The sequence below is a fragment of the Zychaea mexicana genome (genome assembly GCF_025766255.1).
Source record: "Zychaea mexicana strain RSA 1403 chromosome Unknown BDB00scaffold_179, whole genome shotgun sequence".
Lineage (NCBI taxonomy): Eukaryota > Fungi > Mucoromycota > Mucoromycetes > Mucorales > Lichtheimiaceae > Zychaea > Zychaea mexicana.
The window spans coordinates 1-70,074 of record NW_026516842.1 but is presented as its reverse complement, the minus strand read 5'-3'; the positions used below and the strand labels follow the sequence as shown (position 1 = coordinate 70,074).

General features: G+C 40.9%; 6 protein-coding genes and 2 non-coding genes across 8 annotated transcripts; 2 read left to right on the top strand and 6 right to left on the bottom strand.

Moving 5' to 3' along the window:
• Window positions 1-9,835: 9,835 nt before the first annotated feature.
• On the bottom strand, window positions 9,836-9,908 carry BDB00DRAFT_t129. The gene has a single exon. It is a non-coding gene; the product is annotated as a tRNA-Thr (tRNA).
• A 27,098-nt stretch (window positions 9,909-37,006) lies between these two features.
• On the bottom strand, window positions 37,007-37,352 carry BDB00DRAFT_879546 (uncharacterized protein; the record flags this gene model as incomplete). The annotated part of the gene is made up of 2 exons (XM_053127881.1): window positions 37,007-37,187; window positions 37,243-37,352. The coding sequence occupies 2 exons, from the start codon at window positions 37,350-37,352 to the stop codon at window positions 37,007-37,009; spliced, it is 291 nt and encodes a 96-aa protein (XP_052972829.1).
• Window positions 37,353-38,959: 1,607 nt separating this feature from the next.
• Window positions 38,960-39,403, bottom strand: BDB00DRAFT_879545 (uncharacterized protein; the record flags this gene model as incomplete). The annotated part of the gene is made up of 1 exon (XM_053127880.1): window positions 38,960-39,403. One exon carries the CDS (start codon window positions 39,401-39,403, stop codon window positions 38,960-38,962), a length of 444 nt encoding a protein of 147 aa, XP_052972828.1.
• An 8,729-nt stretch (window positions 39,404-48,132) lies between these two features.
• Window positions 48,133-48,951, bottom strand: BDB00DRAFT_745070 (uncharacterized protein; the record flags this gene model as incomplete). The annotated part of the gene is made up of 2 exons (XM_053118522.1): window positions 48,133-48,465; window positions 48,757-48,951. Coding segments are annotated over 2 exons (528 nt in total), but the record flags the coding sequence as incomplete, so codon positions are not given.
• Window positions 48,952-60,043: 11,092 nt separating this feature from the next.
• BDB00DRAFT_t128 lies at window positions 60,044-60,117 on the bottom strand. Its single transcript has one exon. It is a non-coding gene; the product is annotated as a tRNA-Val (tRNA).
• Window positions 60,118-62,827: 2,710 nt separating this feature from the next.
• Window positions 62,828-63,616, bottom strand: BDB00DRAFT_879533 (uncharacterized protein; the record flags this gene model as incomplete). The annotated part of the gene is made up of 4 exons (XM_053127879.1): window positions 62,828-62,979; window positions 63,070-63,260; window positions 63,333-63,367; window positions 63,452-63,616. The coding sequence occupies 4 exons, from the start codon at window positions 63,614-63,616 to the stop codon at window positions 62,828-62,830; spliced, it is 543 nt and encodes a 180-aa protein (XP_052972826.1).
• A 1,035-nt stretch (window positions 63,617-64,651) lies between these two features.
• On the top strand, window positions 64,652-65,115 carry BDB00DRAFT_776093 (uncharacterized protein; the record flags this gene model as incomplete). The annotated part of the gene is made up of 2 exons (XM_053120256.1): window positions 64,652-64,855; window positions 64,921-65,115. Coding segments are annotated over 2 exons (399 nt in total), but the record flags the coding sequence as incomplete, so codon positions are not given.
• Window positions 65,116-65,901: 786 nt separating this feature from the next.
• Window positions 65,902-66,970, top strand: BDB00DRAFT_192130 (uncharacterized protein). The gene is made up of 3 exons (XM_053116418.1): window positions 65,902-66,006; window positions 66,068-66,407; window positions 66,482-66,970. The coding sequence occupies exons 2-3, from the start codon at window positions 66,076-66,078 to the stop codon at window positions 66,927-66,929; spliced, it is 780 nt and encodes a 259-aa protein (XP_052972824.1). The 5' UTR covers window positions 65,902-66,006; window positions 66,068-66,075; the 3' UTR covers window positions 66,930-66,970.
• Window positions 66,971-70,074: the final 3,104 nt, after the last annotated feature.

Sequence of the window (70,074 nt, the reverse complement as noted above, 5' to 3'; positions counted from 1 at the left end):
GGTCTGGTAGGTGGCATCCATGGAGATCACCTCTGGAATTGGTTTGCAACCTTTATAGCATCGCCATGGGCAAAGAACAACGCATTGAGGAAAATCTTTTCCCCTTCTTGTCTCGAGTCAAAACGGACGTGGTAATCGTTCTCTTGCAGAAGGTTGATCAGGTTGAATATTGCACCGTCAGGGTCGTTGTAAACACTGTTTGACGAATGTTCGAAATATCCTTCGCGGCGGTACCAGAATGGCCTTTGCTGCGTAGGAAGTCGGTGATGACTCTGTTGGTGGCATGGTTGAGGATTAAGGTACGCACTGTCTGGAGAACGTCTCCTTTCAAACGGCGGTGTAGTGGGTAGGCACTAGGTTCCAAAGCCATATGGTGATTGTGTCCGCCATCATAGATACTCACTATATGCCATTGCTGGCTCTTACTGTCTAATGGTCGTAGCATCAGATTGAAAGGGCAACCAATCCGTTGAGAATCCTTGCTACGTCTTTTCTTCTTTTTCTCAGTGCTGCTCAGATTCATCAATAACAATTGTTGTTTGTTGCTGCTGCGATTGTAGCTCTTTCGGTGTCTGGTCACAGGGCTGACCAAAGTGCTTACAGCCAAGTTGGCACCTTCGCTTGGGGCCTATTTTATCAGCTCTGATTACTGAAAGCTGGAACTTGTTTTTCAACGCCCAAGATTGCAAGGATGTAATTGCAATGTCGTACGATTCGTACGTTTGGTTGATTTCCTCGGGGATGTTTGGTGATCTCGTCTGTAATGTCGACATGCTTGCTGAATGGACCGCGTTTTCTTTTCCTTGTCACACAAAATTATAAAAAGGATCAACTCAAGCCTCTCTGATTCTTTCGGTAGCAACATCCTGGTTAGTGTGTCATAGTCTTTAGCAAACGTTCTCATCAACGATAGTGCTCAATACTGCGACGACTGTAGGCTACTACTGATGATTACACTATTTTGACAGATAGTGTATTTAGTCGCGTTTTTTTTCTCACTAGTGTTCCTTTTTTTTAAAAAAAAATAGACATTTATGCAGCAAACTCGTAATGTTTGTATGATCACTATGTTTCTTATAATTATGGATACAATTGAAAAACGTGGTGGTACTGCTACATATATTTATGCATTAAACAAACAATACGCCATAGTCTCACCCTTCATCGTTTCTCACCACCCGCCATGCCATTTCACCTCCGAAAAGCTAGTTACTACCCGAGGGGTGGTGCAGGTGGGGTGGTGCAAATAGCCGTTCCCATATGCGTCGGCGGCTCTATCCGTTCGTTTTTGTTGTAATTCTTTTGTGATGTTGTTTGGACCGTAAAGTCACGCTGTAAATGTGTCGGTACTCCATCCGTTTGATGTGATTGATGTGATATTGTTGTTTGGATCGTAAAGTCGCTCTGTATGTTTCAGTGCTCCATCTGTTCGATCGGTTTGATAAGTTGTATGTGGTTCGTAGAGTCGCTCTGTGTATGTGTTGGCGCTCCTTTGTATTGTTGTTGAATCAGGTGCGAATCGTAGAGTCGGCGCTCCATCCTTTTGTTTGTGTGTTTATGTGTGATAATGGATTTTGATGTGTATCTTTGTGTATATCGTGTGTGTTTGTTTGTTTATGTTTTTTTTTCTGATTGTATTGTGATTTATGATCGATTTATATTTCTGTACCCATTGCAGTTTATTAAAATAAAAGGTTTGATATGTATAAACAGGTATTGATATAGTCTGTGTGTGTGTGTGTGGTATGTGGGTTTGTGGTACAGTTGGGAGATTGCCGTTTAGACTTACAGAAGTTTGGGTTTACATGATATTTTTTTGTTGTTCATTGTAGTAGTTCAAGTGGTATGATAGAGTTGATTGTTTAGGATATTTTTCTTCTTTATATATGTTTTTTTCTCTATTTTATAATATGTTCTTTTTGAAATGTATAAGTTCTTTCTTATGCATATGCACGTTTATATTTCAGAGTTACTGCTCTATGAGCGTCCTCTAGTAGGTCGATAGCTACTATCTCTTTTCTTCTTTTTCTTTGTTTTTCTCCGATTTCCTGCATTTTTAGTCCTTCTCGATTTTCCTTGCTGCGGCATCGTCTGTGTTGTTTCGTCTTGGTCTGATTCTGATACATCTTCTTGTGGTGGTACTGCATCGACCTCGTTGGTAATGAGGTGCAGCGATGTCTGAGATATTGCGGCTCGGTACTCGGTATCAGGTAAGGTACAAGAGCGCAATCAGTTTCTATGGTAGGGGTTCAATAAGAATCTTCCTTGCGTCGTTTTTAATCGATAGGTACCGCGTTTGTTGACCTCGTGAATCAAGAATGGTCCTTCCTATAGATCTTCTAGGCGTCCTGCCCAATTTCCTTCCAAGTAATTTTGATATAATTGAACAGTATCTCCAATTTGGAAAGGGCGTTTCAGTTCCTTGCCTTGCTGCAGTAATTTCTTTTCGATTCTCCGTTTCTGTGCCGCTTGTGCACTTTTGATTGTATCAATCGCTTCTTCTCTTATTGTATTGAGTCTTGTGATATGTTCTTCAAAGAAGTCGAGTATGATCGTATCTTCGTCGCGCTCATCATCCTCTTCTAGGAGATCTGCAATGTTTGTTTGTGGTTGCACGTGTCGGTCGAAAGGTGTATGTGGTCCTCGTCCATAGATCAAGTAAAATGGAGATCTCTTCGTCGTTTCTTGTTGAATGCTGCGGTATGTGAATAGTAGTGCAGGTAGGTACATTGGCCAGTTCTTCTTTTCTTCTTTATTGAGTCTTTTCAACATGACTCCGACCGTTCGATTAAATCGTTCAACTAGTCCGTTCGCTTGTGGATGATATGGTGATGTGAGTCGCTGTTCGATGCCGTATTGCTTGCAGACGGCATTTACAACGTTGTTTTGGATAGGTAAGCTATTGTCTGAGCACAAAGCACGTGGGCAGCCATGTATAGTAATGATACATTCGTAAACAAACAGAGAAACTTCTGCTGCATTTGCCACTTGTAAGGCACGTGCTTCGACATATTTACTGAAAGAACAAATAGAGATATATACCAGCTTCAAGATACTCAAGGCCAAGTCTACAGCTCCTGGGCTCACACAGATCGCCTCCAACCAATTCATTTGGCTTCTAAGAATCCAGGTGAGCCTTGTTATGATATGACTGTAGCTCGGGCTACCGAACGCCACTATCTCGATGCTACTGGACAGATTGCCTTGTTGTTTGAGGATGACCAACATTTTGAGGAGGGGATATTGTCATAGTGAAAATAACCGGCCTTTAATTATTCCGTTTTGGCGGTGCAACACGTTTGCCAGGCAGCAAACAACTACAACAGAATTCCACTGCGCTAATATACATGGACAACATACAAACGGATATAGAAACAACGAGTAGAAGGCGGGATTCAACAACATCGTAATTGTATCGTATAATATGGTTGTATTATATGGCAAGCACTGAGGCACTTTATTAGAGAAAAAGATTACAAATAACCACGTGTAGGGATCCATATCAGAACCGTAGAACTGAAACCGAACCAGGTCTGTATACATAGAACCGAAGAACTGAGAGGCAGAAGATTGCAATCAGCGATTTTGGTAATCAGTATAAAGTAGGCTATAATGGAAGTTACAAACAATGTTACTCCTTAAAAACCAAGAAGTAGTGTATTTGCAAGCCATACTTTATTCAAGAACTTAACAGAACCTGCAAAAGCAGAAGGGAGGGAAAAATAGTAAAAAAAAATATAAAAAGACTTCTTCTGATGGCAGCTTGCTTTATCTGCCCATGACGTGCATCATTACTTGTTCCTCTACTTTGCTACCCACAATGCAGGTTTCTATATGACGTACTACTTTACTACATTTATTATGGCTTCTCGATCAGTTTTATCAAGTTTGTGCATTCCATTTGAGATTATACATTCGGGGGATTATAACAGAATTATCTTACCCATTCACCCTTTGCCTTTTATGAGACACTATACACTATACATACGTAGAGACACAGCAGCTGTATGTACTGCCAGTTATGGTGCAATTCCTCCAATATTATAATAACATATTGTACTAGTAATACTAAGTTGCTCTAAGTAAGTACTATAAGCTCTACTTTTTTTTGTAAAAACTATGCTTTAATCTTTTAACTATGCAATAGGTATTAATTGTTAACAGTTGTTTAAAAAAGGTTTTGTTAATTAAATATATATAATTATTTGAACATATATAAGAAAAAATAAAAAATTATATTTTAATTTGTTTATTTTTGAAATGTTTAAGATATTTTTTTTTAATTTTTTTAATTCCTATAATACATTTAGGTTTTATATAAACTTGTTTAAACTGTTTAAACTCTGATATTCTTTTATGTAACTCAAACCTTATAGTGGCGCAACAGTAGTGAGCATTTCCCTCCTCTAGCCTAGGAATACTTGGATGCAGGCTAGCTTGACAGTGAAATCCTTAACTAAAATTAATTGCTATGGATTGATACCCAATGACCCACATTATATAAGAATGTTTACATTCTGTTTCTCTTATTCATTTTGAGATCGCTGTTCAACGTACAATAATAGGCTAGTTGCCGGAATGGAGTCCGATGATGTGGTTGGTTAACGCTCTTCTAGCCGCGCTTTTATTCTCAGATAAACAATAAAAAGAAAATTCATTCTACAATCTAGTACTTTAGTTCTTTCTAAGCTATATATTACAATTTTTTTGTCTAAGTATATGATATTATAGGAAGGGCCAAATCAAGCGTTGATACCAAGGGCGGGTCCCCACCACATCATCGGACTCCATTCCGGCAACTAGCCTATTGGTTGTCGTTCCTAACCCAATCATGGTTGCCTCTATTCCGTCCTCAGATGTGGTTGGTGTGTTCTCCGTGGACGAAAAAATTGTTGTAACTACTTGTCTGCCACGTGCATGTTGGTCGCGAGGGCGATAATAATAATGTTCAAACGTCTCGCTCTTCTTGCTCCAATGGCCATGTTCCTTGATCATATCAACGTCTATGCCTTTTTCAGCAGCCTTTGTACTCGCCGCCGAACGCGTGGAATGTGCCTTAAAAATGGTAGTATCAATGCCTGCCTCGGCTATGACCTTAGTAACCCAGTTCGCAACGGTTACAGGACTTGCTACTCTTGGAGTCTTGTAAATGTTGGCTAAAAAGAGTGTTTGATCTGTAGGTAAATTGCAGCGCAACGGTTGTGATTTCTTCATCCAAGTGTGTAGGGTGCGGACAGGGCATATGGATTGGTCTGCAATGACACCAATTTTTGAATCTTTGACTTGGCTCTCTTTTGGTTCTCGAGCAATGAGGGTCATGCCAATACATTCTCCGTTGTCATATTGTATATGCACGTCTCGTAGTTGCAAGCGTCTAATGTCCGATCTTGTGCGCCACATGGTTGCCAAACACAGTAACATGATGGTTTTCTTTTGGAGTTTGTCCATCGTCAGTTGCTCCGTTGGGCCCCATTCCTTCAGTAAGGTTATCACCTTGTCCGTATCCCAAATTTCTTGACTAATATTAGGCCTCTTGAATGTTGTGCGTCTTTTAGCAGCAAAGAACCGTTTGACGTCTGGGTGCTCAGCAATGGGCTGTCGCCATGGATGTGTAACGCCAAACACTGACGCAATCGATGATCGCATTCCATTGAGGGAATCATATCCTAAGTCTACGTTGGCTTCCAGGAACTCTACCAGCATCTTGGGATTATATTGTTCCGGGTCTTGAATAGGAACCTGAGCACGACACCATTTGGCATAACGAATCCAATAATGATTGTATTTCCTTCTTGTTGATAAACGGGTGGCTTTTGTTAAAAATTTTGTCGTTTCCTTGCTATAGCCTTCTTTGTGCCATGTGCGTTCAATAATCGCCATGCGACTAAGTTGATTCGTTGGTTGATCGGCATTATTAATGGTGGGTCCCGTACTTGGTTCAAAATCATCGGCCACCAAAACTGGGTTGGCCACATCGGAGTGACCAACACGGCTTGTTGCACTCGATCTTGATTGAATTTGCGGATGACTTTCGGAATCAGTTGCCATGGTGGATGAAGGTACAATCCGCGTTTCAGCCATGGTTGTTGGAAAGCGTCTACTGCTGCTTGATTGCCATCCGGTTGCCTCGCCCAATACGTCGGAAGTCGATTGTTGTGCCTCCCTGCAAAAGCGTCGATCGTTAGCGGTCCCCATTGCTGTAGAATCTTGTAGAATTTGCTGTACGGCAACGTCCATTCGTAAATCGGTTTGCGCTGTCTGCTGAGCCGATCCGCCGCCACGTTCTTGACGCCCGCAATATGAGAGAATCTGACTGTGAGGTTGTAATCGAGACATATATCTTGAATGTCTAAGGCGAGTTGCTGCAGTGATATGGATGCCGTACCGCCTGCCTTGCTTGCATATCTTAGCGCTGTTATGTTGTCGGTGTAGATGTGTATTGTTGAGTTTGCAAACCGTTTTGCATAGATCTCCAACGCTATCTTGATCGTTGCTAGTTCTCGAACATTTATCGATTCGGATTCTTCGTCAGTGCGCCAATATCCTGCGAATTCGCCTAATTCGGATGCTATTCCCCACCCAGACGCCGCCGCATCTGTATGGATGGTTACTGCTGGTAATTCTGGTGGTGGTCGATGGATAGGTAAGCCATTCCGGCTCTCTGCGAGGGTGAGCCACCAATTCAAATCCTGTATTGCCAGTGTGGTTAATTGGCATGGAGCCTCCCACCCTTGTCGTGTCTGTTGCAATGTTGTGGTCAATGCACGCTGTATGTGTCGTATATGGAGTAGGGCATCGGCAATTGCTGGAATCATCGCTGTCATCTTACCAAGTAATCCGGCGATCCATCGGCACAAGAACACTTGGTTTTTGGCTTGCTTGATGCGTCGCACCAGCTTGTTCAGTTTGTGTGTTGGCACTTGGATAAGTCCCGTGATCGTGTTGAATTGAAAACCCAAGAATTCTTGTACTTGTTTCGGTTTGAGGTCGCTCTTCTTGTGGTTGATGATGAAACCCAAGGACGTGAGATGGTTGATCATTTTCTCGCAATCTTGTTTCAAGCTGGTTGCCGATTGATTCAATAGACACACGTCGTCGATGTAGTAGCAAAAGCGCATCCCCTGGCGTCTGAGTGGTTCTAGGGCATATCGAAGTAGTTTCGACCACACTCGTGGCGCCATGCTTGCCCCAAAGGGGAGCGACCTGTACCGCATCACTACACCATCTTTGGTCTCGAATGTCAAAAAGTCTCGCGAATCAGGGTGGATCGGAACCACCGTGTACGCATCTCTCATATCGATTTTGCAGATAAAATCCTTGGCTTCGATCAAATCCCGTAGGGCTGGCAAACCTTCCATCCGAAATTTCTGATACTGGATGAATCGGTTTATCTTGCGGCCATCGAAAATCGGTCGAATCTTCGTAGGTTCTTGGATAGTAAACAATGTCGACAAAAACCGGCGGTCTTGGGTAGGTGATCTCTCTATCACTTGTGCTACTTGAAACTGTGCCACGGCCTGGTCGATCCTGGTCTGTGCTGCCGCATCCTGTGTCACCCTCTTGGAAAACCATGGTTGTGGTTGCGTTTGAAATTGAATTTTGTAGCCCTCTTGGACGATAGACAAAGGCCATGGATGGTTCGTTATCTTCTTCCATTGATCGGCAAAATATAATAGGCGCGCCCCCGGTGGAATACCATCGGGGGGAATTGTGTAGTGTTGTTCCGTCAACGGCGGCACTACTGTCTGGGATTGGGATTGGTCTGATTGGTGTTGTTTTGGCTGTAGTTGTTGTTGGGTTTCGGTCTGCCAAAAAAAGAGCTGGACTTGTAGCCACCCCTGCCGAAGTTGTTGAATCTGCGGCCCCGGCCTCGGCCTCCACCATTGTTATATCCGTTATATCCATTGCGGTTTCTGTTGATGGCTGCTCTGATAATTTGTTGATTGTATCTGGCTTGTTCAATTTTTTGCACCATGTCTTGGCTGAACGCCAGGTCTTTGCCTGCTTCGTCTTCTTCCTCCATATATCGGACACTCGCTGGTAATTTGAGGGCTTTTGAAACTGTTGTTCTTGCCTCTCGCTCTTGCTGTTTTCCTGTCGCGAAACCATAAACTGCAAGTCGTCTAGCTTTTTCCATGATCTGCCTAAGGTCTTGTTCATCGTTGTCGCTACCACCTCGCTCGATAAGTTGTTGCAAGTTGTCAAAGATCTCTGTTGCAGCTCGAGCCGCGTTTCGCATCCGGTCTGCGTCCTTGTACTTGCCATTGATTGTTTGATTGGCGTCCAACGTCGCTTTTTTGAGTTCGTGGACAAATACTTTGTTGACAGCACCTGATCGGGTCCATTTATCGCCGTCATACTTAATGAGGTCTCTCTTGAAAATCTTGAAATTGTCGTCTAAGTCAAGTTGGGTCGAGTCGTCGAGTTCACTTCTAATGTCGATGGGCAGCTCTGGTCTGTCTCCTCAGTCGCGTTCCTCGAGTTTTGTGCGAAGGCGTTGCTCCAATTCTTCAAGTACTTGGAGTCTTTGTGCGTAGGTTTCTTCATTTGAACTCATTTACCACGAATGCGCGGCTTAGAAAGAACTAAAGTACTAGATTGTAGAATGAATTTTCTTTTTATTGTTTATCTGAGAATAAAAGCGCGGCTAGAAGAGCGTTAACCAACCATATCTGAGGACGGAATGGAGGCAACCACGATTGGGTTAGGAACGACAACCAATAAAGTATCCTTTTTTATTACAGTATTCAAGTATACCGTAACATTTAAACACACACATCAGCTTTCATTTTAAAGATACCAAATTTTGCCTTTTTAATATACATGATGGGTTCGGTTCTTCAGTTAGATTCTTTGGTTCTACGGTTCTCATCGGTTCTAGTCAGTTCGGTTCTTGCTTTAGATGGTTCGGTTTAGTTCCCTTCAAGAACCGAACTGAACTGAACCATGCGGATCCCTAGCCACGTGGTCACAAGTAATAAAACGTATCTTTTAACAACCCTCTACTCTCTAATTACCCTTTGTTCCTATCCTTTCTCATTAGCTACGGATCCACCTACCAAAAAGCAACTCGACACTACGACACATGTGTTGCAGCATATTTCGGCCTGAAGCATGAACCAATGAGGAAGATAAACCTTAGATTATGTTTTTAATAAAATAATAAATAAATAAAAAATTATAGATCATATAATTTTAAAAAAGATTATAAAAAATAGTGAAATTAATTTTTTGTTTAAAAAATAATTTCTTAAACCCTATAAAATTCTCAACCCCTAGGATTGCTCTCAACCATTATGTTTGGGAAAAACTAGGCTAGGAGGAATGACGACGCCTAGTTCATTTAAAAATCAACGAAGTTAGATTTTTATTTGAACGCTTGATAGTATAATAAGATATCATAATCTTGTTATTTATAACAATATTATAGATATTGTTATACTTCTGAGATTCATGGACCAATAGTATACATTGTCTGTGTACCTTTTTCTATCCTTTGCACTTACAAGAAGTTACCACACCAATCACAATAACACTTCTTCAGAAACCTTGCAGCACCAATCCCCTCAACTCCTCCCATGATTATTCATCGACCTTCATCAGATTTGTAATCGTATTAGTAATATCGTTATTGTATATGTTATTAGTTCTTTTAAGTTGTTCAAAAGGTATAAATACCTTCAATAATCGTACATAAGGATATCAATCAATTATCTACATACTCTTTTCTATCCCTATTCTCTTATCCCCTAGCTACGATATCTCCGCCAAAAAGATTCGATACATGGAAAATATAGCTAAGACAGCAAAAAAAAATAGTCTTTTGACTGATATATGCCTTCTAACAGAATCGAACTGTTGACCTTCTGCTTACTAGGCAGACGCTCTGCCAACTGAGCCAAGAAGGCGAGATGTCCTAACACGAAGTGTGTGGGGCTTTCCAGCCTCATTCATTCACGACGAACGAATTCTGGCTTCGGCCAATTATGGGCGATTTCGGTGGTGGATCTTTCTGCCGGCGATGGTCATCCGATCCACAGGTTTCCCCCCCTAACTCCCCACAATTCTTCTCGCACCCCCTATCCGGGGATTATCATACTTCTTTTTCCCTTTCTGTCAGTTCCCTTTATTTTTCTTATTTCCCTTAGCTCTTTTTCTGAAAATAATTCTGTCATTTCCTCTCGCGTCATTTTACGTTCCTTCAACTCTAAATCGTGCCGGCCATAGGCGCCGAATATTATTTCTTCTTTATGCTTCTTTTAACGGGACCCGTCCCTTATATTTCTATCCATCCTTATTTTCCGTATTATACTCTCTCACATACTCATGCTACCTGCCCTGCGCAGTTTATATTATTCTCCGTTGTCCTTTTTCCCTCGTTACCCTCACCTTGTTACCATGACCCTGTAATTCATGGCCCCTCTTATTTTCCGTCGTACTCCCTCTCTTATGTTTCTATCCGTCGTATAGACATTGCTATATCCATTTCCCTATTTTTCCGTCTTCTACTCCGTCCAAACTATCTGATAGAGATCGTTGTCCTCTGTGCCTGGCGTCGCTCTCGGCCAAGCGCGCCCAGTTGACAAGGTGTATAAAAGGGGATTAACCCCCATGATAAAATAAAGATTAAGCGTTTTCAGATATATATTCGTAGATTGACAATTGACATCGGAAGTGGAACTTGCCGTTATTGTAATCGTGTATCTGTGTATTTGTATTTCGCGTTCATCATACCCCTGATTCCTTTTTATTTTCTGAGTTCTGTCTATTTGTATTTTACCGCATATCAACCCTATTCTTCTGAACCCTTTCTACCTTTTCCCCTTTTTATATACTACCTTTTGTCCTTTTCCAAACACCACACGTGTCAGTTCTTACAGATTATAAAGACACATGTGTGGTTGTACCTATTGTTGACGAGCACTAGAGTTAAAACCCGATTTCAGAGTGCTTTCAGTATGCTCTGAAATTTTTCTTTCAATGTGCTTTCAGTGTGCTTTCAGTGAGAATTTACTTTCAGAGCGCTTTCAGTACGCTTTCAGAGCCGTGATGCAGCAAATAAATTAAAATTGGCTCCCCTACTAAAATCCTTCTCCCCTAAAACAATCTGGGATGACCCCTTTTTTACACCACCTGGACTGCTGTGCTTCTTCCCACTCTGAGACTTTTAATGCCACTATGCTTGTCTCCACCACTTTGCTTTTTTCACCTTTTTTATTTTTTTTTGCCAATTACTAAATGAAATTCTTCAACATTTTTATTTATTTGACCATCTATAAGTCAAAATGCTTTTTAAATCTGAAGCGATTTCTATAATTCAAAACTTGTTTTTTATTTTATTCTTTATTACAACTACAGCAGCGTGAAGCCAAAAAATAAAAAGACCTGACCTGAGGTATTTTGCTTTTAAGAGTAGATTACTTTTATTTTATATGGTAAATATGTAAGAGCACAGCTATTGTTTATTTGAATAGGGGTAACAACAACACTGGAATGGAGCCTCCCCAAAGGAATGACACACTGCCACTTATATGGTTCGATTTCTAAGTAGTAGACGTCCATACGTAGCATCCTAAACGACTCAAAGACTTGCGTAATTGGTTGTAGGTACTCAACAAAAGCAAAAACGAATTGGCAGAAATTACCGTCGGTGGGATTGTGCAGGTTGTGGACAAAGAAATATTAAATGCACCCAGGACGAACGATCGCTTCAGTATGAAACTGAGTACTTGGGCAAATGACTCGGACATAGGTGCTGGTGTTTATGTGGCGAGACATTTCGGAAATGAATGTTTGGCCCAGGAGATCGACTTTTGCAAATTTGTAGAGGTGATCACTGACCTGATTACCACTAGTGCTGGCGAGTGACACAAAATTCATGTCTGGAAACATCGATTGGTAATACTCGACAAGATAGTGGTAGTGGCACGTATCCATGTATACCTTTTTGCCCGTCTTGAGGGGAAGACATGATGGTGGCAGCGAAAACAGGTCTGTTCCTGGGTGCAAAGCAAAGGAACACGACCATGTAGCTGGCGCAGATCATCTATACAAGGACTACTTTGCTGAAGATTCCGTATATGACGATAAAGACTTTTGGCGCGTCTACCGTATGGAATGTGATCTTTTTTTACATATAGTAGAAGGCGTAAAACAGCATGACAATTACTTCGAACAAAAGTATGATGTTGCATTAAAACTGGGCTATTTGACGTTGCAAAAAGTATCTGCTGCGATGAGACAACTTGCTTACAGAGACAGTGCCAAGGTAGTCGAGGAATATCTTCGGATAGGTGAAAGCACTGCTTTAGAGTGTTTAAAGCGTTTTTGCTCGGCAGTAATCAAGGCTTTTGGTGACGATTATCTTTGTGTGTCCAATGCAGAAGATACCAAGAGGGTATTAGCTTTTGTTGAAAAGCACAACTTTCCGGGCATGCTTGGGTCTCTTAATTGCATGCACGTCGAATGGAAGAATTGTCCTACTGCTTGGAGGGGCCAGTACCAAGGAAAAGAAAAAAAGGCCACAATTATTCTTGAGGCAGTGACATCCTGTGACTTATAGATCTGGCACGCATTCTTTGGGCTCACTAGTTCCCTCAATGATATCAATGTGCTACATCATTTACATTTGTTTGCTGATCTTACTGCTGGTCGTACATTACCCGTCGAGTTTACTATTAGTGACCACATATATAACAAAGGATACTATCTCACTGACGGAATTTATCTAAAATGGGCAACTTTAATACAATCGATTCCTGGCGAACCTATAGCACCAAAAGAACAGGTACTGAAATATGATTGCACTATGCTTTTATTAAAACCTATTTTCTATGTAGTTATTCAAAAGAAAGCAAGAAGCATATTGCAAGGTTGTCGAGTGTGCTTTTGGTGCATTGCAGTCATGCTTCGGTATAATCCAACAACCTGTAAGATTATGGAAACGTGAAGATATTCATAACGTCATGACTTCGTGTAATATCTTGCATATTATGATCGTGGAGGATGAGCGTGCTAGGTACAAGCTATCATTGCAGATTAATACAGATAATAGCCGATTCCAATACCACGATCCAACGACACCACAGATCAATCGCGATCAACAAACTTTAGAAGAGTTCATCCAACGGCATCTAGACATTAGAGTTAGTCAAGTTCATGCACAGTTGAGCGAAGATTTGATCGATCATCTATGGAGCCGTCATAGAGAGAGCTCAGAATAAACATTGATCGCTTAATTTTAATTGCTTACATGTTCGTCATTCCCATCTTCTCTACTTTCTTCCTCTTCTTCTCCTTCTTCATCCTCTACACTCTCTTCTTCTATGACAGCTGCGGCATCCAGTTCGGTCACACTGCCTTGTTCAGTAGCTTTTTCTTCCTCCTTCAAAGCCTTGAGGACCCTTTTCTTCATTATATGGAAGTATTCCGCAGAGTCCTCGTCCATGTCACTTATGTTCATGTTCATGATGATGATGTCTGATTAGCGTTGCATCAAAGAAACGCGTTTCCGCGTCCACTCGAGTTGGTCGTGTTCAATGGTGACCAACTCGGACTCATCTTCTTCGAGTTGACGCTTCTCGCCACGTTGCGCTTTTGCTTGTTTGCGCATGATGGGTCGCTCACTCGAGCCTTGATTCACGGCCCCCTTCTTTGCGTCGTTGGCCCTAGCCGTTGACCCTTCCTCATCCTTCTTCTTCTTCTCAAGATCCATCCACTTTGGCTCATTCTTGAGGAGAGCATAGTAATGGCTTAGATTCCAGCTTTGCTTGTAATATCTCTTGAACAGTACTTTGGCAGCTTCCACCTTCATAAGGGTTTATTTGCATTGATATAAATAACTGTGGTGATAGGATCATGTTTACCATGAAAGCTATATCAGCATATACGCTATGATAATCACCTCGTCAGTGATATTTGTGCCACTTGAGCAACGCAGCCAATATACTTGGAAACTTTATGGTGGATATAGGTCCAACGATCCTTAATCGACTTTACAGTATGTTCAATTATGTGAGCTTCATATCCAGTGCTTTCCAGCACGAGTTTTGCGCTCTCCTTCATGTGTTCCAAAAAACTTTTGTGGATAGCAATCCAAAATGCCTCTCCTTTCAATTCAACGCCTGTGACAGGACACATACTTGTATTCAGCCATGCGTTACATAGCTGTTTATCTTCTGCTGCTGAGAAACTCTTTCCTCGGCCGCTGTTGATAGGTTCGGTATCATTGCTGTTGCTGTTAGTGTTGTTGGGACTCATGGAAGAAAAAACTAGCTTATTGAAAGCAGAGAAAGGGAGGAAGAAGAAAAGTTTTTAGTACGTTGGCAAATTGATGCTATATTTGCCATCAACGGTGTTGCACATGGAGATAAACTAAATTGCATTTCTATTTAGCGCTACTGCTGTAGTCAAAAAATCTGTATTTTTTTATCGCTATTTTACAGATACAGCCACTACTAGGGATGCTCTTAGCTTCTAAATTTGATAGATTTAATATAATAGGTCAGCTATTCAAAAATCACAAATAAACTATTACAATTTACAATTTAACGTTGCATGTTTATTTAAAAATATCCAGCAAATGGTTAATGATTATAAGATATAAGTACAACCTCATTATATGTTTTGGTATAATGAAAATTTTACATTTATTTATAATAAATCTAAATTAGATATTGTATTTTCTAATGAAAACATAAAAGATAAAAATATTAATAATATACTTGATTTACAAAAACAAATATTAAGCCTTTCTATTGCAGAAATAAGTAATAATGTATATTTAGATGAAGAAGAAGATATTGATATAGATAATAATAATGATTTATTACATAAAAATAAAAAAAGAAAAAGACAAATTCATATAAAATAGATAATAGTATCAATTATAAATTTGAAAATATATATATCTATATTTTGTAAAATAGAAAGGAAATAGTAATAGATATAATAGCTGGTTAACATATGATAAATTTGTGTAAAAAGAAATGATTAATAACTTTTATATTATAAATAACATTAATATAGAATAAATAATGTATATATTTAATTTTATATCTTAAAATTTTAATATCACTTAGATAGAATCAATTAAAAAAATTAGATAATTTAAATAAGTATTATTAGTACAAAGAAAGTAAAGCCTTACTAATAGGACTCCAAAACGAAGCCAAGGCAAAAACCACGACTACTGGCAAAGAAACCTTAAGTGAAAATAACAAGACAGGGCAACCCGGTGCCAATATGGGTCTTATAGGATGACAAAGCAGACCAAGAAGATTTGGATGAAGAAAAGTCATGGGATGAATCCACTCAAGCCTTATATAGCACAGCATATCCTAGATAAGACATGAGCAGTCGACTAGCCAAGGACGCCCCAGGGAGAACAGTCAGCTACAACTACTAGGTGCTACTGACAACAGCCGCTGGTGCTAAAGACCCATATCATCTATGCCTAAACTACCAGTCCATCAACACTGCCTGCGAAGATTCCAGATACCCGATTCTGAATATCTCACACCTTTTTACCTCGCTCAAAAAGGAAAAACTCTCTACATCAGTATCTTCAATACCATAAAGGGGTTTTGGCAGCTGAAACTCGACGACGCCTTAAAGGACCTCACTGACTTCATAACAAGCTGTGGCCAGTACAGGTGGACTCAGTTAAGTATGGGCTTGAAGGGAGTACATACCGGATAGCAACAACGGATGGACGAAGCCTTCCCTGAAGCACTTTACGACTATGTACTTGTTTACCTCGATGAAATCATCTACTTCAGTTCCTCTTTAGAAGAGCATATAAAGTACATCAATAACATCCTAACAATGGGAGCTAATTATAAATAATTGAATATTCAACAAATCTTGATTTGTTAGATTTTTAACTAATTAATATTGATAGTGAGTTGTAAAAAATAAAAAAAATAAAAAAATCTTGATTTTTTAGACTTTTTTTATAATTTTATGAATCTAAATATGATCATTATAAACATTATTAATGAGTAGGTTAGACCTTTAGGTCGACGCTCAAAGAATCGAAGATTCAGAGCTTGACCATACTAAGAATAATAAATAAATTAGTGCTTTACCATATAATTTATTATTATGAATTAATACTCAATGGCTGAAAGAATCAACCTTTCCTTATCAAAATGCAAATGCAAATTGGCTAACCAAGAATGCAAGATACTCAGGTATATCGTTGGACAAGAACGATTCTCGATAGAAAAGAACAAAGTCAACAAAATCACCAAGTAGCCTCAACCAGCTAATGTGCATATATTGAACAGATTTATTGGGATGATCCAGTACTACCAATGGTTTCTTCCCCACCTGTCATCTGTCTTAGCTCCACTAAACAAGCTTAAGCAGAAAGGGGTTGCTTATCATTGGGGCGATGAGCAAGAACGAAGCTTACAGTGCAAGGAAATACTGAAATAAGAACCTATTCTAGTCCATCCAGACTATGGCAAACGCTTCTTTCTATTTGTAGACGCCTCAGATATCGGCATAGGGGCACTGCTAGCTCATCAAGACGACCATAAACAAACCATATACCATCCGATCTATTACGGAAGTCGAGCTTTGTCCAGCTGCAAGAAGTAATGGTCTGCATACGAATGAGAATTTTTATCACTGGTTTACTTTATCAAAAACTTCCAGATGTATCTATTGGGATGAAGACTCACAGTAATCACTGATCACAAGGCTCTCGAATTTTTGGTTGGACTCAAGGAAGAATTGTCTGCTAAAGTGACCCGTTGGATAATCAACCTGGCCACCTACGATTTCGACATTGTATACAAGCTGGGCAAATCCAATGTCTATGCTGATGTACCATCGAGACTTCCAGAAAAACTAATGGATCCACTGGATACAGAAGAAATAGTGATCGATAACTATCTTCCGCTCCATATAGTACAATGTGACGCCAATACCGCTGACAGTAAGAAAAGAAGAACCGCGTAAGAAGAGGGCCCTTGGGGAGGCATGAGTCCACAAAAGTATAAGGCCATCAATTGTTTCCTGTGTTCATTGACATTCGATCCAAATCTATCCTCGGTGCGAAGGTAAGAAATATGGAGAGCAGCAAAGGCGTATCAATGGCACAACAGACGATTATATTGAAGAGCGACTACATCCAGTCCCATGTAAGAGGTCCTATGCGAAGGAAAGGTGCTGAATGTGTTGCAAGACTGCCATGACCACCTACTAGCCGAGCATCAAGGCGTAGCAAGGACTTTCATGCGCATCGAAACAAAATACTATTGGCCCAAGTACTTTGAGGTAGTGCGTCGGTACGTTCTTTCTTGCCCTATTTGCCAGCAATTTGGTCCAAGGAAGCCAGTAGCCCTAGTGCACCTATGGCAACCTCCTTTTGGAGGACCATTCAGCCGAAATTTTGTAGACTTTCTTACGATGCTGATGTCTGCTCAAAGAAACAACGCCATTCTCCTTGGGGTTCATAGCTTCTCAGGATGGGTCGAGGCCCTACCTACAGCGACCAAGAGCGCCGACGCCACAGCTATATTTATCTTCCAGTAGGTGAGCAGATATGGTGTGCCAGATGTCATATGTTCAGACAATGCCATGCATTTTACATCATATGACTTGAGCAAATATATGCAGGTGCAATATGGGATCACCATCAAGACAGGAGCGGCCTACAATCCCCACTGCCAGGGCTAAGTTGAACGTATGGTGCAGACGCTTAGGCACATCATCAAGTGCATCGGTCTACAATACTTGGGTATATGGGAGACCTGGCTGACTGCAGCATTATTCGATATCCGAACCTCACCCCGCCGAGCCCATGAATACACACCATTCTTTTTGGCTTTTGGACGTGAGCCACAGTACCCCTCATCAACCGACGACGGTACAGAAGCAAATCAAGATATCCCGGCAGCGGCTCTGCGAGATTCAGAAGAAGAAGAATATGAGTTACTATCAACTCGTATCGGCCAACTCGTAGAAATACATAGTGCAGTGATACTATCCGCGGAAAACCATATGCGAGAATACAAGGATACAATGAAGGCGAGGTACGACGAAAAGGCGACGAAAGCGCGCAAATACTATGTCGGTGATTGAGTCATGGTACACAGTACTGCGTTACCTGCTATGACCGCAACATTGGCCCCTCAGTAACTGGACCCTTCTTCATAAGCGAAAGATGCAGTAACGACACCTATTACTTGTAGGAGCAGGGCCTTCCACTTCCTAGTATTTACTATGGCGATCGCCTTAAACTATATCTCAGTCGACCTAGACGAGAAGTGGCTCGCGGTTAACGAGCGCAACAGCATTCAATTAACTCAAGATTCCCTGGTAGTAATCATTATTCCTATCCCCATTGTCTGTGTCTCTTTGCTACTTACTACTTATCCTTTTTCTTTTTGTTCAAATTGCTTGACATAATTGTGGTGGATCACTTGGAGCCCTCTCGATCCACCAAGGCCTTATTTGTTGATGTCAAACATTACTCTGTCTAGTACTCGCCCCTTTCCCTTATTGTGACTGCAGTTGCATAAACAAGATAGTTAGGGTATTTAAACTGCATTTGTATCCACAAATAAAACAACAGCTCTCTTCCCCGTTACTTGCTTTTGATTTGGTATTGATTTTAAGATCGCAAGGATGGACTCTCTGTATGTATTCGGGCGCACGATCTCAAGGAAACAGGATTGCATATTTAAGAAAACTCATTGGATTAAATATCATAGTTACTTAGATTTTACTCTTTGTCGTTCGGATATTTGTACCTCGTCACCCCACTCTATTTTATTTGTTATGCTTGTCTGTCACCATGGGAAAAAAGTGTGCAGGATTTGTGCAAAAATGTGCAGAATTTGAGCGATGTGTAAGAATGTGCGTCTACGTAGTTTTTTGGACATTTTTTGCACACAGCTTTGTGTAGGATATGTATCCTTTTGCACACTCATTGCACACAACTGTGCTGGTTTTGTACGTTTTTACACACACCTTCAACGTCTGACAGAGTAACACTAGCGTTTCATTGGGTAGATACAACAGCATTTCTCCAAAAACAGGCTTCTCACTGGACGAGCCGTACAACGACAGAAAGTAACTCCCGATTATCATTGGACCAAACATACTATTCAATTGCTCTTTTATAGATATAGGATATAGCGTTTTATTCTTTTTTTTAGGACAACAAAAATCTGTTATGGGAATATTCATAGGGAAACAAATAATAAAAGAACGATGGCGATGCAAAGACTATGACGGAAGAAGAGAGGAACAAAAATTGTGTAGTAGTACAGACTTTACCGTAATTAAAAAGAAGTTTAGCGGATAGACGACCTTGTTAATAAAGGAATTGTTTATTTTAGCGATACAAGCAGAAAACACGCAAAAGCAGATCACAATAACAATACTTACACCAAAATTATTTATTCTTGCCAGTTTTGCGTGGTCTGCGCCGTCCTTCGTTCTCAGTATCATGAGCCACTATTCAACGAAGAATCATTAAGAACGAAGAACGAAGTTATGAATATGTTTAAGGTATCTTGAAGAGTACATACATACACTGCCTACCTGAAGCTGTTCTTCTTTGTCTCTTTGCTGTTGGTCTCGGTTGCTGCTGTTCTTCCTCATCATCCGTATGAGCAACATCCGGCAACGGAAGCAAGGGTTGACGATGACGCTCAGCTCTATTAAATTATAGAGTTAGAAACGTGTAATGTGATGTAGGTACAAGATTTTTTTATTCTTACTGTTGCCCAACCGTGATGCTAGCATCCCCTGTGACGACTTGTGCTGCTGCTGCTGCTGTTACTGATGACGAATATGATGGCGCTGCTGCTGCCTCTACTGACGATGACGACGATGATGATAGTGATGGCGATGGTGAAGCTACTGCTGCTTCTACTTCTGGTGTTAATGATGATGATGCCGGGTTTTGCTCTATTAACAATGAAGTTATAGTTGACATAAACAGCCAGCTTTTTTTGATAGTGTGTTACTTACGATCCGTGGAGTCATTGTCACCCTTCAGCCAGAACTTTCGGATAAATAGACGCGCCCCCAGTGGTCTACGCACATGGCCAGAGGAAGGTATGGCTGCGCTGCCTGCTCAAACTCTTGTAAAGTAATAAGATGCATGTTGGTGCTAACGCCCTTCCAAAAACGAGGCAACAGTTTGTTTTTAACCTTGTATTTATTCATCAGCGTCAAGTATGCCTGCTCCGTAAGTGGTTTACAGCTGGCTTTCATCAACCTGAAGCATTGTTCTTTGTATCCAGAACCTAAAGCTTTCTTTAACAATGACCTGAATAAGTCCCAGCCAAATTGCATATCGACGATTTGCCCCTTGTTATTCTTATACGTTGGCTGTTCTGTAGTACGCTCGAGAGGAGGAAAGGTCGGTAAGCGTGATGCTGGCACATGCGACAGGTCAACAGGACTAGTTGCGTTCTCTTGAAGAGCGCAACGCAGGAGAGTCTTCATTGTTTCCATTTCTTTTGCCATACAGTTGACCTTTTCTAATATTTCAGAGCGCTCTTCCTGCGTTTGATAGATGATATCGCGTAGTTGCTCACGATCTTCTTCGGATTTGCGTCTGTATTCAGAAAAGCTTCTTTGAATATCCCCAATAGTTTCAAGAAGTCTAATGTAAGCTGGGTCAGAGTACATGGTGTATGTGGGTGATGTGTTCTAATGTAAGCTGGGTCAGAGTACATGGTGTATGTGGGTGATGTGAAAGAGAAAGAAACGCAAAAAGGAAGCAGCGATATTCACGTTAGGAATGAAGTATTTAGTATTTTCCTTTCCAAGTTCAGTTCTTATTGCAATACAGATTGATTAATAGAATGCGATAGTTTTTCTGATAATGCTTTTGTTTTATGTGATACGCATATGTCTTAGTGGTTACTATGTATCCATTTTTAACATAATACACATTTGCTGATATATCTCAAATAGTCAAAGGATAGAAAATACATTGAATTAAAATGGTGATTTGCTTTTCCAGCAAACAAATGAAGGGGATGCATTATGCATAGATTCACAGACAATATCTTCCCGATTGGGTGTGCAGCAATCCATACCCCTTAGTAAGTACATGTTGATTAAATTTTCTGAGGTCTTTATTTTCTCTTTCTTTTTGGTCTTCTTTTGGACACCGCCTTGGTACTACGCAACAATGTCACCAATCCAACCCACTAACAGCGACCATTCTGACATACTATGCAGACACTGTGACCAAAGGCTCATAATGGTAAATCGACTGATGCGACACCAGTATAACAGGGAACGCTCGCTGTATGTATAACATCCGTTCTAGAATCACAATAAAAAGAACATGAAGAAACCAACAAAAGAAACTAATAACATACATTGGTCCTAGTATAAAAGATTTGTTTGAAGCTACTTGGGGAGGACGTTCTAGTTCAAAGGCCCATAGCAGTAAAGTCCTACGTGAGCTGCTTGAGGAGCATAGCAGAGGGGATTTTGACAGCGATCCTGATATGGCAAGATTTATACAACAACAAAGGTGTGTTTCGGCGACTATTATGCGGCAAAAGCACTTACATTTGTACGTACTCTATAGAGAGCTATCTGAATCCGACTATCATTACAATGTTAGGTTCTTTAGACGATCTGTAGCAGCGGATCAGATCTGGATAGTTGATCATGATGGTACCGATCACGAGTTTCTGGCTCCACCAATTCAAGAACTGTCACACAATCAGGGTGAAAATATCGATACCCCGTCATCGTCATCGTCATTTTGTCTCCCGCCCCCATCACCTAGTTTTCCTGTAATGTACGACGCCAACGATGTCAGTGATGTTGTAACTGAGGATGTCGATAATCGCACAACAGTGTCACTAGAGGATAGAGAACTCGACGGTTTACAAATGATGACAGAAGAGGATTGGTATGCTAAACAGCGTTGGCATTAGTTGTTCAATTGTTTTTGATAAAAAGACGCTATATGATTTCTAATTCTACTTAATGCTGATTATACTTAGTGAAAATGAAGGAGATAAAAAGAGGCTGTGCGTGCGCGTATTTTGACGTCGAGGGTTAAAGAGGGAAGAGAAAGAAGAGAGAGAGCGAGGAAGCAAAAAGAAAGAGGAGTGGGGAGACGAAAGAGGAAAAGGATGCTTTTTAAAATTTGTTTAAATAGAAAGAAAATTAGGATCGAGTGTAAGCAGCTCTTTATCTGAAAACGAGTCAAAGTGATAGTAGAAATACTGTCGCTCGTTTTCGTTCACTATTCGACCAGCAGATGTCACCAAGGACTCGATCCCGATAACTACAAGTTTGGTTGAGCTGGATGACGTTCTATATGGCCAAATGTCATCAGGCAAAGTACGCTCGACCTCAACAGCAGCGAGCAACACCTTTATACCGTCATGCTCGTGGCAAAAGAAAAAACGGACATCACCAAAATAGGTGATGTATTTCATATTCTTCCTCGCGCTGCGGCTTCTATCAGTATTCAGGTGTACAGCCAAACGAACACAGGAACGATTTCGACTTTTGCTATCAGACTCGTCCTGGCGAAACATACTGCCCCAGATTTGCTGGTCTACAAAGCACCGACTGGCTCTTTGCACCGATTGATCGCCTGTGACACTCACTTTGTCATAGCCGCCCAAACGATTAGCCCAATAAAAAGCCAAAGCATCTTTGATCCCTAGCTCGATTACTGTTTTCTCGTCAAATGGACCCCAAAGTTCGGGCGCCGATTCGTCGTTCGATGTGGATATCACTTTTTGGCTGCTTGGTGGATCGTCGTTTTTCTTTCTTTGCATATATTTCATTGCAGCAAGAGCTACAACGACATTCTGCGAATTGGCGGCAGGTTCTTTTCTCGATGTGATGTTTCGCTTTATTACGCCAACGGCTCGCTCCAACGAAAAAGCTGCATATATCGGCAATGGTCCCATAAACTGGATGTGCTTATATAGATGCAAGAGATAATGTTGTGATATTGTAAAAACGTGGTGAGTGATTTTGTTCTGTTCTGTGAAATTCGATAGACTGTGGAGCCATGCCTTAGCCTTTTCTTTGATCTCTTTAATGCCAGCAGTATCGATTTCTCGACGACAAGTAAGGTTGTACAGTCGTGATAAATTCTTTACTGCCTTTTTTGCATCAACATCGTCGATATGCTCGAGCACCAGAGTCGGCACGATAAAGTGCATAAAATGTATCCAATCCACGGCTTTATAAAATCAGGCCTTTTTGGTGATATCAGCGCAATCACCGGCGAATCCAGAAGGAACCAGCCTTCTTGATTTCTCCAGGCATGCACCAATCTTTTTGAGGACAGACGGAGGTAAGTAATACGGATTGTTTGTCTTCCCGTAATGACCTGTCAGGAGTTTGTAAAACTGCTTCCCTACGCCCGGCCCGAGAAGATGCATAATATCACTAGGATAAAAGAATGGGCCATGGAATGATGAAAGCTTTGCCATCGGAGATCCGAGAAGGCCTTTTCGCATATCAATGACAGTATCTCCAGCACCAGCGTCATCTAGTTCTACATCCGATTCTTCGTTGGATTCAGCACTAGAAGAGTCGTCTGCTGCTGTACTAGGATATGTAGCATTCGCCAGAGTTTGCTCGGATGGAGAATAATTTTCGTTTCTGCGCAATGGAGGGATGCTGTTATCGGATGGCGGCAAGAATACTGCTCTACCATTTTTACGCTGGCCATACACCTCGCAAATTCTGCACCCATATTTCGCCATATGTCCTGCATGACCGCACATCTTTGCCACTGCTGGTAAGTCACCTCCAACACATAAGAGGATTGCTTTAAAAGCGAGATCCTTGTCGTCTGTCGTCTTAACGGTCCTTCCTATTGTCGATAGTTCGTCGAGTTCCTGCAACAGCGCTGTCAAAAAAGTAAACAGCTTTTTTGGCTGATTTTGCTTGGTATGACACAAGTTTGGAGCTGGTATTTGTCTTCGTAACGGATCTCTGGTGGTAAGTCGAATATGATAGAATGGACGATATACATTGACGATCCATTCTTGTTGAAACCATCAGTATACATGCCCAAGTGAATCGTACTGTCGTCTGTCCGCCCATAGTGCTTCAACAGCTTGTAGCTTTTACCGTCGAAAACGTCACACATCATATCTGTGCTGTCTGATCGATGGCTTTTGAAACACTGTCTCGTGCACGGATCATTCGGCATAAGTGCCAGTTGTTCAGCAAGTGGCAAGTATTTCATCTGTTGCTGCGGTTTAGCGATATCCCCGCCTTTGAATCGAGGTTTTTTGCAACTATCACACCGATCAGTCGCAGTAGCAGGTGAAGAAAACATCATACAGCCATCTGGGCACATATCGTAAGGAACGGGTTTAACAGGGTAGTTACTAAGCAAAGCCTGTTTTGCTTTGTAGTGGGACGGTAGCAGAGGTAGATGACCGCGAATATAATCATTGAATTCTTCAATGAGCTTCTCCATAAAGGAGCGTGGGACTTTACTCTCAAGAGCAAGTTGGTGGATGCTGGTAGCCAATCGTATATTTTTCTCGACTGTGGTTATAGCATGTAAGCGAAAGTCGTAATCATATTCCCCATCATTAAGTGGTGCTGTCGAGAATGCATTAACGTCAGGCGTATCGTCATATCCATCGCTATCTGATTCTTCACTGCACGTGTCATATCCATCCCCGCCCTCATCCGATTGTCTATCAGGCAATCGCACTTGTTCCGTATCACCACTTGCACCAAAACTCATATCCAAAGACTCGTCGACAACACCTTCCATACTGTCGTTAATTATAGCATCCCGTTTTTGCTGATCAGAAACCGGGCCATCAGATTGCATATCCCAATCAACGTCCTGATCAAGGTCCATTCCGTCATCACAGAATTCATTGACATTCTCATTTTGCTACAGTTTAACAGCGAAATTTAAGTCTCTTACATTTACGCAAAGAAGTATAAACTGAACTCACAAGAGATAGCCAGTGCTCAGGCGAGGCTCTTTCCTCACTCGGCCCAGTGACATTGTCAATCACCTAAACATTAAAATCGCAGTTATATTTTTTTTTGCTTTGTAGACGTAGATAAATAATAACATACTCACGTCATGCTGACTTCTACCGCTCAACGTAGCATCATCCAACTCAGTAAATACACGTCTAGCCATAGCTTCACCACACGCTTTTGTATGAGAAGTTTGATTGGTCTCGGCATTGTTAAAGAAGTAACCACAGATGGGACACTCATAATCAAAGCTTTTAGGCATTGTTGTAAATAACTTGAATAGCTAGAAGGTATTTTACTGTTTGTATAAGGATTGAACAAGAGAAGTTTCTTTCAGAGACAATGCTCACTGGGTATAAGAAGAAAAGGATCGAGCAGGAGAGCTTTTCAGGGACGAAATCTATTGCATTAATTAATCTCCCTGTGTGTGAAAGTGTGCAAAAATGAACCTAAAACCGCACACTGCACAAAATCCGCACATTCTTGAACATTTTTGCACACATTTTTCCTATGGTGTGTCATCAGTATGGACCTTTTAGGTTGTTTGATGTTTATGGTAAGGCTACCGAATTCTTGATTATTGACTTTGGTTTTATGGCAGTTTAGCTGTCAAGTTTGCCTAATTTGCATCTCGATAATATATAGTTATTATTTATAGTAATGAATTATTCCACCCTGAGGATTGCGGATCATTGTTGCAAGTGCGTCGGCATGTATAAGAGATGCAGTGTATCGACGATGGGACAGTTCATTCTCCAAAGAACCTATACGACCGATATTGCTGAGAACCTGCACGCATTCTTTCTTGAAATAATACTCGACTCCGTGTGTAAGAGTAAAAAATAAACGGCCAAGTCGTTTGTTGCTAAGGTGTTACAAGTAGACAGTCTTGAGTTGGTTGTGCCATGATTCGATATAGTTATTCGTCATCATTAGAGCACCTGCAGCAGTCACTGTTAAACACCCTGTTATGTTAAATTTAACAGGATGCTTTAACACTCAGACCCTGCAGCGGTTACTGTTATCATACTGTTAAATATCACAGCTTCTACGAAAGCTGTGATATTTAACAGTTTGCTCTACTTAAAAAAAATTTGCTTTAGTTAAAAAAACTTCACTCTTGTTCCACTCAAAATGAATACCACTGCTACTACTTCAAACATTGCTCCCCCTGCCGATGCTCCCGTCGCCCTCTCCCAACGCAAGAAAAAAGGCAAAGTTTTTACGAAGGTCGAAGATGTTGCTATAGTCACTGCGTACCTTAGTGCAAGCACGGATCCAAAAAGGGGTATAGATATGAGCGAAGAAAAGCTGTGGGCGCTCGTTAGGGAGTGCTTTGAAACAGAATGTGGTAATCTGTTGAATCGAGATTGTTCTTCCTTGCAATCGCGATTCGGCTCGACTTCAGCCGAGTGCCAGTATTTCTCTGCCAACTATGGCAAAGTCTTAGCCGATCCTGCAAGTGGCGAAAACGACGAACAGAAGGTACCACAGCTTTACATATCTTATATCTACGCTCAAAGCAATCTCAAAGATAAAGTAGTAACCAAAGATTAATTAATAGCTCGAACGAGCCTGTATTAAGTATGTCGATTTCCGCCCTGCTAATAGTGGCAAAAACTTTGGGTTGAAACACTGTTGGGATATACTCAAGCATCAACCAAAGTGGCAGCTGCGTGTCCCCAAGGCAGAGGGCGAAATTGAAAAGTTGGATGAAGCCCTGGCACGGCCCATTGGCAAAAAGCAAGCCAAGGCCAATAAGAGAAAACGCGCTTCGGACGACAATGGTGAGAAGAAACGATCGAAAAACAATTGTTGGAAACGATGCAAATCCAGCAAGAGATCGATCGTGAGCGTGTTGTTGCTGCAAAAATGAATGCATACAACGACAAGTTGAACGCTGAGCATGCGATCTTGAGTGTTGATATCTCGGATCTGCCCCCGTCGCGCAAGTACTATTATAAGACCATGTAAGACAAGATCGTTGTGGATCTGAAGAAGGAGCAGGAGAAGCAGCAAATGGCAGAAGATGGGTGTAAGGAAGAGGAGCAACAGTAATAAACATTGTTTTATATCATCATAGCGTAATCACAGGTACGTTATTAATGCATAATTTTATTCGTCACCATAACACTCCCAGATATGCTCGACAAGATCAAGTAGTAGTCTCGTATAGGCGGCCTTGTCATAGACTTCCCATTGACGTTGGTGACGGAGAAGGTCTTCCAGTTCACCATGTTAACTGGATGGCGCAACAGTGAAAGAACAGCTGTTGTAATCTAACTCAAACTGCCTTTCGTACCCATCCTGCTCGTCCCCAACGATGATGTTATGCATTATGATGCACGCCTTCATGATGTTTGCGAGGTGTGATATGTGCCACGAATGTCCAGGCTCCCAGACTATTGCAAAACGCTGTTGCAACACTCCAAAAGCGCACTCAATGTCATTGCAGACAGATTCTTGTCGCTAGGCGAACAACTAGATCAATAAGGTAATGAGTTAAATTAGGTAGAAATATTTACTTAATAAACTAGCATGTACCTTTTTTTTGTTGCCCACAGGATGCTGGATGGTTTTGACCAATGTGGCCCACAGTGGGTAAATCCCATCTGCCAAGTAATACCACTTGTTATAACTCTTGTGGTTGACAGTGTAGGTGACAGCTTGGGAGCGACCACTGATGACATCTTCGAACAGAGGGGACTTGTGTAAGACGTTGAGGTCGTTGCAGGACCTGGGAACACTAAAGACAAGTGCTAGATCCACATATCTTGCGAAGCGACGGTTTCCAGGATGGCCGTAGGGCTACCTTCCTTGCCAGACGTGTACATGCCAGCCCAACCACTGGGGCAGTTCTTCTACTTACAGTGCATGCAGTCGAAGGAGCCAACCATGCCCAGGAACCCTTGCACCTCTCCAAGGGCCAACAAACGTTTGAGGTCTTCTTCGTTTCGGGCATGAAGATATTCTCCCTGAAGCACTCGATGATACCCTCACAGAATCTCATCAAGCACTCTCTTGCTGTAGATTCGGCCATCTTAAGGTATTCGTCTACAGCGTCGGCAGATCCGCCATACACTAGCATGCATATAGCTGCGGTTCCTTTGAGGTAAGGGTGGAAGCTGATTTCCCAGTTGCATCCCGCTTTTGTTGGAAGTATGTGTACTTGGATTCTAGCTTTTGCACGATACGCAAAAACAGCTCCTGCTGCATATGGAAGCGACGTCGAAAAAATGTCGCATTATATCTTGGAACTTGGTTAAAATAATCCTATATAACTATCATCTGAAATACATAGCGTTGGCGATCAATGACCTTGCGTTATGGTTTCTGACGTGCAGGGACAGCACAAAGTCTTCTATTTCGGGCTTATTGCCTGATACGTGCAGTGGTCTGTCGCACTTCAAGACTATTCTGTTCAAGTTGCTCAACGAGAATTCGTCTTTGGCTATGTTTTTCGAGAAATGCGGGACTCATGGTTGTTGGAAGATTCGAGAATGGGAGAAACAATACTTTTTATACAGTCCCTATCTATTCTTTATTTAAACTAACAACACATGAAATTTAACATTGATTGAATAGCACTGCTGCACGATATGCCCTATTATGTTATCAGATACTGTTATGTGGCCTGTTAAATTCTTCAATTAAACATTTCCATAACAGCGACTGCTGCAGGTGCTCTAAACCTGTTCCTACTCTCAACATACAAGTACGACCACTGCTGGATCATAGCTTCTAGTAGCCACTACTGCCCGAAATAGTCCTGGAATTTGACTTAGTCGTCAAACTCTTGCTGGAACATTTGGATCGCATTGTAAAACGTGTCAGTATCCTCTTCACATAGGATCACTTTTAATGCTGCCATCATTGACGAATGGTACTCTTGTAACTTTTCTGCTGTATGCGATGCATCTAAACAAACTTTTTTTTCAAATTACGATTCCAAGCTTGGATGACACAAAATTCGCAAAGATAAATTGTGGCAGTAGGAAATTTGGTTAGGATGGCATTTATCTCGTGAATGCTGCAGTCGATCGTTATTTGCTCGATCTCCATAATGCACCTTGTATGAAGAAAAGAAAGCCATTGACGAATAGGGCTACCAGAATGATTATTGGTAAACATATAGGCGACTGGATAGCCTGTGGCTGTATGTATGTCGCGCGTAACAATTGTATATATAATATCATTGATTCGAGATGTGACTGAGTATAGTATGTGGCATCTATACAGACAGACCTTGTTCCTTGGAGCGGGGCCAACTGCATCTGCGAAACAAAGGCGAATGGGAATATGCCCATATCAGATGCGTAAGTAAATGGGTCACCGTGAAAAACAATGTAGTCTGATGGACAAGTCGTTGGTCAAACCAGGACTGCACTGAGATCATATCGTTGTTGTGGTATTGATAAAGATCGGTTTTAATCTAAATGTTATGCAATCATATGTCAAAACCTTTTCTTAGGTATAAAATCTCTGTTTTTCTTACAACATACCTTGCTCAACATATTGTGGACGTCCTCATAATTGACTTATATTTATCCTTGCTCCTACAAAGCATCAATTTGATGTAGAACTGACACACGAATGTCGCGACAATTACGTCCCTTATGCAGTTGGACGTGGATACTTTCGACATTTGCTCATGTCAGTGGGAGGGTGCACACGTCGTTGTAATTGGTGTGAGCGCCCAACAATTTAATGTGACAAACATCTTGCGACGTGTGCCAAATTGTCACCTTCAGGCAACTAGCATATCTGCAATTTTTGCTGTCCTTTTGCGCTAATTTTTGGGTACACTAAGAGTATATATGCTAGTGCAATGGCAGTAAAATGACTCGCTGTAAAACACGTGGCCGCCACCTTTACTAAAGTTTTTATGCTTGCCAACCTAACTGTAACTACATGATGCTGAGATGATCTCCAAACATCTTTTCTATTCGGTACTAGGGTCATGCACTTTTTGTTGCAATGGTAGAGTGAGGACGCTAGGTACAGTCGAATATGTAGAGCGAAGTGAATATTTTCAACAGTGAGAGATAAACATTAGTTTAATGATTATAAAACATTTATAGAATTCTTAGGTTCTATAATATTTTTATATATAATGAAATTATTATTATTACAAAAAACATAAATATCTTAATATTTATTGTTTTTTAATGTCGTCAAAAAATATAAACAAGATTAATTTTAATCTTGTTGTTAAAGGGCCACACATACAACACACAACACATAGCATACAACATACAATAACAATAAAACCCTTACAGGCTTTTCTTATTGTTTATTTAATTATATATATAGAAAAACATTTAAAATCAATGATTTTTATGTTTTTTAGAGGTTCATATGAACCTTAAAATTAAATTTTTATTTATTTAACATGATTATGATGATTACGTAATCATTATTATCATGTGATTAAAAATAAAAAATTCAAAAATAAATTTTATGAAAAAATAAAAGTACGAATTTTTATTTCTAGATGCAATGACAAAAAAATCATTAATTTTTAATGCTTTTTATATATATAGCTCATTTCATTTGCTTAATATATAATGTTACCCCAAGGGTTAAAAGCTTACAGTAGCGAGCTAACACTATATATTGTAAATTAATATAATCTATTTATTAAAGGAAGGCATAATACAAAGGATTTGTATTGCCTTCCTGATATATTTTTCATTTTTATAATATATATAAGAAAACATTTAAATTTTTTACAATCTAATAATTGAGAAAATTTTATAGTTTTCAGAAGTATCTATTACTATTGTTTATTCTCTAGTATATACGGGGTGTTGAGGTTATTGAGGTTTCACAGTGAAAGAAGTATCAAGAACAAGATAAACAGTGTTACAAACATACTTTTCCCAGACAAGCCATTATTTATCCCACTTTTCTAGCATATCTCTTATCCAACGTTCCATTATCCATATACCTATGGTGCATTTCATCTGTAATCGCCAAAACTTTATTTTGTTTCAATTTTCAACTTTAAAATTCAGATTCTTTATCTAGTAATATGTGTAATGTATTAATTGTGAATGGCAATTCTGCGATGTGAAGTATACTCTCTTCAAGGAAACTTTTTAACTAATCTGAGTGCTTCTTATGTGGGTATATCCTACGAATATGTCTAAAACATTTCCCAACCATAAGGGATTGTCTCCTCTTCTACTATTGTTTGAATTGTGTCGTTCAGTGTGGTTTCAATAATGGTAATATGATCATTATCATTATATTGCTTATTCTTAGCAGCCTTTTGGTGCTTACTTTAGAGGGTTAATCATTATCCCTATAATTGAGAATTTGTTATAAAATTTATATAAATTACTAAAATTTCTTTATTTTAGAGTTTAAATTTATGTATATTAGAAATTATATATAAAAATTAATTACTTAAAGGATATCAGGTATAAATTCAGAAAATATTAAAGATATTATTATGTTTATTACAAAATATCTGCTTTTAGAATATATTCATCAAAAAAAAATATAGTAAAGAAAAATGACATACTATACTTTATAATAAAAGGTATTGAAATTTAATTAAAACAAATATTTATAGAATAATATCTAAAAGGAAAACTATGATAGGTTTTTTAAAATTATTTTTATTTGAAGGTTTACAACAAGAAAATTTTTTTTTTGATCCTATTAGTAAATTTGTTATTACTTTATTAGTACAGAATACTCTTTATGTTTTCCTTTCTTATATATATATATATAGTGATTATTATGTATAGATAGGTAAAGAAAATAATTATTTAAAAATAAATCATCATTTTTTTTGAGGTTTATATGATTGATAGGAAGATAACCATTCAAGGCAACCATATTGTTTTTTATTTTCCTTTTTTGATATATTAGTTTTTATAAATTAAAAACTCAATTTATTATCTTTAATATTATTTAAAATTAAAACTTTTAAAATATTTATATTTCTAATTGAACATTTATCTATTAGGATTAAAAACATTCTCAACCAAATTAATTTTTGACTAATTTAAATCTAAAAATCTCTAATTATTAATAACAGTTTTATCTATTTCATTATTTATTACTTCTTCAATATTAATTTCTATTTCCATATTTTATAGTATATTCTTATATATATATAACAGTTTAATTTTAAATATTCTCAACTACATGAATAAATCTCAAATATTAAATAATTCTCAACTAATAGTTTTAATGAAAACTACTACTAGTGGTTAACCTCCTTAGGGAGGCATAGTAAAATAGTATAGAAAGTGAGGGAAAGCTAATCTCGAATATGATTGGCTGATAGCTATTCACATGTGAAGGTAAAAACTACAACATGCTTTGTGTAACATGTTTCAAATCGCATTTCGTCCCTGCTAAATATCTAAAAATTGCCTTTGACTAACCATCTTTGACAGCTATCAATTTTTTTTCAAACCTTTTTTTGCAACTTCTGAACTTCAATAACTATTCTTTACATGCCTAAAAATGTTTATTAAAGTATAGATTTGAAAAATAATGACTTAGGGTAAAGTAGATACTGTACATCTCAAATTTGGGGAAATTATTGGCAATTACAGATGAAATGCACCATGATATCCATCAATGATGCCTTTTTATGCAGCGAACTGAAACATTATAATGCATTGTTTTTGACACAATACTTTATTTTCTTTAGGTACTCTCAATATATGATGAAAAAAGCCCTCATGATATATAGGGGTCACAATTAGTTGGGTCGGGTCGGGTCAAGGGTCTGACCCATTGACCCGTGGGTTAAGAAAACACTGACCTGACCCAACCCGTTCAACCTGACGGATCAAAACTCAGGTTGACAGGTCAAGACTGATTTCGATATGGTGATGAAGAAAGTGTTAATCAGCCTGAACTTGAGCACTGGAAGTGCAAAACTCCATATATATATATATACAAAGCTCCCTAAGATGATGGCATGTAAATTTCTAACAGTGCTTGCAACATCTACGTTTTGTGTGATTATTTTAAAGGTAAAGGGTTTTGTGCCATCACAAAAGAAATCGCTTGGGGTCACATGTATTAAAGAGAGCATAATGGTTCAAGTGTGGTTGAAAATCGACCTCCCTATGTGTCCTAATCCTTTTCTTTTTCCCTTTTCTTATCACTTCTTCCTTCTTCCTTCGTTTTTCTTTTCTCAATTCCTTTTCAGTCTTTTGTCAAATCTCGTCTCTTACTGCCACCCTTTATTGTCTGCTCCCATTGTACTATTGCTGCTTCTTAACTCCTTTTACATATATTGCTTATAGCTTACTTATCCTTTACTCTTGAATATAAAAGATAATCCCACAATAGAAAGCATTTTATGTTATAGTTCTATAGCAGACATATTGATAACTACATCCTATAATATAATGATGCTTCCCAGTAAGAAGATTGACTACTTGAATACAAGTACCTCATACATATTATATATATACACCGGTCACAATGGGTCAACGGGTCGGGTCAAGGGTTAGACAGGTTGACCCGTGGGCTAGAAAAGCATCAACCCGACCCGTTGACCCATCCTCAACCCGTGGGTTGGTTTTCAATTCCCTTATTCCGGCACAAAAATAAGAGTTGGTAGTTCCCCTCCCTCAATTTTTTTGAAGTTTAAGGTCAGCCGCCAGAGACACTGTACTGGGCAGCAGAGGGGCATTTGACAAAGTACTTATTCTGCCCCAAATTTACTTTGAAAGTCAGTTGCGAGAGAGTGTAAAGACAGTTGAAAAAAACCGTTAAAGTGTACTTGTCATCTTGTTTCATAAGAGAATTGTATATTTCAACTATATGAAAGGTAAGTAAAGAGAGAACGGGAGAGACAAGATCTTAGTACTACAATAAGAAAAACAAAAATGGAGGTGAAAAAGGAAGTTGTAAAGAAGTAATAATAACAAACCAAGTTTATTTCTTATATGAAAAGTGGTTTGTTTTTTACCTCCATTTTTGTTTCTCCTCTTGTAGTAGTAAGATCTTACCCCTCCCATTCTCTCTTTACTTACCTTTCATATGGTTGAAATATACAATTCTCTTATGAAACAAGATGACAAGTACACTTTAATGTTTTTTTTTCAACTGTCTTTACACTCTCTCGCAACTGACTTTCAAAGTTAAATTTGGGGCAGAATAAGTACTTTGTCAAATGCCCCTCTGCTGCCTAGTACAGTGTCTCTGGCAGCTGACCTTAAACTTCAAAAAAATTGAGGGGGGGAACTACCAACTCTTATTTTTGTGCCGGAATAAGGGAATTGGTCGGTTTTGACCCGCAGGTCAGATTGCGACCCCTAATGATATACGTTTTCTCCAGCTCTATCCACCAATATAATATAGCTGCATATACTTCCTTATCCATCACAACTGCCGGTATCTATGTTATGGAATATAAAAGGCAGAGACCATGCTAGATATAGACGTACATGTTGTTGTATGCAAGGAGGAAATCGGTACGTGTAAAAAAAGCAATAACGCAAGATCCGTTATGAGTATTGTTATAAAAAAGAAGGGATAAAAGAGCGCCATGCAAAACGTGTATACATGTGAATGCAGTAAATCGTTGTTGCCCTCGTTGGTGTATGTTTTGCAATTTGGAAGAAGAAGTGTTGCAAAGTCGTCGAGTGTTGTGTGTTTGGAAATAAGGTCGTCGTCAAGTGTCGTTTGTAATAACAATGACAAGAACAATAAAAGAAGCAGAACATTAACGATGTATAAGCATGCACGAACAACTGCCATATTGCTGACATAATACAAAAGCACTTTAGTTCTTCTTTTTATTCACTTACAAAAACTAGTGTTACAGCATTCCAGGAACGCCGTTCAACTATTGCTGATTCTTGAGCACAATCTATATAGAATCGTTTACCTGAATCTTGCTTTTCTTCTTTTTCAAGCCATTCGGATCGTATATTTTTTTTCCTTCGTTCGTCGAGAGGAACAAAATACTAGTTCAACTTATGCTTGCTGAAATCGCGGCAGTTGGTTTGCTATGGCAGATATGTAGAATTAAAAATAAAGATCTTGTGCTTTATATCCTCTCCCACTGTTAGTATTATTACCCCAATTTTCACTCTTTCATCCCACTTAGCCACCACCTCCAATTTATTTCAAACTCAACCTGGAAGAAATAAGGAGATGCGAGCCACATTGACAGACATGATCAGTTGATTGCTTTGTCAAAATCTGTGCAGAAACAAATGGTTAGTAAACTTGAAGCTCATTTAGAGCAGTCTATCAGAACTATGGCTAATGGTAAAGGATGCTCAACGATGTTTACAAAAAGACCTCAAATGTTATTGATGGCAGATGAAATCAAGTAGCATACCTCTTGGGAACTCATACTGAGAAATGCAATATAGTAATAGTCTAGGAAGACGGCACAAAGTTGAAGTTCACCCAAGTCTCTCTAGAACGTGTAAAGTTAAAAAAGCATGGCTGTTATATAGTGAAATTTCTAAAAAGATGGATTCATTTTACAATTTACAATAGCAAATTGTTAATTCTTTATCTTAAGCTTTATTTTTTCGCTCAAACTTGATAGTCACTTAGTAGATTCTCTTGTTGCTAACAGCCAATTTATCGCTAATGTATCGTAATTTTACTTTGACCTAATGGTAATAAAAAACATAGTTTAACTAGAGCACACCCAGCAGATCCCCTAAATTTTTTATTTTCCAAATTTAGGGGCCAGTTTGGGATATTCTTTGCCAGAATAATAAAATATCATAAATTTACAGTTTACTGTAAAATTTATAGATATTGTTTATTCTCCTAAACGGAACTGTAAATTATAAAAATTGATATTATCAATTTTAGCAATTGAATTGCTATTACTAAATCTATTAAATTTGTTACCAATTTCAGAAAATTGATTTTCTACTTTAGGACGAAAACTTCCAAAAACACCATTAAAATATCTTTTATCTGCATTCAGATCAACGTTAACATCTTTTCTAATAGGATATATAAAGTTACTATTATTAGAATCAATTTCTTTTTGGCTAGATAATTCAATAAGTTGATTAATAAAAAGTGTATATCCTCCATCCATTGCTAAAACATCATAATTATTTAATTTACTATATAGCTTCATATTTAAAAACATACTTCCACCTGAGCTTTCTGTACACATATCAGTTTTTGAAATATATAATATCATATCCTTTATATCACTTATAATTTGAGTTCTAAGTCCATTTTTTAAAATTTATAAGAAAATAATTTTTCACGTTTTATATCTATATTAACATAATTAATTCTACTATCATGGCTATCAATTATTAATGTGACATGTTTGAATAATGATGGATTATATTGATATGCTGATAGTAATCTTAATTTTATGGAAGAAAACATATTTATTAATGATTCATTTATAGTTTTATTTATTCCTTTATAATTTTCTTCATCTATCCAATTTTTTTATAATATTTATGAAAGCTACTTTGAGGAAGGTATATATTTATATTTATTCCTGAAATACCTGAAACTAAATGGTATAACAAAAATAGTCCTTTTCAATTTCAAAATATGATCCTAGATATTCCTTATTTGTATATATTACTATTAAAAAGAAGAAAACTGCAATATATCCTAATTTATCTACTAATTCTTTTTTAATTTCATTTATTAATTTCATTTATTAATTTCATATGTCTTATTTCTACTCTATGTTTATAGTTATAATGTATTATAGGCCAATTAGTATCTAGAAATTTCTCATTATTAATAATAATTTTATCTACTACATTATTTATTTGTTCTTCAATATTAGATGAAAATTTTGGTTTTATTATTTATAGAAGGCTGTGGACCTGCGCCAATAGGCATTGCGGTCGCTTCCTTGCGGTTCGTGTGGATACGTTATATATAAGGAATAGATGCAAGAACTTAAAAAACCCCCCATAGTCAGGAGGAAAAACTTAAGCCAGTGTGGTAGTGCATATATAATAAGGTCTGTATAGGTTGTTACAAATAAATTAAAATAAATGACAGAAGAAAGAAGGATAGTCAGGGCACTTTAATCTTGCTCTGAAGACAATGGTGGTGAAAAGTCGTCGCCGGGGAACGTCCCATCCAGCAAAAGTTCTTTGGAGTGACAGAGTTGGTCGATTTCTCTGAGGATACGTAGTATCGCTGGCCATATGGATTGCCATTTTCCGTTGGTCAGACCGACGTCAGTCCGTGGTAGCTTGTAGGAGCTGTGCCTTAGGCGTCAGTAAGCTCTTGCCACATTGGATGCAGTAGTAGACAAACGAGACTGTAGTAGTTGCAGGTGAAAGCTCGTGCACCACAACGACAGTCCTTGCGTGGGTAATAGCCAGGTAGCCAATACAGGTGCCAGTTAAGTAAGCGATGGTGGTCATTCGGAGATGCTAGCAGGTACAGCACAGGGTCGATTGTGCGTGTGGGCCGAAGACACTGGACTGACATAGATGCTTGGTGGCGCTTCTCTAGTTCTCCATTACGAGCTTGAGCAATTACTGTGTTGACAATGTTGGTGGGAGGATTTATAGAGTGAAGGAGCGCTCTATAGTGCTTATAGAGTGGGTTGCTCTTGGAAAGTTTGATCCATTGCTTCTCATTTTTCGGTTCTTCCTATAGGATCGATAGTTCAACTGCCCGGGCCAGTGTTGATACTGGCAATGTGTTCAAGCGAGCGACAAATTTAAGCTGTAAGCTATGCATACAGATCTTCATAGATGGTAGGTCCGCCATCACCAGAGGTACTATGTACGTTGTACTTGTCATTGTGTTGTAGTTACAGGTCATTTTTATGCAACCAATTTGTGCCTTCTGGAGCTTGTCGATCTGCTTAGAGTATCAATCCATAACAATTAATTTAGCAATAAATTGCTAATTAATTTGTTATTCCTTTCACTGTTAAGCTACCTGTCGTCTAAGTATTCCTCGGGTAGAGGAGGGTATGCTCACTACCATTCCGCCACTTTTTAAATTAAACATCAAACATTAAAAGATATATCACTTTAAAATATTTAAAGTAAAAAAAAAAAAGTTAAAAGTTTCAAAAATAAAAAAATTATAATCTAATTTTTTATTTTTTCCTATATATTTTTAAACAATTATTTATATATAATTATTAAAACCTTTTTTTATTTTTTATTAATAGTTAATTCCCTTAGCGCTCAATGCGGCTATTGCTAGTTCATATTCAAGTACTAGGTGGATGAATGTGCAGTATGCTCGTAATGCCAGCCATAGTATTGTATTGTCTGAGATTGGAATAGACGACTAAACATGCCACAAAACATATAGCGCATGAGATTCATATACAGCATAAAGGGGATGTACGATGGTAGAAAAGCGTATAAGTACCGTGGAATCAATCAAGTATATAAAATATATGAGGTTTACAAGCTAGGGCGAGGTACAAAGTTGTGAAGCGATAGTAAGCTATATATGTCCGTAAAATCCATCAATAATAGTTCTCAAGCTTGAACGAGCGGTCTGGTTTCTTATATCGTTACATACAGTATGCAATGGGTACGGTCGGTTTGACTTAAACGGAGTCAAAAGGATAGTAAACGAAAAGTACAAGAGAAAAAGGGGGTTTTTTTTTATTGTGCATATGGGATGAGAATTTATAATTTTCTATCATGCATAGCTAGGCTTGTTACTCAATGGTCGACTCACCAAGTGACACAAGTCACACTATTCTGCACTGCTATAAAGAGGGCCTTGATGACTCGCTATGGTCCCCAAGCGAGTTATCATTAAAGAGAAGGGCAGAATTGGGCAGATAGATACATGGTAAGAATAGAACATGTAGAAACAACATATAGGAAACAATACGAACGTAGGGGGGGGAAATTGACATAAGAACCTCGCATAAGTAAATTCTTGATGGAATCCACAGTAGAAGAAATGTTGAAACGAAAGAGAATAGGAGAGACGTCAGGGAAAGAAAAGAAAAAGAATAAAGACATAGATAAGAAGATATATCGACAGCTGATTAGGACTGATACCACAGTTCATGTTCGTGGCGGATGGATGTTCGTTCCAATCGAGGACGAGTATAATAAAACTTGAGCCGGTTTGCATGGAATACCCCAGGAAGAGATAATGCTTCGTCGCGCAATTTGTATGTGTCGTAGCCCAATCTCTTGTCCACAGCGTAGGGTCCGATCCAGTGTGGTGCTAAGTCAGTGCTCATAGGCGATAATGCTTCGTTATGAACCATTACCTTATCGCCCACCATAAATTGCCTCGCTTTGGCCTTCGCATCATACCGGATCTTCATCGCTTGCTTGTACTCCTTCATGCGTTGTTTGGCAAAAGTTAGCGCCGTCGCCTGCATCCGTGTAAAATCCTCCATGCGCTCGGAAACAACCGCATATGCCGTTTCTTCATCCACATCATCCAAGGGAGCCGCAATCTCCTCAGATGCTGCCGTCATACTTATAGGCAATCGTGGCTCTCGCCCAAAAGCTAAGTAGAACGGGGTACAACCATGGTCACGCCTTGCCGATGTCCTGATGACAAATAACGCTGCTGAAAGCCAAGTTTCCCAAGATCCGAGGTAATGTGTGCCAAGGCGGCGTAGGATTGTGCGCACCGTTCTCACTGCTCGTTCTACTTGTCCCTGACGTTAGGGATGATGTGCTGCGCCCGTTTTGATTGTTAAGCCATACTGATATTTCATGCGTCGATTCAAGTCGTGCCCAGTAAAATGGCTTGCATTGTCGCTGATCACGATTTCAGGCTGGCCATATCGACAGATCCACTCGAATAGGAACACCAGGGTAGCATCGCTACTCTTGGTTGCTGTAGGCATTGCCTCCATCCAGCCGCTAAAGCTGTCGACTCCAAGCAATATGGCGTTGTTTCCGTGCTCCGATGTCGGCATGGTCAGGAAGTCAATAAAGAGTCGTCCAAAGGGACCCTCTTTTGCAGGAGCCCAAGGGTGCAGTGGTGTAGGCGGCTTGCGTGGTCCATATTGTTGACAAGTCGGACATGAGAGCACGTACTTCCTCACATCGGCAAAGTAGCCGGGCCAATAATATCTGTCCTTTATTCGCGCGAAAGTCCGTCCAACCCCTTGATGACCTGCCAGGAGGTGATCGTGATTTTCTTGCAATATCTGTAGTACTTCGCCTTGTCGCACTACCATACGCACGCCTGTACTTTTCGAAGATCGTCGATATAGTTTGTCATCATGCCAATAGTAGTACCGCGCAGCTTGTCGGATCGCACGCTTTTCTTTTTCGCTGATGCCTTCATCCATGCTCAACGTCAACAAGTATTTGACCAATGATGCATAACGATCCCGAGCCATTCCACCCCATTGTTCACCATCATCCTGAATACGCGGGCGTTTTCTGCGAGCTTCTTCGGGGAGATCTTGTATCACGTGTACAGGAAGGTAGTCGTCAACAATGACCTCATCGAGATCAATGTTGTCCATCACATTCTGGGGTAGCCTTGATAAGGCATCTGCTTGAACGTTCGCTTTGCCTGGCTTGTAACTAATGGTGAAGTCGTACATGGCCAAGGTCATTAGCCAACGTGCGACTCGTGCAGATGTTCCTTCCTTGAGATTGGCAATGAACTCTAACGCCTTGTGATCCGTTACCACGTGGAAATGACGACCAAGTAGATACAGGCGAAAGAAATGAGTAAAGTATACAATGGCCATAAACTCCCTTTCATATGTGGACAGCTTTTTTTCGGCATCAGAAAGGGCACGGCTTCCAAAGTATATAGGCAAATACACGCCTGGATGCTCTTTGCTCTCTTGGCTGAGGAGTCCGCCTATCCTGGTATTAGAAGCATCGGTGAACTAGGTGAACGGTCGTGTGAAGTCAGGATGTGCAAGAACAGGTTCGGTGCTGACAAGGCTCTTGCATAAATCGAAGCACTCTTGTTCTTGATCACCCCACACGAATGGCTGATCCTTCTTTTTGAGCGCGTTCAATGGTGCCATCTTAGTTGACAGGTTAGGCAAAAACCGACGGTAGTATTGAATCAGGCCTATGAACCAGTTTAGTTCATGAACATTTTTCGGCGGTGGCCATTGGACGATTTTGTCGACTTTCGATTGCTCCATCTCAAATCCTTGTTCGCCTACGATGTACCCGAGGACTCGTAATTCTTGATACCCAAACTTGCATTTCCGCTGGGAGAGTGATAGATTTATCTTCGCCGCCATTGAGAGGACCTTGTCAATATGCTCCAGGTGTTCTTCAAAAGTCTTGCTGAAGATGATCAGGTCATCGATGTAGACTAAGAGATAGTCATACAACACTTCTCGGAAACAGTCGTCCATAATAGATTGCCAAGCGCCTGGAGCACCTTTCAAGCCCATCGCCAAACGAGTCCACCTGTATTGCCCGTAATGTGTCACAAAACCGGTGAGATCACGGTCGTCTTCTTGAATTGGAAGCTGCCAGTATCCTCGAAGCGCATCACATATCGATATGTATTTTGATCCCCACAGTAGAGTAAACAGAAAGTTCGTGTTGGGTATTGGATACGCTGAGTCCTCGCAAGCGGCATTGACAGGTTTGTAGTTGAGGCATAGCCGGTAGGGATCCTTGCTTCCTGCGTGATCTGCAACAGGCGCGGCACAACTGTACTGCACAGCGTTCCCATGCGCATCGTAGCCAATTCGTTCTTGACCATTTTTCGCTGCAAATGCCGGCATGTATAGCTCTTGGTTATCGCCGTTCAACTCGTCGTCACTCGGGTCGCGATTGGTTTCTTCTCCAGCAAGGAGCGACCAAACCGGCATAGGTTTACCTTGTCGGGACAATTTTACACGTGGCGTTTTATGCAGGGCCTTGGCTTTTCGTCGTACTCTCGGCTTACGCTTCTCAGCATCAGCAGGTATCAGAACAGTGCCTGCTGCCCAAGGGCCTGAACAGGGCTCAATCAGATTCATGGCTTCCAAATCTTTTAGGTACCCTTTTAACCATTGATTTGCTTCGAAAGGAATTGCGTACGGTGCAACCTTGGTAGGTTTCGCGCCTGGTTTCAGCTGAATATGGTACGGTGGCACGTTAAGCTCTCCCACTTCGGATAGCGATGTTGCAAATCGATCTTCATGCTTGTCCAAAACGGCTTGCAGTCGGTTTTGTTCGTGGGATGATAGCGTTGGATTGATGTTGAAGCGTTTAGTCGCAGGTGTTTTGGGTGGTTCTGCGATAGCCATATTTGAGCGCACTATAATGCTTTCGTTGACATCTTGTTGGTAGATTGGCACCCTGTCGCCGCTTGGTGTTGGTGCATCTGGGTACCACGTCAGTTCTTGTAGTTGCCGCATTACCTCATCCAAGTCAGTGGTGGTGGGCCGCTGAGGCAATGTCAACATATTCTTGGCGGCACCGATGATATCCCCGGCTTTTACCCCAAGACGCTGCTGCCCACGGTTCGCGATAAACAGAAAAGCAGATTGATCTGATTCAATCTTTGATGGCCAAATCACTATGTCGTGGTGCCCGACAGGGTGAGTTTCGAGGACGAGGTGTTCGCCAATTGCTGCTGAGTCTCCTTGGATTTTGAGTCTTAGCGCCAGGACTTCACCTTTGTCAAGGACCAGATCATTGTGCAGCGTGATTATTCTGTCCGCATTGTTGTTATCGCTTTCTCGTTCAATGGCCATATGTGCATAGACCGCCTCCATCTCGACGTTTTCGTCCGAAACTGGTAGCACTTCTCGACAGGGTTCAGGCCCAAACCCCCAATGCGTTGGTACCTCCCAAATAGCATCATTTGACGTGTCGTCTGGATGTCTGTCTGGTTTGAGGAAGGTGATGCGTTGTTGGTACGGTATAACGCTGGTGCAAGTGTGGTACAAGAAATCGTGCCCAAGAATTAGAGGAGTATTGTGATTTTGTACCACCATGAACCGGTGGTGGACAACAAGCTCCTTGCTCAACGTGATGTTCAGGTCAATGGTACCAACGGGATGCTCGAGACTTCCTCCACCAAAGCGGATGACTCTTTCTGTCGGACGAATGTTCATATCCAGCTTCACTCGTTGGACCAGTGATATCGGCAAAATAGACACATTGGACCCACAGTCAACCAACGCCTCAATCTGTTCATCTGCGATGATTGCATAGATTGCCTGAAGCGCTCGCATTTCTTGCTTGTCAGTGGTATCGTAATGCAATTTCTTCGCGGTGATAGTGGTGTTTACTGTTGATACCAGAGGCTCTTGCCTGCGTCGATGACTACTATTGCTGGTGGCTCCCATGGCATTTAACGCTTCTTGCCGCAGGACCGGTGCATAGTACATCAATTGAGGAAATGGCACTTCAATTTTCATGTTTTTGAGGGCTTGACAGATATCGAATTGCTGTACGTTTCCCTTCTGATCCACGATCAAGGGGAATTCAGATGATGCTTTATGCTGCAATGATGGCGGGATCTCTCCTCGCGCTCGCGCCTCATCATCGGCTCGTTTGTATTGTGCTTTTGCTTGACGTGCTTTTTCCAGATTTGCCAACAGCTTGTTGTATCTTTCGTCGCTGACATGAACATTTGGTGATGTTTGTTGATTGTTGTGTTGAGCGGGTGGTTGCGAGGAGTCGACCTCCATGTTGCTGTCATGTTCTCGTTTGCGACTTCTGGTGCTAGTTGCAGGTGTATCGCCGTCGCCAGTAGCGTACACCCCTTGTATAAAGTTGACAGGTCTTGTCATTGATGAGGGTTCGGCCGCAGTGCCTGCCTTTACTGGCGGCCGCCCTGAAAATACGTCGTGGAGTTTCCGCCTTGAATGTCTGCATTGTTTCTGTTCGCGCTCTTGGCGTCAGTTACTTGTGCTCCTGCTTGTCTTCTAGGACAGTTCATAGCATTGTGCTCTTGTTCTGGACATGTGCTGCAAGGGCCTCGACACTGGCGAGCTAGGTGACCGGTCTTGTTACAATTGTAGCAACGCGCCGCACTGTATGCGTTTCCTGCATGTGCGGCTCCTCCGGCCTCAGGTCGTTTTAGAATCTGCCTTGGTGCTTGTGATGATGCGTACGACCTCATCATCGCCTCCATCTTGTCTAACGCATTCGCCAAACTGTTATCAAAATGGTCTTGCAAAGTCGATGTGTCTGAGCGGTCGCCTCTGGGTGGCCTCGTTTGCTGACGAGCAGTGGTTTGATAGACAGGAACGATTTGGCGTCCGTCATGTTGTGGCGCTGCCTGCTGAGGCAAGTTGCCAAGACCGACAGTGTGTCGTATGACCTCCATATGCCGCTCGGCTGCTCGGACGGCTTCTTTGAGCTCACTGATTCTGGTAGGTGCCGCACCGCGAAGCTGCTCTCGATATTCCAATCTGAGGCCTTCAATGACATCAGCGATCTTGTCACTGGCCAATAGCTGGGTATTGCACCCCTTTTCGTATCGACTCGCCAAGGCAAGTTTGTTTGTTGTATATTGTAGTCTGGATTCGTGTTGCAGCTGTATGCGTTGCCGATATTCCCACCGATAGCGCTCCTGCCATCGTGCTGTTAGGAATTCGTTCTTGAATTGTTGGACAAAACAGTCGTCGGATTCGTCGTCAAAAGCGGTGCTACGTTCGAGATTCAGATCATGTTCAAACCAATCTTTGGCATGGGCATACAATGATAGTCCTGCCATTTCGATACGTCGTCTGTCGCTCTGCCAATTGTTCGCTACTGCAGCATCTTTGAATGCGTTAAGAAACTTCAAGGGATCGTCATGATTGAGATCTCCTCCAAATTTAGGTGCATCTACGCGTGATGTTTCCATATGCACGACAATGCGGTTGTTTTGGTCACGCGCGGTTTCGTCTCCTGTTTGGTCTGACATTATCACCACCGCACAGGCAGAAGTAGTTGCTTTGTATTTTCGCCGGTTGGCTTTGTTCTTTGAGGTTTTACGATGTTGTGGCAATGTGGATGGCCTACGCCCAGCTTCTCTACCAGTTTTATTGTATTGTCTGAGATTGGAATAGACGACTAAACATGCCACAAAACATATAGCGCATGAGATTCATATACAGCATAAAGGGGATGTACGATGGTAGAAAAGCGTATAAGTACCGTGGAATCAATCAAGTATATAAAATATATGAGGTTTACAAGCTAGGGCGAGGTACAAAGTTGTGAAGCGATAGTAAGCTATATATGTCCGTAAAATCCATCAATAATAGTTCTCAAGCTTGAACGAGCGGTCTGGTTTCTTATATCGTTACATACAGTATGCAATGGGTACGGTCGGTTTGACTTAAACGGAGTCAAAAGGATAGTAAACGAAAAGTACGAGAGAAAAAGGGGTTTTTTTTTTATTGTGCATATGGGATGAGAATTTATAATTTTCTATCATGCATAGCTAGGCTTGTTACTCAATGGTCGACTCACCAAGTGACACAAGTCACACTATTCTGCACTGCTATAATAGGCCAATACTATACTAATGGAGACCGACTTGATGGAGCAATGACATGTTGTAGGTTGCCTTGGTTATACGCTGTGGAACAAGATGCTCGATGTCTAATCTATTGTACGTAAATAGGTGGCCTAGGTACTGAAAGCTGTTAACCTTAGGGATGGCGGTACCGTAGCTTCTATATGTTGCCGGTGGACGAGAAGCTGAAGTTGTACTGGTTGGCGCTTCTAGGGGCTCAATGATAGCGCACTTTCCAGGGTGCCAGCAGTATCCGTAGTCGCACGAGTGGCTCTCGGCTGCCTTAAGTAGGTGGTGAATATCACTGCAAGAGGCGATGAGGGCTACATCATCGGCGTAAAGTAGTGCTAGAATGATCGTGCGGTCGGTGTCAGGTCGATTCTTGCCTAGCTTTCCATTTTTGTCACCCAGATATACTTGATTTTGTATTGATGCTTTAGTGGCGCTGTTGTGGGGTATAGTACGGAGAACAATAGGTGTCATGCATTTGTTTCCAATGATTGTGAGCTGGAGTCGGTTCGGCAATGTGTTGATGAAGACCGCATACAACAAGGGGCTGAGGATTGAGCCTTGGAGTACTCCGCGTTTAGGCTGAATATAGCGTGATTGGAAATTTTGTAAGATGACGGCTCTGCGTACATCATCAAACATATGACGAATCATATGGAACAGAGCGCTTGGCAGGTGTCCCTGCAGCGTTGACCATATGATGTCGCGATTGACCGAGTCATAGGCAGCCTTGATATCTAGAAAGGCGAGCACAGGGGATTCTTGATATGTCCGCTAGTAGTGACGTATTAACATGTTGAGTGCAAAAGCTTGGTCGAGGGCACCGCGATGATGGCGAAAACCACCGTGGGCCATGGCTAGTGCTGGCATAGACTCCATTAGTTTGGGAAGTAGGCAGCGCTCAAGAACTTTGTGGAGTACACTAGTCAAACTGATTGGCCGGTAGTTGCTAGCTTCTGTGGCATCACCTTTCTTGTGTATGGGCACGACTTGTGCGGTGCGCCAGGAGATAGGGACCTATGACCAGTCCCAGCATAGTTTAAACAATTTGCTTAATACCTGTGCCAATGTAGTAGCGATCGGCTTAAGCATGGCGCCGGTGATGTGATCGTCTCCAGGTGCCTTGCGCGGTGCCAGTTTGCGTAAAACGGTTTCGATTGCTGGTGCTGGGAACGGGTCTTCATCAACGACATAGTTTTTTATGCTAAAGTATGTATTACCGCATCCTTGGGCCTGTTCACCACCAAACGTTTTGCTCAGATGAGTTACCATGATTTCTACCGCTTATTGAGGGCCTTCTGGATGAGAGAAGGTATGACTCGGTTGCCAGATGATCCGTTTAATCATGGTATTAGCCTCGTTTACCGGTGCAGTAGCCAATTCGATGCAGAACTGGTTCCAGCTTCGTCTTTTTGCTAGGTGTACTTTGCGAGTAAAAACTTCACAACAGGATATATATTTACACCAGAGCCGAGCTCGTATTACAATTTTGTTGGGGGCTCGTCGCCATTGCTTATACGCTATATCTCGATAATCGGCTTTATCTTGTAGCTCGCTGTTCCAAAACCATTTCCGTTGTGTTGATCGCGGTTTGCTGCGAGTAACGCTCGTGTCCAATGCGTCGTGGATTGCTGCAACTACATCTTTCCCTAGCTGTTCGACTGTTGGTTTGTCTGGTATGGCTTTGGCGCTGTTGACGACTATGTGGTTGAGAGACTTCACTGTACTGGCAATGTTGCAATTGAACTGATTAACGTAGAGTTTACGAACATCTGGATCCATGAGGCGTTGCAGTTTCCAATGGTAGCGTGGAGAGTTCGGAGCTGGTAGTGGAAGCCAGGGTGTAGTCGGTGTAAAGGACAGCATGCATACATGGTGCTTAGAGTTGTTGATTGCGATGCTGTCAAATATCTGAATTTCTGGTTCTTCTAGGGCCCCAACGCGTGATATAAATATATCAATGATACTACTGCCATTGGCGACGCGATATGTAGGCTGCCCTCTTGCGAGTGATCCGTTCTATATGTGTATCCCGTTTGCAAATAGCCAGGGCTCTAGTATGTCTCGTCCTCTTTTGTTGTCCGAATGGTCGCCGGTTATCGTTGGTGAACGTGCGTTGAGGTCACCGATAATGACGGTATGATCGGCGATGTTTAGCTGATCCAGCAGCTGTGCACAGGTGTCGATATTGAGAGAAGGTGGTAGATATAGGCCGTAGAAGGAGTATGTACCAACCTGGAATAATAAAATGTGCAGATTATTCATAGGGTAGTGGTGATTATAGACGTTGATATCTGGTCGTACAAGCAATGAAATACCACCCAGGGCTCATCCTCTATTAGTTGTTTCGTTCGGGGTGGCGTAGGTGTGGTACTGATGCCAGTCAGTAAGGAGCCGCCTGTAGGTAAGATATGTTTTAGTGAGAAGAATTATGTCTATGTTTTCTTGATTACAAATCATCTGGTGCCCGATGGTTGACACCAGTGGCGTTAAAATGGCCAATTTTGATGCAGTTGATCATTATTCTTGCATGAGTTCCAGCTCTTCGTCATTGTTGTCGCTACCACCTAGCAGATGGCGGGCTTCAGCCTCTGTCACTAGGGGCTGGCGACGTTGGCGGGTAGGCTTAGGGTGTGTTTCTTGGAATTTTGCCAAATATTCCAATCCTATACGGTGATCATGATCTTCTGGTAGTGATGTGAAATGCCGCATGATTGCGTCGGCCAGATGTTTCTTCGGCATCCATATGCACATGGTAAGCATCCGTTCTTGATACAGTGTTTTGGCTTCTTTTTCATGTTCCGTTTCGGTCATATCACGGAGTAATGTTGGATCACCGATCGTCGATGCCGCGATTGGATTGAAATTGTCCTTTGGTGTAAGTTTCGCCTGTGTGAGTAGCTCGCGCAACTCTCGCTCATACGAGGAGTGAATCAGCAGGCCCACGACGCTGTGGGCAGGGAAGTGAATATCTATAACTCTCTCTTGTGCAGCTCTAAGTAGGCGCAAAGCGCGACGGATTTCGCTATGGAGAGTACGGCGTGGTGAGGGCATGTAAATAACCGTGTATGCCGTGTTGTCAGATGCCTCTTCAAAGGTACGATGAGCTCACTTCTTCTGCGTCTCTGTTGGTGGCCCCATAACTGCATTCTTCTTCGTGGCAGCGTTTCTATGTGCGATTGCTGCATATGAGATCGGTGTTGTCTACTGTTGTGCTGATGATTGCTGTCGAGTTAGCTTATGCTCTCGTTGCTGCTGTTTGTCGAGAGCAGCTAGTTGTCGTTGTAAACGTTCCTCACAATGGTGTTGCTGCCATGCCTTCGTTGCCTCTCGTGCAGCTCGGCCTTTTTCCCATTCGTCCGTGGGTATAGCATGTACTGACTCGCTGGTGGTCGTGAGGATCTCTTCATGTCGGGCAATGCCGTCCATATCCATTGGGTTCGTTGGTCGATCCGTGGGTGGTACACCGGCTTGGCTATTTTCAAGCTCAATTATACGAGCTTGTGCAACCGCGAGGTCAGAGCGCAGTTGTTGGTTCTCGTTGATGAGGTCACGCATGTGTTGTAGTTCTTCTTTTGCTTGAAATAACTCTTGTTCATGACCCGTTGCTCGTTTCTCGAGTTCAGATACACAACTGAGAACTTCGGCTAGTGCATTTGCTGGTGGCGACAGTGATGGGATCGATGTGAACGAGATGAATCCTTGGTTGCTATCAGCCGTCGGCGTGTCATCGTTATGAGGAACGGATACAGTGTCGTCGACTGGTGAGTTCTCACGATGGATACGTTGTTGGTTTGCTACTTTTGTTGGTGAACGCGAGCGTGATCGTCCTTTTCGACCGCTGGCTTGCACTGAGCGGATGTTGCTCATTGGTGGTGTTGCTGTACGTGTGTTAGGTCGCTTGATTGCGGGAATTCTTGACACGTGGGTACGCAGGGATGAGTCACTGGAACGTCGTTTGTTCGATGGAGCTGTGGTACAGACGATGACTGTGTTGTGTGATTCTCCTTGTGGATGCACGTTGTTGGCCTCTGTTTTCATTTGGTGTGACAATGCGCGAGATTGACAAGTGTAGAAGGTAAAAAAATGTATAGAAAGAAGTGTGGTTTGCCGCGCGCGATGCTCGACTATGTCTCTTCTTCAATATTAAATTCAGGCTCCATATTTTATTACTATTTTTATTATTATTATAAAATTCAATTTTGAAAATTCTCAACCCCTAAATAATTCTTAACTAATAGTTTTCAATGAAAACTGCTGCTAGTGGTTAACCTCCTACACTGATCCATGCCTTGTGCACTGTTCACAGTCTTATCAACCCAAGCCTTGCACAGCAACGTATCCTCTTCAACAGTCCAACTAAAGCCTCGAGTGGAGTTGGTGGTGTTAATGTCAGACATCTTGTTCAAGATTTTGTTTGAAGAAGACTTTAATAAGATGCACGCCCTGATTTCAATTTTGAAACGCACGTTTCAAATTTAGGGATCAGTATTGGAAAAATAGCAAATTTGGAATTGGCATTTGGAAATAGAATGACTGCTGGGAATAAAAAAATTCTATTCTAAATTTAAGATTTGGCACAACTACTGGGGATGCTCTTACTGCAGTAGCTTAGACAAAATATATAAATATTCCTCCTCATCACAAACAATAAACAGTATTAATCATCTTCTCTTTATTCTTTTGTTTCCCTTTTGTTCCTCTCTCTTCTCATTGGCTACAGACTGACTCGCCAAAAAGTGACACAACAAGATAACTAGGTATTATACTACAGCAAAAACAGAAGCACTTGTCGAATCCTTTTGGTGGGTCAGTTCCGTAGCCAATAGAAAGAGAGGTGTCAAGAATAAAGAGAGTGTAAAAGATGACTTAGAAGATGCTCCTTTATTGTATATACTAAGGAAGGTTATTTATATGTTTTGTCCAAGGTAATATGAAAATGATGAATACTACGATGAATGCAAGATATAGTGGATAATGTATATAAGGTTGGCTGCGCGACAGAAGAAGATAGAAAGAATAGCTGTAGCTAATGTTGGATAGTAGATTGAGCTCTAGTGAGTGAATGGAAGAATTAGAAAGAAGTAGCTATAGAATAACGGCGAAGGGATGATTGAGTTACAATATGAAGGAACAGAAACAGGTAGAAGAAATGGCTATAAAATATGTCAAAAAGGGAGTGGGAAAAATCCAAAAAGGAAACGGTGTGTCACCGTCAAAACTTGCTATGATGTCGTAGCCAGAATTTATCGGTCTTACCTTTTCCCTTTTTGTCCCACCTTACCATCATTCGAACACGTAGTCCATTGTCGTTAATGCACGTTTGGCAAAACACGTAGTTCTTCATCCTTTGAACACGTATCCATTCATCAACACAACATGTAGTCATCTCATTAGAGTTATCATCACACAATAGTCTTAGGAAACATATAAATATCCCCTCCATCATCAAATAATAAAGATCATCTTTCAAGTCATCTCTTATTCTTCTTTATCAACATCCACCTGCCTCGCTTCGCTCGGCTGAATGAGCCCCTTCGCTGCACTCCAGGTCATTCAACGGATTGGATGTTTCCTGGGGGTTCCCCCCAGACCCCCAAGGTGGGGGGTTCCCCCCACACCCCCTTCTAAACCCTAACCAAAGCTCGCTTCGCGAGCTTATTTATTGCTATGACTACATATAACCCTAAACGTTATCATTATCACTATGACACGAAACCCTACTACACGTTGGTTTGTCAAATTAAAAGGGACGACAGAGGAACTTTTGACTGGTATTTCACTATTAATGCGAGGATAACTTATTTGTTGCTATCGACAGCTCTTACATATTTTTGAAAGTTCATCAATGTGTCCGCTTTCATTTGAACATCGTGGCAGATTATTGCTGCTTGTCGTAATTAGCTGAAAGGTGACGGCAACTTCGCGTAGTTCTATATCTTATTGTTTCGCGTCAGATCTACTTACGAAAGATACCGTGAAGAGGTAAGAATATTCTATTGTACGTTAAATGATAATAAGTGAAAATAAGAGTTTAGAAGCAAAAAGAAAAAGAGCAGAAAAGGGCTTAAGGTGATGGAGGTGGAAATGCGGTGATTGTTGTTGTGGGAGAGGTTGGTGGTGAATTTTCGGCTTGTTCAGGAACAGAGGCCGGCGGATGCAAGAGAACTTCTTGGTAGACGATGTTGGTGGTTTGTGGTGGTCCAGACCCTGAGAGATCGATGGCAACGCGAAGATTGTTAGGGTCAGTTGCCTAAGATAGCGCAACATATAGTTGGCCATGAGCAAAGACATCTTCTGCAAGGTGGACACCGACATATTGCAGGGTTTGCCCTTGCGCTTTGTGGATGGTCATAGCAAAGGCAGGGCGGACAGGGAATTGGCGGCGGCAGAGGATGAAGGGATAATCTCCTTCCATTGTACACATATTGATACGTGGAAGGAAAAATTCCAGGCCACGATGCCCTTAGTCAATTCTTTTCACGGCAATACACCGATCAAGAAGCCTTGTCACAAATATTTTGTGCCATTGCACAGGCCGGCGTCGGGATCCAAGTTGCGCATGAGCACTACAGGCATGCCAGGCTTGAGCTGTAATGTATGGCTAGGTATGCCATTAGTGCCGAGACTGTTTAAAAACTCGACGGGATAGTTGACCACTGCTGCTTCTGGGTCATCAACGTCTATGATACGGTCATTGGCAGCATAATCGCGCCCTTCACCTGGAAAAATACCGTAGGCTGCCTCGTTAATTGCATCGACGTCGACGTTTTTTGCTGCCAATATGGCGCGAGCGTTGAAATCTTTAGGTTGCGGCTGTGGATTGCGTATGTTGGGATATATGGCGTCTATAAGACCCATGGTGTCTGCTACATCCATACACCATTCCTGAGAGATTTCTACGCTTTCTGTATATGGAGCACGTCCATCGCCAATGGCAAGAAGTGTCTCAGCAAATGCAGGAGCAGCAGGACCAGCGTGACGTACACACATGTTGATGGTCAAATGCAATACTTGAACATCACTCCAAAAAGAAGCAGAACAGATGCAATCACCAACAATTTCGGACCGAGTCCCTTTCTTGACGACGGGCAGCAACTGACAAAAATCACCACTAAAAACGACAACTTTTCTACCAAAAGCAACATTGCTCAGGCAAGGGTCAACAGCACCCATGACATCACGAAGTGACCTGTCAACAGCTTCGAAATTCCATTTGCTGCACATAACAGCTTCATCCCAAATGATAAGAGAGGTACTCTGTATCAAGTGTGCATGAGGACCACCGAGTCGAATATTGCAGGAAGTGGACGCGTCTGCATTCAACAGAATCTTGAAGCGGCTATGTACAGTGCGCCCGCCAGGGAGCAGGATTGCAGCAATACCGGAAGAAGCGACAGGCAGTGCAATCATGTCGCGGGAGCGCGTATGGCTCAAAAGAGTCTTGAACAGCTGAGACTTGCCAGTTCCTCCAGGTCCATTCACGAAAAAAACACGTGGTTGGTTGTCGTTGTCAGGTCGGCTGATGGCAGTGGAGATGGTGTCAAAGGCGTGTCGTTGATCGTCGTTTAATATTGACAACAGCGTCTGAAGAAGATGACGCTGCTCTTCCTGATCGTACTCGCGCCGTTCGACAATCTCGAGTGCTTCCAAAGGAGGCAACAGATCAAGTTCGGTGATAAACTCTTGAGGGAGAGAGGGGAATTCTGACAGATGATGACCAGTTGCTTGTAAATGTGACTCGATGTCAACAAGTGCTCTTTGGTAAACCTGGTCTAGTTGATCAGGTGTCACTTCGGCCTCATTTGGCATAGAGAGCGACCTACACATCTCGAAAAAGTAGTCGTCGGCCATTCGATCGCGATAGGTGTTCCATAAGGACAGTGGATCAGCAGGCGAGCAACTGGTAAGTATGCACACAAAAAGTGCGCGGATTGCGGATGCAGATGGTGCTACTGCTGATGCTTCTTCTAAGCAACGATTCCATATATCATCTGACTCTAGAAGACCACGTGCTAACGCTGCTTGCTGGAATGTTGGATGGTTCACGCCGTCGCTGTCTCGTTTGAGATCGTCAAAGCTTCTTGGTCCAGCCACAGAAAGCAAAATAAGGTGAAGACAGTACAACTCCATATCGGACAGAGAGGCAGAGTAGATGCGCGTCACCACATTCTTAAAAGGGGGATTGGAGCGGCGGTCCCATCGACGCTCTCGAGCATTCCAAGTGTAATGACAGGGAATCTGCGGATACTTGTATTGCTGGGCAGATTCGTCCTGACGACAAAGAGCAAAAAAGCCCAAAAGCCTGGTGCCCTCCCTTGTAGCCTCGCGAGCAGCTGCCAATTGCTCTGGTGTCATAGTGTCGCGGAAACGCACCAACTGCTGTTCTGGCAGGTGGATGTCGAGATGTACAACCATGGGATCATGCATGTGTACACGAAACTCTAAAGCTCGCCATACTGCCTCACAGGATCCAATATATCGCGCGTTTTGATAATCAGTGACTTCATTGGTCTACTCAGCAGCTGGGTCAGTAGGTGTAGTGGTTGTGGCGGTGGTAGTAGTGGGAGGAGTAGAACGGGTTGTTTCCAACTGCGCTCTGTCGGATCCTTTGGTGATGTACTTGCAAAGGTATTTGATTGCCCGAGCAGAGGTACAGATCTCGACGTTGATATGCGCGTTGAACTTGTGACAGAGGTAGGGGTTATACGGGACGACGTGTTGGTTGGTAGCGGTGAAACCCGATCGCTCAAAAACGTGCTGACATTGGGGATTGAAAACCCTTTTATACATAGGGTAACCGTCGCGATTTACGCGAGTCTCATTGTTGTACGGCTTTGGATAACTCTGGGAGCATCGACCATTCTACATACAGACGGTATTGGGGTTATCGTTGCCACAGGGACCGTGTATCATGCTTGATGTTACTGTGTGGTACAGCTGCGGCTGTCTCACAGGGTCTGGTAACTCAGCTGATATAAATCGGTGATAGTCAGTTGGCGTGTGAGGGCGGTCTTGCTCGTTCAGGATTAATAGAATGTGGACATGAGGCAAACCTCGCTTCTGGAATTCGACAGTGGCGACATAGCCCTCAACACGACCAAAGCACTTGGATTCCTTGACATGCTTAAGCAACTCGGTAATCTTCAAATGGAATACGCGGGAACAGATGTCGGCACGATCATACGCCTTTTGCTCAGGATGGAGCTCAGCAAGAATCTCTGGCCATTTGGGATTGCACGTAAACGTGATGAATAGCATTGGTGTTCCTCTTTGGCGAATAATTGCGAGGCCATCTTGAAGCATTTGCTTCATATACCGCGGACCACCCATAAACAACGACGGCAAAATCACAGCACAACCGACTTGGCGCGGATCTACACCATCACTGATACCACTATACAGTTCGGTATGTAAAGTGTCTTGATTCAACGAAATGAAAAGCAGGCGAGATGCTTCAATTCTTGCATAATTGTCGACAACCAATTGTTGGAACAATTGACCAAAATGATGATCGAAAGTCTCACTGTCGCCACCACGAACCATGAGCATATATGCACAATAGTCGAGCAATGTTACTGTATGCATGTTACGATCCGCTCCTTCACACCGCATACCCGCGAACCAACCATGGTCACCAAATGGATACATCAGGACATAGTGAAGCAGAAGATAGGATGAGTGGAGGGAGCTGACGTATTGCAAACCTCGGGTACGGTCATGGATGACGATGTCGTGTGGTGTGGTTGACCCACCCACCCTATTTTCCACAACCATTGCTGCGACCTCTGGATATGCTTGTTGATCGTAGCGGCGTCCCAGATCCGATGCGCCATAAATGACGACGCTTAGTGACCCAATTGGATGATCACCAAGGCGTTGGGCGGCAGATGTCAGAGTGCGTGCAAACGGATTGTGTCGGGTCATGACAGTTTGGATACGATCAATGATACCCTGGTCGAGGCCAGAAAACAATGTCGTCCTGCGTGCCAGTTGTTCTTGGGTGTCAGCGAAGTAGATTTGGGCAAATGTGGACTGTGCGTGATCCTCGGCCCATAAGGATCCAACTTGATGGTATAGTGTACCATTGATGCGATACGTCGGCACACCATTTCTGCCGTCTACCAAGTTGCGGTCGTAGTTTGCCTTGATGGATGCAAAAGCAAACATGTTGTTGTAGGCTCGGTTATTAGTGTGAAAACTGACAGCAACTTCATTATCACGGCTGTGATCCGTCACCAATTCACGAAGGTCGGCAGGTAATGGACGGGGTGAAGAGAAGCGAAAGTTGCCATGATTACAGTATATGCCAAACTGAGGGCGCGAAACAGAAGAACAGGAGACTCTTTTATCTACCCACATGAGTGCATGGCAAAAGGAACATGCCCTATCCATGCGTGGCAAAACATGGCAGTGATACGAATCACCTAGTGTGTAGTTGATGATGCTAGGACCAAAAACATACTCAGGCAGGAAGGGAACATGGCATGCGATCTGAAACTGGGCGCCGTGTTCAGACTCGACATTACGCGCGTTAAAAGGGCAGGAACGGTGGGTTGAGCACTGGTGGGTGGGTGATCCACAACTGGGGCAAATGCGTGTCGGTTGTGGTGGAAGAGGATTAGTGTTCTCTTCAGCATCAGAATCCTCATCTTCAAAGGCAACAACGGAAGCAGTATCTTCGTCATCAGTTACAACAGAGGCATTTTCGTCTACAATAGTAGGTACAGCAACATTTTCTTGAGCTACTATGCCTCAGTCTCAGCGAACTATGTTCTATACAGAGAAGTTTTTTTTTCGTCTTTTGATATGTACCTTGCGTCGTTGCTGTTTGCACACTTTCAGTGTCCACAACAAATGCCACTTGATTCTGGTTAGCTGTGAATTGCTCGGTTTGCTTGGTAGCCTATAATAGCAGGCTTAGAGCATCTCCAACGGTCGTTCTAAATTCTATTTTAGGATTCCGAAATAGAAAATTTCGAGTTCCAACGGTCGTCCTATTTCTATTCTATTTTAGAAATGGGTCAAAGTTTTTAGAATAGGCGTCCCAAAATTAGGGCAAGTTTTCTAAGATAAAATCGCGTTGTTGTACGCAGTAAAATAAAGCTCTCTCTTCTTTATAAATCACTTCCTTTTCCAACAACAATGTCTTCCAGTTCTTCTGCCCCGATCCCCATTACTAATGTCGAATCTCATGTCGAATCGACCACCGTTCCCAAAGTTGTCGCAGAATCGTCGACAGCAGCAGCAGCAAAAGCTGGCAATCGCGGCCTGAGTTGGAGCAATGAAGAGGATGTGTGGTTGTGTCAATCCTGGCTTGCCACCTCCACTCGTTCGTCAAAGGGCACCGATGTTCCCCTCCAAATATTGTGGGAGACTATCTACAAAGATTTTCTTCAAAGAGGGGGAGATAAGGATGTACGAACTAGCCAGGGAGCCCTATCGGGCCGCTGGGGTACTATCCAAAGAGAGATGTCTAGATACTGCGGCTGTCTTGCAAAAGCTCTTGCGCGAAATAAAAGCGGAAACAACGAAGAAAATGATGTTAGGGGATGCTAGTTTTCATAAACGATACAATACCAGTACTGATGAATATATGGGAGTGAAGAAAGACTACGCAGTAACGCTGTATAAGAAAGCTGCGAAATCTGCTTGGAAGTTTCAACACTGTTACAATGAGCTTCATCAGCAGCCAAAGTTCAGTAACAAGTATGTCAATGTGACAAATCAAAGCGCACCTGAGTATGTGAAGCGCCCAATCGGTCGCAAGAAAGCCAAGGAGCAAGAGAAGGTGGATGGAACGCGCAAGCGTAAATTGGACGATGATCGCGCTCGATTGGCGAAGGCTGAAGAGGAGCATGTCCAGAACAGCCGCAGGCGCATCGAGCTCCAGGAGAAAATGAACGACGATGAAGTGATGCGAGAACAGCTCGACAGATACTCAGGAGCTGAACTCGAGTATTGGACGCTGAGAAAAGGCGAGGCTTTGGCCAATGCAAAGGCCAGAATCGCAAAAGCCATTGTCCAGGACGTAGAAGTTTAACAGACTACCGACGACGAAGTTGACGAGTAATAGAAAACAGTAAATAAAAAATATCTTTTGTGTTTTACTAGATCATATTGCCTTGGTGCTGCCACAAATGCTCAACGAGGTCGTTCTTCAGTTGATCGTGGACCGCAACATCCTTGATCTCATCATAGCGATTCAAGTATTTGCTCATGGTGTTTGGATCCCTGCGAACTGTCAAAATGGGCGCCGATCCAACACTTCGCAATACTTCGGCTTCGTTGTCATCAGCAACATCCTCTCCTGGATTGCAGCACTGATCTTCAACAATCATGTTATGTAAGATTATGCATGCGCGCATAACCATTGACAAATCGTCGGGTTGCCATAATCTTGCTGGGTGTCGGATCACAGCAAATCTACTTTGCAAGATCCCAAAGGCACGCTCGACATCCTTATGGTACGCTTCTTGTATACAGGCAAACAACTATATAAGTAGTTAGAGTTGCTGCCCTCCATATGCATTGTTAAAATTTACCTTTTTTTTCTTCTCAATCAGATGAGTGATTGAATCCATAAACGTAGCCTACGGTGAATAAATACCATCAACTAAATAATAGCCTTTGGTGTATTTGTGGCCATTGACAGAAAAGTTGACGGGCGACGTAACATCAGATGCCAGATCATCGAAGATGGGGGAACGCTGCAAGACATTGATGTCATTCAGTGTACCTGGGAGACCGAAGAACGCGTGCCAGATCCATGTTTCGAAGTCTGCTACAGCCTCAAGAATTACTGTAGCTTTCTTCTCTTTGCCTTGATATTGGCCTTTCCATCCGGCAGGACAGTTTTTCCATTCCCAATGCATGCAGTCCAAGGAACCGAGCATGCCAGGGAATCCGCGTTTTTCCGCCATATCAAGAAGCCGCTTGATATCATCCTCATTTGGTGAGCGCAGGTATTCGTCACCAAAGATGCGGCTGATTGCTAAGCAGAAGCGCTTTAGGCACTCAAGAGCAGTGCTTGCACCTAGGCGAACATATTCGTCGGTCGCATCGGCAGATACGCCATATGCCAGTTGACGAATTGCTGCCGTCGCTTTCTGCAGCGGTGTCAATCCAGGCATATGAGCCGCGTCATACTTCTGTGGAAAGAAGGCATCTTTCTGCTCCAATTCGCTTACGATCCGTTCGAAAAGCCGACGACTCATGCGAAAACGAGTACGGAACTTGTATTCTAGGTAAACAGGATTGTCGCCAAAATAGTCATTGTATAAACACCAATGACCTCCAACGCGATCGCGGTTAATGACGAGATGACTAGGAACAGAGCCTTTTCTGGGTTTTCTCACTTGATCGTCGTCTTGGTCATCAGCTGCAACGATTCTCTGAAGACGCTCAACTCTGTGCTGACATTGGCGTTCTTCCTCGATGTCTTCATCGAACATTTGTTTTAGGCTGCAAATATTTTGGCTTGACATTGTGAAATGAGTGGTTGAAGTAGAAAGAGCAGAGGAGTAAATTCAATAGCCAGTTTTAGAATAGCGCGACCGTTGGAAAAACCACGGCAATTCTATGGTCCTGCTAGGATAGCGGCGTTCCATTTTAGAAAAATTTTAGAACGACCGTTGGAGATACTCTTATATTTCAATACAACTTATTCACGTAACTCAAAGTGATTATCAGTGAACGTACATTCTCCTCCTTAGTTCTACGCCGAATATTACGCAGATTCAAACGACATCCTAAAAAGGTGGTGCGTTGATGAGTGGTTGATCCACAAACACATGTGCGAATGGTGGGCTGTTGCTGCTCCACATGAGAAGTTAAATAAGAAGTTAATATGTATTCAATCAGTTTAAGAATGCAGTCTCCAGGAATCTCAGTGAATGCTCGCGATTTCAGAAAAAGCAGACGGTTATATTTTCAGCTTAAAAGACATACCTCTTGGGAACTCATTTTAACAGAAAAAACTCTTTGATTTGAGAATAAGAAAGGTGGAGGCTGAACAGTATTCAGGAACACGTTAAAAAAAGCTGGTGGCTGGCTCATAGATTTCCTTTTTAGAGTTACTGCGGAGTTATAAGTTGTAAGTACTAATTCATTTTAATAATAGATTCTTTTGGTTGCTCTCATTTCGCTCCGAACAGAGAACACCATACCCCAATGTAGTAATGGAAAATAAATTTTCCGTTTTCCTTCCAAAAGAGGGCTTCTCAGAGGCCTCCAATTTTGGTAAAGGCTTCTCCGATGGAAAGGCCTCTGTGGTGGCTCACTCGGATCGATATAAAAGGAACTGTCACTTCATGAATAATAAAAGTTTGAAAGAAAAATACACCTCTATTATTCATCTATTTTATCTGCTTGTATCAAAAAATGAACAACATTCCACCATCAGCTATTATTCACAATCGCGTTGTTATTTATGCAACACCTCGGGGTATGTATAGAAAAGGAAGTTTCTCGGTGCGTTGCACCTTTATCTTGATCCGAGTAGAGAGGACTTTAAATTTTTGTAAAACTGTTTTGGGTTCTCTGTTCGGAGCGAAATAAGAGCAACCTTTGTTATCTCTCTTCTATTGGCTACAGTATTGATCCGCCAAAAAGACTTCGACAACGACACACTAGTGTAGTAAAATAATTAGTGTATCACATTACATGATTTCTGGCGGACTCGAACCGCCGACCGTCTGTGTGTTAGACAGACGTGATAACCAACTACACCAAGAAATCAAATACATATTGACACGAAGTGTGTGGGACTCTCCGCCTCATTCATTTCCGACGAACAAATTCTGGCCTCAGCTAATCATAGAAGAATAAATATTATTAATAAATATTTTGAAAACTATAAAATTTTTTCAATCACTAGATTGTATAAAATTATTATGTTTTCTTATCTCATTTGAGAAATATTAAAAATTAAATTCTAGAATTTATATTTTTATATTTCCATATTACATTTTAAAAAATCAAAAAAATAATTATTTTATTTTTTTTCTTTAAGTCTAAAAAAAAAATTATTTTATTTTAGCGAAGCTAATACTTTTTGGGTCTTTAGACCCTTCAAGTCTTTTTTTAAATCAAAAATTTACAATTTTTGAGGCGAAGCCTTGCTTCTTACCTTTTAATTTATTAAAAAGAGTGAAACTTCGTTTCACTAAAAAGAATAAATTCTTTTTTATTTGATAAAAAGACTTAAAGGGGATAACCCCCAGTTTATAGCTCCTTTTAGTCGCTAAATATAAATCAAAGATTTATATTTTCAAGGACTTAAAGAAAAAAATAATAATTTGTTTTTGTTTTTTGATAAATAAAAAGAAATTATAGATTATTAAATTTTTTTAATCACTATATTAATAGTTAACCCTCATAGGCGATTTCGGTAGCAAATCTTTCAGTTATTGTACATTATAAGAACCAATCCAGTTTTCTATAATTACATGCACCATCGGGGCCTCGAATTAATATAGAAAAACATTAGCTCGTGACCTATCAGGTAGTGTTTATTTTGTGGCTTAGTGTCTAGTAGAAGGCGGGAACGAAGCGATTAAAGTTTTGTACATTAAGATCAGTTTCATATTAGCTTTTTCCTAATAAAAAAAAGTTTTTATAAATTTTGATATCTATATTTAACTAAGCATATATGAGATCGTGCTTGTTTTATAAAATTAATAATGATAAGTAAGAGTAAAAAATAGGAGAAAAAGGAGAAGAAGTAAAATAAGGATAATAATAATTATTATATGTATATTATAATATATATATAGGATTTTTCATCTCATAGCAGACATTTGAGCTTTTGATCTGGCAGAAGGGATTTAATCTTACGCAGAGTAGACATACATTAGTCTGATTGGACATGAATAGAAGATAAAGTAGACATAAATAAAAGATGAAGTTGATGTAAATAAAGACAAACTAGATATGAATGAGAATCTAACTGAACATAAATGAAAGTCAGTAGAGACTTTAATAAAACTTTATCTCATAAATATTCTTAGTCATTAGACTAGAACATTACTCTCTATAAACTTTATTTAAACTTTATTTAAGTCTCTACTGACTCTCACTTATGTCTAGTGTGTCTTTTATTTACATCAACTTCATCTATTATTTAATATCCTATTTATCTTTTATTCATATCTAGTCAGATTAAATTTATATCTACTCTGCCTAAGATTAAATCACTTCTGTCTAATTAAAAGCTCAAATGTCTACTAAAAGATGAAAAATTTTGTAGCGCCAGATTGCCCTAACTACCAGCTACATACTAGTATCTGTTTTATAACTTTAGTATTATTTTATAAAGAGATATAAGACTTTAAAGTATCAATCAACTTTAGATGATGATAGCGTTACATAGAGCTTTTATAAATAAGAACAAAGCTAACCATTCAACTCGCAATCCTCGAAGAATTTCAAAACTGTAGATTTCATGTCTCTAACGCTAATATTAGTAGAGTAATTGCAATCTTAAATCAGAATACTCATAATAGAAATTAATTATGTTTTTTTTAATTTTATAAACATACTACATATATCCCTTTTTAAAACTGCGATTTCCCATGAACTAAACACAGTAGAGAGAAACTGGTGTTTGCAGTCAATAGGTAGGAGGCATTTCTGTGTGTGACCTGAATTTGAGGGTTGTACTACGTTGGGAATTCTATAAACTAGATTGGTTCTTATATGCCTACCTAGCTGTTTTAAAAAAATCACTGAAACGGATTTCAGAAAATAACTTCTCCAAGCAGTTAATCATGTAACCAAACCAAAATTCGTTTTCCAGAATACAATGCTAATCAAGCTCTATTGATAAATATCTACTACTATGCCCGCACACACACTTTATAAAATAGCACGCTATGTACTGTAGCCTTTTCTGTTATATTATCTCAGCTCCTCTACACTATGTATCAAATGTTTTTTCATGGAGCCTTCCTTCCCTGGACAGTTAGCATCATTAGTTGTTATACTTAATTTATCCTGCATGGAAAGCTTGTGCGCCAACTTTCCATCTCTTTATATCAAAATTCATTCTCTTGTACTGTACATGCTGATATCTTCTCTGTATCAGTCTGATTTCATAACATGACATATACAACTACTGATATAACCACTCAATTTTTAATACTTACTGTTTTGTGCTGAGGTGAAAATCTGAGTAATGGTTATTGAATTTTATTGGTTCTATATTAATAGTTCTTGTCTATTCAGCAATGCATCGAAGTGAACATGTACACGATCCTCACATGTATTGATATTTAGTAGTAGCTAATTATTTAGGACATTTTGACATACCTTACGGACACCCTTATCAGCGGCTCTGCCGACGAGCATCTCTGCCGATCTGAGCTAGTGTCATGTAGTATTATTGGTCTTGGATCGACTGGCAATCCCAGTAATACACTTGCCCCTGCGTTATTCTTGTCGCTTCTTGTCAAAGCTGACAGATAATGTTACGATGCAGCTGTTGTGCATCCAAGTCGATGGCATTTGCAGCATCGCAGAGACATGCTACAACAATTGTCGTGTTCGGAAGACGCTGCGCGTTCGATTGGCGGTTGTTGTGTACAATTCGAATCCGTGGATCTGCACATACATTTTACGGGACGGCGTTATTTTTGACGGCAGGTGCAGCCCTATGCCCATAGGAGTGTTCGATGTTCAAGTGGAAGTAACCATTCACTATCGACCATGCCGCTGATGCAGCCATTGCACAAGAAAGTTGGCATACGCCGATACAATCGTAAATGAATGTCAGCTTGATCCTGCACATGGAAATCTTGCGAGCATCGAAAAAGGAAAGAATAGCCGAACTTTCTTCATGGTTCTGTTCAATATGCTTCGTAGTGATGGTATCCGTCAACAGCCTGGATACGATCGCGGATGTTGATCACAAGTCGCGAATCTAACAACACCAACTTATCGTCGTCAAGTTATACATATGCGTCGAGGCTGTAACCTTCGAGATTGTCTGCTAAGTTCCTCAAATTTTGACGCGAAGGAATCAGCTTGAGTACTTCGTCTACTGTTAGGAGTAACTGCTCTGCGATTGGTTTACCAACGTCACTTTGGCGTTGATGGCATTTTCTACACATGTTGTAATCTTGTCTATTGCCAACAAAAAATAGCAAAGCGCGATTAGATTTGCAATTACTATTAATTTTGGTTGAAGTTGCTCGGGTGTTTCTTGGGATTGGATTTGTTGCTGATTTTGCGGTTCCATTTTGAGTAAGAAGTGAAAAACCCCACTGAAAAACGGATTTTGGTTCGGTTACATGATTAACCGCTCGGAGAAGTTATTTTCCGAGCTCAGTTTCCATGATTTTTTTGAAACGGCTAGGGCTAGTGTTCTTATATTGCTCATTGGCCCAAATTTTTTCAAAGGCAGCAGGCAGGGCCACTACATTAACAAGGGCCACCCACAACAGCTGATGAGGGACTTTGCGTTTTTATTTTCTGTAACTTTTTTTTCTAACATTTGAATTATCAAGGATCTGTTAAAGCACAATGGCAAAGTAATCGTTATGACCACAGTCATAAATGCCAGTGTTAGAAATGAAAAAGCAGTATAAAAGTAAGTCTTTATTCTATAATGTTAAAGAATAGCATTAGAAAAAGCTTTTGCCATTTTGGAACACTGATTTGTTTCAACTTACGAATCTTTGTTAGCTCATTAAACACTAAAGCAAAGCTGAATGGCGAAAAGCACGAGCGGAGGAGTAGCAAACTGCTGCTTTACTATCAAAGAAGGCGCTGGTAAGAACATGTGTTGGGGTTCGAATTGTGACGCAGTCGTAATTCGAATCCGACCATCTCACTTCAATTCAAACGCCGTTTGACTTTAAATTTGAAGTTAGACCCGTTCGAGTTTATTTTTTTTTTTACTGGCAACTCGCATCTTTTCGTGTTTTGATATTTTACTCCTCTGCCCTTTGCCCCTTCTTTCTTTTTTATTATTGCCTTGCAATAGAACTCAATGGAACGCGAATTACAACATGGAACAATCAAGATCCATACCGGTCACAGTGGAGACAACTGAAGAAGTACCTTGGATTTCAAAACAGCGTTTTGAACAAGTCCTTGACGACTACTATGCAGGATTAGCCCCAAAATAACGTGAGAAGGCACTAGTCAAGCGCGCTGACTACAACGATGCGGTTAAACACTTAAGCGTAAATAAAAATACCAACTATTAGAATAGCAAGGACAAAAGATAAATATACTAAAGCAACTGCTTGCGTTGTAGGGTGACAAAGAAGTTCGCGATTCAAACTTTCGATTCTGGATAAGGAAAACATTCATATTGTCCAAGATCGGTGACCATGACATTCTTTGCGAAAAGCTCACAACTGCCGCAAATAATATTGGACTCCCTGTGGCTATCAAAGAAAATATGTATAAAGTGTGTGTCGACGCACACATTACTTGTCAACATAGTGCTCGTGATCCGACATATAATCAGGTTTGTTTTACCCCAGCAAATACTATGAAATATCGTGAAATACTAATTTGTTTCATCTTTCGAAGGTCAAGTCAAAGCATTCATTCATCCCGAAGGCACTCGTAGCTTTGTTTGTAAAAGCATGCGCAAGATGTGCTTTACACAAAACCAAATTGCTTTCTACCACAGCAGCAAAGCCCATAGTGTCAGAAGGTTTTTTACATCGGCTACAGGTACATATTAGTCAGAAACAAGCATATATTTTTAGTATAGCGATGTGATGTACAGGTCTGTATCTAATGCAACTGTATTAACAGATGGATCTCATTGACTTCGAATCACGTCGGACAGCCAATGGCAAACGTTATATCTTACATATCAAAGACCATTATTCAAAGTTTTCATGGGCTTACTCTCTACGAACGAAGCAAGCGGATGAAGTGGCAGAAAAACTACACAAGCTATTCTGCTCAGTATCTGCACCACTCATACTTCAATCTGATAATGGTAAAGAGTTTACTGCTGGTGTTATCGTAAGTATTATTGGTGGATTGGGCAAAGCAAATATGAATAATAATGAAATGGATTTCTATATAGAAAGTGCTACCGAAACAATGGTCCAACTTGCAGCTGATCACGAGCCAGCCAAGACACCCTCAATCGCAAGGCCTGGTCGAAAGAGGAAACAGGACACTGTCTGAAAAACTTGGAAAATGGATGAAAGACAATCAGACCAAGGATTGGCCGTCTGGTTTGCCTATCTTTGTATACGCAATGAAAACCACAATCGCAGAAGGAATCAATCAAACACCTTACGCAGTTGTCTACGGTCAAAAGCCTTATACTAATCCACAGTTCCACCAGTATTTGAAGGAAAGATTCCCTTCGCAGAATATCGTTGATGAAACCGACTTAGACGATGAGGCGCGAGAGCAATTTGGTTTAGGTAAGTAAATGAAAAAGGGTACCTCCGTTTGTGCTCAAGGTTTCTTATTTTTGTTTTGCCTGGTTGATTTGAATTAAGAAGTTTATAAACCCATCTTTCTAAATGATAAGATAGCAACGATTTCGCATATGACAATAATGATCACAGCCACACAGCAAGCTCAAGTGGACTCGATGAAATTGCAATGCACTCAGACAGCATTAGCATAGTCACTCATGAAAGCAATGTATGTGCGTTATCAGACATCACCAACCAGACTGCCTCACATATCTCCTATGCCTCAACAGGACGAAATATGGTCTCAGACAGCAACAGCAGCATCATCATGCTGCACGACATTGAAATCGCCAGTGTACCGTTGGAGATGGATACGAACGATTTCGCATTACCGGACACAAGTTTGATTCAGCAGGAGACTGCAACAGCAACAGTGTTTGATCTAGAAGTGGCGATGGGATCCGCAGATGAACTTAGCAAAAGCGATGGCCAAGATCTAATTGGGCGATGCGCACATCATGATATTGAGACCGATAACGAAAATGATGCTAGAACAGAATCACGACATAGCACCATTCGAGAAGCAGCCACCGAGAGATATTTAGCCTCGGCTGAAAACATCAGAAGAATGTAAGTGTGTTTTCGAGAAAGTTATTGAACACAAAGTGTAGTTTGTATGATCTAGAAAGCTTATTTTTCCCCAGTTTACGAAGAAAACAAGCTGCTCCAGAGGACTATAAAAAAGGCGATGTGGTTGGAGTTCTGATTGATAATTATGAGCGCGCCAGATCAGAGCCATGGTACTTGCCTTGTCGGGTACATGAAGTCAATGATTGTGACCATCAAGAAATGTACCGGCTCGAATCTCAACATGGGATTTTATCAACAATGTATTCCACTGGAGAGCTGGCTGACTTCTGGACTTTGGAATTTGAAGAACTAGCGGATGTTGACGTTATGGATACTGCGAAAAGGACGTTGTCTGTCCGAGAAGCAGTAGCAAAGACAAGAATCGACTCAGGCGCACAATTTCCTTCCACATGCAACTGCAAAACCAAATGCAAAACAACAAAATGCCCATGCAAGAAGGCAAACATGAAGTGTAGTTCTAACTGCCACAGCAGGGCACACGGAAAATGTGAAAACAAATAAAAGGGAGTGAACAAAAGTTCATTTGCTATTGTCACAGTCTTGAGGACATTAAATGAGGTTTATATGTAGAGGATAAGCATATTTCTACTATTTTATCTTATCAACTAATGGTTAATGACGTGAAGATCGACAATAGTGGGCAGTACAACTATGCAGCAAGATAACAAGCGTGTCGTTTTAGGGTAGTAGGGTTTAGGGTGGTTTAGGGTTACATTGGGCAGTCTCGTAGAGACTGCCCAATGTTCATAGGGTTTAGTGTTTACGAGTTTATAGATAGAGCAACATATGTGGTTTTCCTCGAACAAGCTGTTCGGGGAAAACCAATTAATTACGTTTTTTTGTAGAAGCTAGTGTATTGCAGATGTTGAATAAAGAAGATTGAGTTACTGATTTCTAATATTATTTATTGCGAAATTAGAGTATACATGGGAAAGAAAAAGAAAAAAAAAGCGCTTTAAGTTGAACCGGTTTGACTTCAAATTTAAAGTCGAACGCGTTTGACTTTAAATCGAACGTGATTTCATGTCAAACGGTAACACATGCATGGTTTTTTTGCAACAGATTGGGAATGGTGGATCAATTTTACACTTTAAATTCTCCTGGTAATTACACAGCACTATGAAAGAGGAATCTGCTCAAACGATCGACGACGAATTCAACTGCTCACTCTCCTCTAAACAACAAAAAAACGATACCACATAGTTCAATAGGATACATGAAGACGGTGAACGAAACAGGCAGTTTTATCTTCGTATACTTGCCGCCATTCTGAGAACGATTTGCTTCAAACTGCCATCCTGAATTCCACAAACACTTTGCTGATGCCAGTCATTAGCAACAGATGCAACACCTGCACAGAAAAAACGATTGAAAAACACGCGCAACACAGTAGCAAAGGTTGAAAAGCTTGCATATTACGATTTGGCCAAATCTTACTTCTGATAGTTAAGTATCTTCTATATATTTGTTTCATCCACCTACAGCACAATACCAAAGTTCACAACACAATAATATAATAGTCACTTTTCAGCAATAACAGAACAAACAGAAACAGGATACTACTAGCGCGCACTTAAGGCAGTATTATCATCTCTTTCTTTTGCCATAGAATACTGTAATTAATAGGATACATGGCTATAGAAAGGAAATTGTTGCTTTGTTATTTAATGAACTTGATCCTTTACTAGTATATATATGTTGCTATATGTTTTTGCTTATGAGGGAAGCGCGATTTCTTTTTATTTTTGAATGCGATGCGACGTTTGCACCGAACTGTTTATTACAGGATTTTTCTTAATGATTGGTGGCCCATTTTTTTACATGATGGTGGGGATTTTTTTTCTTTGGCATTGGGGGGTCTTGATTGGTAGTGTGATTTTTCGTGATTGGCAGAGAGTTAAAAATACAGTGGCAGTGTAATTTCAGATGTTGGTAGAAGTATTAAATTCATGGCAGTTAGTCACTTCGGTGAGAAGCATACTGTTGCAGTCAAGCACTTCTGCACCCTCAGTGACGTTGACAAATTCACACATTTTGTCATTGGTTAGGGATATGTTTCCATCGATAATGATAGATTTGATTCGAAACGTATGTATTTAACAATAATATTATTCGTGACTACAATAATAAATGTTTATAGAAAGACGTTATAGTTAAGGGTAACAGTAATATGTATCTGGGTAAATGTTTATACTCATAAATTGTGTAACCTGATACCTAATATAGTAATTGTGCTTTAAATACAGATCTATATATAGTAACATTTGTGTAGCCAATGAATAAAAGTATTCTAGTATATAAGATTGTATATAAAAAACATATATTTATATTAGGAATGTATGTATATATGTATATAAATAATGTTATTCATAGACAAGGCAATAGTCCAGTACAGTATAAGGAACTAAAGTGAAAGACTTTTTTACAAGACACCTACCTAAAAGATACAAGGTAAGGCTACAAGACACCTGCCTATAAGATACAGGGTAAGGTTACAAGACACCTGCATCAAAAATACAAGGTAGGGTTACAAGACACCTGCATCAAAAATACAAGGTAGGGTTACAAGACACCTGCCTAAAAAATACAAGGTAAGGTAGCCAGACATCTGCCTAAAGGTCATTACATTAAACCAGCTCACAGTAGGTTGTAGCCAGCTCACAGCGAGCTCACAGTGGTTTGTAGCCAAATCATAGTGGGTTGTAGCCAACTCACAGTGGGTTATAGCCAGCTCACAGTGGGTTGTAGTCAGCTCATAGTGGGTTGTAGCCAGCTCACAGTGGATTGTAGCCAGCTCACAGCAGTTTGTAGCCAACTCATAGTGGGTTGTAGCCAATTCACAGTGGGTTGTAGCCGGTGAGATAAGTTTTACCTTGTATTTTTAGGCAGGTAGCTTGTAACCTTACCTTATATTTTTTAGGTAGATGTCTTGTAACCTTACCTTGTATTTTTTAGGCTGGTGTCTTGTAACCTTACCTTGTATTTTTTAGGCTGGTGTCTTGTAACCCTACCTTGTATCTCTTAGGCAGGTGTCTTGTAACCTTACCCTGTATCTTATAGGCAGGTGTCTTATAACCTTACCCTGTATCTTATAGGCAGGTGTCTTGTAAAAAAGTCTTTCACTTTAGCTCCTTATACTGTACTGGACCACTGCCTTGTCTAAAAACATTTATTATTGTAGTCATGAACAATATTATTGTTAAATGGATACGTTTCGAATCAAGTCTGTCATTATCAATGAAGACATATCCCTAACCAATGACAAAATGTGTGAATTTGTCAACGTCACTGAGGGTGCAGAAGTGCTTGACTGCAACAGTATGCTTCTCACCGAAGTGACTAACTGCCATGAATTTAATACTTCTACCAACATCTGAAATTACACTGCCACTGTATTTTTAACTCTCTGCCAATCACGAAAAATCACACTACCAATCAAGACCCCCCAATGCCAAAGAAAAAAAAATCCCCACCATCATGTAAAAAAATGGGCCACCAATCATTAAGAAAAATCCTATAATAAACAGTTCGGTGCAAACGTCGCATCGCACTCAAAAATAAAAAGAAATCGCGCTTCCCTCATAAGCAAAAACATATAGCAACATATATATACTAGTAAAGGATCAAGTTCATTAAATAACAAAGC

Coding starts and splice junctions, on each gene's coding strand:
- BDB00DRAFT_192130 (XM_053116418.1), top strand. CDS start 66,076: ATGGTCTCAGACAGCAACAGCAGCATCATCATGCTGCACGACATTGAA. Junction 66,408..66,481: donor GCTGAAAACATCAGAAGAAT/GTAAGTGTGTTT, acceptor ATTTTTCCCCAG/TTTACGAAGAAAACAAGCTG.